The sequence below is a fragment of the Dendronephthya gigantea genome, unplaced genomic scaffold (assembly GCF_004324835.1).
Source record: "Dendronephthya gigantea isolate DGI-Jeju-01 unplaced genomic scaffold, DenGig_1.0 000066F, whole genome shotgun sequence".
NCBI classification, from domain to species: Eukaryota; Metazoa; Cnidaria; class Anthozoa; order Malacalcyonacea; family Nephtheidae; genus Dendronephthya; species Dendronephthya gigantea.
Window position 1 is genome coordinate 696,616 of NW_021163076.1, and position 72,089 is coordinate 768,704.

Sequence of the window (72,089 nt, forward strand, 5' to 3'; positions counted from 1 at the left end):
CTTGTCCGGGGCCCCGGGCTGTTGTATATTTTTTAGGCATGAGTGTACCCAGCCCGTGTAATGAAAGTATTATTACTTTATTAACTTTTTTATATCTTTTTTCTTAATGAATAATGGTATAAAGTTATAAAATATTATATAATATATAAAAATTATAAATTCTAGTTGTATTGCCGTACAATACTTCTTTGCAATATTTCAAATTTGTGAAGATGTTCAAGTTCTCAATTCTCAGGTTAGCAATAAGTACATTATACATTATATACATGCAGTTAGACTAGTTAGTAGTTAGTTCATGACTTAGAGTTAGCCCTCCTATTGCGCATGTTTCCCCATGCTGTTATGACTTTGTCCAAATCCAGCAAATCAGCAACATCTCTGTTTAACGAAATGCATAAAAGATCACTTAATCTTTCTGGAAGAAGGGTGGATCATAGCTTCGTGCAGACAAGATTCATGCCGAAAATGCTCTTTCCACTGAAGCGGTTGATGTCGAGATGGTGTTCTTAACTGCAATTAAAGTGGTTAAGTTCGGAAGCCTGTTTGGATTTATTGGTAGACCAAGACGATAATCAACTTCAGCTCTTTCGATTTCTAGTTCGAGGATAGATCTGTTGATGTTGAGACAGCTGAAGGTATTCAGTAGCACATCTAGCTCACTTAAGTTCAAGTAGGTATCTGAACCTGCATTAAGAGCATTGATAGCTCTAAGGATGTCTATGTTCTTGGAGTCAAATCTGACATTGAACTAATCGTTCAGTTTATTCTTCAGCTCTGCATTGAGATCTGCAATAAATTCTTTTACCTGATGATCCTGATCGTCGGGAGTCATAACTGTTGTAGCTCTAAGGTTGTGGATAGGCATTGTGTCGCAGAGAGCTAAGGGGTTTCCAGTCTTTCTTGAAATTTCTTTCGACGCAATGAATATGTCCTCATCTTTAATGTTGTTAATTAAGTCCCGAGTTCGGGTCAGCTCGTATTGAACGTCCGTCCAATCAATTTTTTCGGTCTGAAGTTCTTTATTAAGGAAGTATAGCTTGCCGAGATACTTATGAAGTGTTGTCAGACCCACGATGAACTTTCCTGACATCAGTTTGTGGTACAGTCCAGCTGCTGTTTCTGCCTGTGACTTCATATACTGATACTCATCATCATCATCACTTCCACCGAGGTTGTTTGCCACATCTATCAGAGTCGTGAGGACAACATCAAATCTTTCAGATATAACAATAACGGCTTCGTATTTGCATCCCCAACGAACATGGATTTGCTGCACAATATGTTTAACTTGTTTGCCAGGATACATTTTTCTGTGGAGTGATTCATACTTTTGTCTGATCTTCGGTTTATTAAGCAGTGTATGGCAGGATTTTATTGTGGTCATAACATCCATTGACGACAAAGATGCATTTAGCATGTCTCCTACAACCAAATTCAAACGATGGGCAGTACAATGGATGTAAACCAGCCATTCAAAATACCTTGATTGAAGCAGTTCTGCGACTCCTGCTAACCAGCCAGACATCACGCTAGCGCCATCTGCGCCGAGGCTGATAATAGGCGCTGCGTTGGATTTCTGCTGTACGTCAGAGATCAGGTCTTTCGTAACTGCTGAGATAGCTTCTGCATCAAATTTGGTGAGTGCAGTCATGGATAGAAATCTCTCTTGTACCTTGTTGGTGTAGTAACAGACAGAGAAAGCAAGCTCTTCCCTCTTGCCTTTGTCTTTGCTTTCGTCGATCAGCGCACTGAAGCACCCGGCAGTTTCGATCTGATGGCATATCTCTTTCCGTATCTGAACCGCGAGTACAGACCGCATTTCATTAAGAGACGTTTTACTGGTGTAGTCAACAAGAAGCCTTTTTCTGTTATCGCTTGGTGGAGACTTCGAAACTCCTTGTTGGTCTGTAATTGCATCTTGATAAACGTTGTCCAGTTGCCTGGGTTTTTCGAATCAGCTGCCTCGTTGTGGCCCTGGAATGCTATTTCGTTCGTTGCAAACCAAATTACGTACTGGAACAGAAGTTAACAGAAGTTTAAAGTAATCTCTGTTATTTTGAGTTGTTTTTGCTTGATCGGGAACCAGTTTCTCACGTATACTTGTATCTATTCCGTCTGATATTCGGGCCTTTGCTTTCCATTTCTCATAGCAATTTTTGTGAACTTCTGATTTCTGGTGTTTCGTAAAACCTTTGTCCTTATCTAGCGCATTAGTCCACTTTCTAAAGCCAGTTACGGTAAATGTGGTGTCTGCGGAATTTCTTGAGCAGAAGTTTTTGCAAGCAAAGCAAAATGCTGCATCTCTTTGAACATTATACTCTAGCCAGTCAAAGCAGTTGTACCAGTTTGCGTTGAAAGATCTCGTTTTTTTGCTTGAAAAGTTTGTATTTATCGGAAATTTCTGGAGCTTCAGTTGTTTAGTAGTAAATTAAGTTGTTGACTAGGTAACAGTTTTTGTTTTGTGGAGGTGAAAGTATGTCTGTTAGAAATTTAGAGGTGTTGTAAAAAGCAGTGTCTGTGGAAGTTGTAATGGGTTGGAGGGGATTATTGGGTTTATGGTGCTTGACCGATCCATTTTTGTGGCTCAGTATATTTGATTGGTGTAGAATATAAGCTGCCGATGTTCAAATGGTGTCTTTTGATTCAGGTAGGGTTTTTATTGCCGCTTCAATTTCGGGAACAATATTCTTGTAGGGAATTTGAGACGGTTTGGGGGCCAATTTTGGGCCTTTCTCCAGGATGGATTGCTCTCCAAATGTTTCCTCGAAAGGTTCACAACCCATTTCTTCGATTTTCATGTAGTTGTGGTCATATATTCATTGTTAAGGTTCCCCAATTTCATTTTGTGTCTGCTAGAGATATTTCTCTCTGTGTTGTAACACTTTCGCTCTGCGTTGTAACACACTCAACACTTCCATTGTCTTCACCCATTGAAGACTGTAAACTGACAGTAGAAAGCTTGTAAAATAATGAATATTTTAACCAGATAACGTCTATATTTCTCAATATGATTGAGCCTGGTTACGCATCAAATATATTTAAACAATTAGAATCGTTTGTACCATTGTATATCATTAGAATCATCAATATTTGTGGGTGTGATTGCAAAATTTAGTGGGCGTGTAAGGAACAAAATGCAACTAATAATATGTCATATAATTTGTAGACAGCTTTGGAAGACAGCATACTCCCTCGGGTGCATAGTATTTTTATAATTGTTCATACATACATGAAATGCTTGTAAAATGATGAATATTTTAACCAGAGAACTTCTATATTTCTCAATATGATTGAGCCTGGTTACGCACCAAATATATATTTAAACAATTAGAATTGTTTGTACCATTGTATATCATTAGAATCATGTAAGAAACGAGATGTGACTAATACGTCATATAATTTGTAGACAGCTTTGGAATACAGCATACTCCCTCAGGTGCATACCATTTTTATAATTGTTCATACATACATGAAAGACTCTTCTCAAAAGTTGAAATACAATCTTTTTGTTTGGATTGTGAAACAAATATCTGAAAAACAATTTAAAAATTACAGTAATAAAAGGTAATATATATGCAGGCAAGTATTAGAAATATAGAAACACAATACATATACTTGCCTCTAGTAAGTTTTTCAGTCCTTGATTATGATTTCACCTGTCAATCTTCCATACACCTGTGTAGGTAGGTGTGTACATATTACACTTATCAAACACCATATATATAGATTCAGAAACGTTTTGTCAAACCTCAAACACATCCAAAATGTACAGGTGTCATTAGGGCCATTTATAAGAGAGAAAATAAGCCACAGCTAAAATAATTTGTACAATAATTAATAAATAATTATACAGCTATTCCCAATTTGATGTTGCAAATATTTGTAAACATGGCCACAGAGAAACTGTGAAAAAAGCAACACAGAGATTGATATTGTTGAGAAAAGAGCGATTTTGCATTTCTTTTCACTTCCGAACTTGGTTTGGCCCGCATCGAAAAAGTGTAGGTTCAATCCCTGCCGGAGGACCTATAGTTGACTCATTTTTCCGTCAACTGTTCCTGGCTTGAATTTGAATTGTGTATAATCCACTCGAAATTAAGACCCTTTAAAAAAAAACTCTAGAATATTCCTGCATTGAGTGAAGTGCCAAAAATCATAATTATTATTACTGGAGTCTTTCATTTATGCCAGAGGGATGGAGAGTGCCAGGACTGTGGATGAGTCGCATTTCTTGTTGTTTACGGCTATGGTCAGTACAGATTAATGTCCAGTACCGATGCACGATGTCAAATGGACAAAATTATAGTCCATTGGTAATTTGATTGTCCACTCGATCCATTGGACATAGGAAATGTCCATCGGCCATTCGATTGTCCATTGGTCATCAATGGGACCCATTAGACAGAGGAATTGTCGATTGGTCATTTGATTGTGCGTGGGCCTTTTAGTCAAATTTGATAAAACTACGCAATTCTCTAAGTCAGGCATAGTCAATGCGGGTGCTTGACACACGGCAAGACGAACGCGTCCAATGGCTCCAATGGACAGGGGAAATGTCGATTGGTCATTTGCTTGTCCATGGGATCCATTGGACAGAGGAAATGTCAATTGGTAATTTGATTGTGCGTTGGCCTTTAAGTCGAATTTGATATAACTACGCAATGTGTGAATTGTCTAAGTCAGGCATAGTCAATCGGGTGCCTGACGGCTGACACACGGCGAAACGAACGCGTCCAATGGCTCCATTGGATCCAATGGACAGGGGAAATGTCGATTGGTCATTTGATTGTCCATCCGATCCAATGGACAGAGGAAATGTCGATTGGTCATTTGATTGTGCATGGGATCCATTGGACAGAGGAAATGTCGATTGGTCATTTGATTGTGTGTTAGCCTTTAAGTCGAATTTGATGTAACTACGCAATGTGTGAATTGTCTAAGTCAGGGATAGTCAATCGGGTGCAAATGAACACGTTTATTTTGGTCATAGAAAATGTCTATTGGTCATTTGATTGTCCATTGGATCAATTACATAAAGGAGATTCGATTGTGTGTTGAAGTTTAGGGTCGAATTTGATATGCAATGTGAACCGTGTATCAAATATCACGTTTATGCAAATCTTTGCGCTGTTGTTTGTTATTGAGAGGAATATGGAGGTATTAACAAAAAACCCTTCTTGCATGTTGCGTTTATTTGGGGTTGTGAGTGTTTTAGGACGTTCCTTTACCTCAATATCGAGTGTGCTACATTCTGTATGCAACTATGTATGCAGGGAGGAGGATTCTGCTGAATCGTCAAGCGACGCCGACATGACGAGCATGGCAGCAACTGCTGAAGTATTGGAAACGTATGTGGATAACATAGATTTTGTGTACCCAGATTTGATGCTGACGACTCACTTACAATGCTCAATAGTTATTGTTTGAAAGAAAGGTTATCATATGGAGCTGTTTTAGTAACTAGTCAAGAATTATGCCATTTTTGTGGAAAAAAACTGGCCATTTTAAAAGAAGGAAAGTCAATTGTAGTGTATCACATGACACGTGGGACATATCTAGGCACACAGTTTACAAAACATTGCCGAAAATGTAAAGTTCAAGAGCATTATGGATTTTACAACCATGACGGGAAAAGAGTGTTCGCTATGGATTGCTTAAATAATGAGTTTTTGGTTTGAACCGAGGAAACTGCGATCGATATGATGCTTTTGCGATATTTGGACGAAGAAGTTAGCCAAGGTGCATTGCTCTTCCTGGTTAAAGCTAAAATGTATAACACTGTTCATGAGTATGAAAATAAAGAGGTAGAAGAAGACAGTGAGGAAATTAGTGATGCGGCATCATGTTTCAGTGGAAAGAGAAAAAGGTGTTATATTATTTCATACAGCATAAAAATCATATAATAAATAATATAAATAAATATCAAATATACAGATATTTATAAAAAAAATCCCTTTATTAATAATATTTCTGGGAACCTGTGCACCAACTGTTTATTAATTAAACCTTTTATATATCGATATTACCCTCATTGCTATGAATGTAATTGAACTAACCATTTTCAGGTTTGCCATTATTAAAACAAAATTTGAGAAAGGCTGAGTTGCAAAACTGAATTAAAATGCACAATGAAAGTAATTCCCAATGAAAGTATTGTCATGTACAGATAGACTAGTATGAACTATAAATACTATATAGTACATGGGGGATTTTTTATAAAGTTGTCTATACAGTAAATGGAATCCCAAAATTTATTTAATTGAGTGTTTTACTACTGTCTTTGGTATAGTAGAAGTGAGAATGGGAATTTTAATCCTTGTCCTGGTCCTGGAGCAGTCAATTATGTTGAATTTAATATTATTATATGAAAATTTATTCTTTAGATGATGTGAAGCATGTGATGCTGTGTATTAATGCTTAAAGTATGATATTTTTATATTGTTAGATATTCAAGGTTTGATGGTGGTGTTGTGAAGCTGGAAAAACGAAAGAGTCTGGACCGGAGGCGATTGGAGAATGCCTTTTTACTTTATGCTGTGGTTCAAGTGAACATTGAATATGACCTTGAGATTCAGCATTTTGAGCATGATAGGAACTTACTTGTAAAACAGGCTGCAGAAATATTTCGAAAAACGTTTCTTTCAAGATGGTGTGGTATGTTTTATTGATTAAACACTAAGTAATTAGCTGTTCCTTTCCCATTGCAGTTACTTTGGCTAGTTGTAGTAATGATATCAATCTATTTAACTATATATTTATGTATATTTAACTTTTCTTTTGTTGTATACCGTCTTGTCTTTTTGCAATTTTGTACTATTGGATGCAGTGGGACAATTAAGTTAGAGAAAATTATTCGAATAAGCCTTGAAGCCAACACAAGCGTGTATACTTATGATTGTCAATGCCTTTGAAATTCTAGGTCATAGATGCATGGAAAATGGTTGTGGAGAGGTATTGGTTATTGATGGGAACATGAAAAATGCAAGATGTGTTTGCTCATGTACTAGTGTTGGGGAACTAAAATTTAATAGAATTGGAAGTGTTGTAATAGGTAATGTTTAAAGTACCATACAGTATCACCAAATTGGTTCTTGCACAAAAAATTGCAGCAATTTGTTGCTGGTATTACTTAACCTTAACAAGAAGCTAATATAGTAATTTTAGGCAATTTTTAATTTTAAAGATTTATTTCCAAATTTATATAGGCTGCCCAGACACGCCAGGACGTGGGAAAAGATATTGCAATGAGCATGTTGGATATGCTAGACAATTTATTGATGAGGAAAGGAATATGAAGACAATTGGAGGTAAAGTACTTTCTCGGGAAGAAGATCTGGTTACTACAAGAATAATTGGCAATAAATTGACGAGAGAAGAAAATTTTTGCGAGGTATGTATTCAGTCAAAGATACAATGTATTTCTATTAAGTTATATGTGCCATAACAAAAGAAAAGCCTGAGACGCCTTTTAAATGTTGATTTGGCCTGAGCCCTTCATCGAAGTGGAACCATGAATGTCCATTCATGGTCCACCTCGGTACCCCGAGATGGTCTTTCTTTGAAAGCTAAGTACAGTAAGAACTTGTGTGAAATTTGCAAGAATTTAGTTTGCATTTTTAAAACTTCTTTTGGGCAATATATATTTTCCTTGTCATGGGCAGTTTTTAAGTTACTTATTACTGTATGTATAAAATAACAATAAGATTTTTTCTCTGTCTCCTGTAATTTAGGTTGAATGGTCAAATGGTGAAACATCCTGGATGAGAGAGTCCAACGTACCTATAAAGTTTAAAGGATTGGTTTGTAAAAACAAAGTTTGCCCTCTGAATGTTGTACAATTTGGGGAAAAAGTACGAGTTTTGTCAACAAGTAACATATCGAACTGTTGCGATGATGATAGTAAAATTATGAAAAGGTGATATTTTAGAAATTTGTCATTGTGACCAGTATAAACATGTTATAGATTGATAGTATGTGTTAGGTGGTCTAGGAACTAGGAAGCTTTTTGGGGGGGCCAGGGGTTGTTTGATGCTCACCAACCGATGCATACCAGCAGAACCAACGCCAAGCGAGACAAATTACGAGCGTGTAGAACGTCGGCAGTGGCCCTTTAAACCTTTATTTAGACCCACAATACTAGAATTTTGAATGATAGCTTGTATTTGTAAATTAGTATAACTTGCGTATTTACACTAGTGCATATTCAACTAGAATATGAAAGTATTAGATTGTTTTAGACTGTTTTTTGTGTGTAGACAACCATGTAGCAGGTTTTTACATTTTATAGGATGCTTGGCTTTTCAGTGGCCATGTGGAATTGTTGTAAACGTAGCTGAGATGTTTACTTGGTAATTAAAAAGCCAAGTATGTGGCCACTTGCACAATACCTTGAAAATGTCTGCAATGGACAATGTTGGTACTGTAATTCGATGAAAGAAGTTTATTGTTTTATAATTGTGAATTAATAGAAGTATGATTTGAAGCCTTGGCGAATAAAAATGTGCTTCACTTTTCTGATTTGTTTTCACCTTTTTGGTAACAGGAACAATCTGCTATGATGATGCGTGTCATCTTTTACGGTATGCACAAAATCGGAAAAGGGCTCCACTGACAAGTGTTATATCCAAAAATATCCAAAATGAACATTGTTGTGGACAAATTCCATTTCGGTAACCATGTCGATAAATGGTGCAAGGAAAACTGCAATCCATATAAATGCAAGGAGCTGGATAAGGTATGTAGTACTAATAATTTGAAATATCTCATATGATTTTCTGTTTATACTGAGCTTAGAGCGTATAAGAACAAGCGCATGCAAGAAAAACGAACATTTTCGCATGTGAACAACATTTACTGCATGTGAAGCGCAAGTGAAGATATTAACGCTAAGTTACGCTGATGATTGTGACCATGCTGTAATCATGACGACATGCTTTCATACAGCGGTATCTAGCAATTGAATCAACCAACCCCCTTTCTCAGTGTGAAGGAAATAAAGTGTTTTGTTGAGTATTTAATTTGCATTTTATTCTTTATATATATATATATATAGGTGAATACCGAGGTACGTAAACAGACATTCCATTGGTTTTCTATGTTCGCAAGGATGACCAAACATATGAACAAATGGTGTTTCTTGTTTTTTGTGTTATATATCATGCACAAGCACAACAAGATGATTGACGGCCGCAGTCAATCTAGTTTGACTGTGATTTTGATATAGACCGAGACTGGACGATTTGTAAGGTTAAAATAATATTTTTTACATTGAGTCCTTGAGTAAAATATGAAAATTACGTGAATATTTAGAAAAAGATGTAAAATAGAGAGTGAAAACTGAAAATGATTGGCCTATATTATAGAGAAATATGAAAGTGTGTCTTGAAACGAGATGAACATGAGAAATAGTTTATTTTCTCATGTATAACAAATGTTATTGAATTACCGATCTTGTCTTAAATTACACCTGAATGACCGTGGGTGGCCGCAGTTTCACAAGATAATAAAGATTGATATCATGTAATATCTCTATATGGAAGAGTTGTAAATATATTTGTTTGTAATAATACACAACTGGTCAAGGATTTCATGCAATTAGTGGAAGCATCTGAAAAGCTAAAAGATGCAAAACTGTACAATTGTAGCTTAATTGGGATACTTTCAGGAAGAAATATACTAAAGCTACTCGGTAAACCAGCGCCGTACAATCTAACTATGAATATAAGAATATTATGTATTAGTTGATAATAAAGCTATAGTTTTTAAGAGCCTTTAATCTTTATGCGTCTTCCCTTCTTGATGTTTTATGAGGTGGTTCTTCAAAAGTAGAGGCGGTTGACCTTTTTCGTCGATTTTCATAATCTTGAGAGCGAAGGGCGCTATATACAGAAACATACATAAAAGATGTGAATGTGTTAGCTACCAATAAATCTAAATTTTGTGGATAAGGGTCCTTAGTGTAGACAGTAAATGTAAACCATTTGTTTAAGAATTTGTGTAAATTCTCCGTTTTGAAAAAATACTACAGGGTTTTTGATAGGAAATGAAAGACTTTCCTCGCTGTCAATTATCTATTTTTACGAACTGTAAGTTGATGGTATCATTAAACTTAGAAGAAAAGTTAGTAATTAATTTACATCATGCAGAAATGAGTGTGATAATTTAGTCATAGCAAACGCAAGTAGGAATTGCATCAGCAGTGTACTTTCCATTAGTTTAAATTTGCGTTAACTTAGTATGCGGTCGAAACAGGTCTTAGTATGCGGGGAACAAAATGCTGTACACATGCCGAACAAAGAAGTGAACATTGGCATAATCCCTTTACACATACCTCAGATCATTTTCTTTGCTGAACATGTCACTGTAAGACCTTAACAAAATTCCAAATTTCGACAGAGCAGTGGCCATGGCTTGCTTCATTTCTGGATCATCTGGTATGCTAGCTTTTTTGAAAAATGTAGTCTAGAATGTCGAAAACATTGTAAACTTGTTAATTATATAAAGAAATCACAATAGGTGGCAGATTATATAATCACATTTTTGTAATACTAACAGTGATGTTGTTTGAGACACGATAAGTTTGCATCTGACCAAGTTCTTTGGCTGACAAAATTTCAAACAATTTTCTTCCTCCGGCTGCACCTGTCTCATTTTCAATGCACAATCGCCTAAATTTTCCTTTTGATATCATGTCCGACGCTGAGACAACTGGGCCTGGCGTTAACAAAATGGCTTTTTAAAACTTTTGTAGAGGATCCTTGGTTGATGTCCTCACTGGTGTTGCGCATTGCGATGATTGAGTGGAGTTGTCATGAATGTCGCCATCATTTAAGATGTCACCCCTGTTGTTGTTCATGATACCTAATAGAAAAAAATTTAATGTATTAAAATTTTTTAATACATGAAATTGTTTGAAATGGCAAGGAAACAGACTATCAGTGGAATATTTTATTCAGAAAATCGTTGAATTAAAGGTTACCTAATCCGAAAATGTGGTTTTTAACCCACAATTAGCATGTTGATCCGTTATAGTTTGCATTGAAAAAATAGCCCACGCGATCATAATTAATCATCAATCATCGTCATCTGTCTAGAAAATATACTTTATACATGAGAGATCAATGACGATTTTTTAAGAATGATTCAGTGGGCTAATTCATATAATGCAAATTATGACAGATCAACATGCTAATTGTGGATTAATGCCATGAAAAAACACATTTTCGGGTAACCTATGATGTTATTAATATATATATATATATATCATTTAGGAAAGGATGAGGAAACGTAGCTTAAGAAATTGTGACACGCTAGGGCAGAGGTACTTGGAAGGAACAAGTTGCGTAAAACGAAGTATTACGACCGTGAATGCAATAGACCTTTAAGGTGCTTACGTCATGTCGGTCTCGAACAATGAATCGCAATGCAATCTGGGAAACAAGTGGGACAAAATTGTATAGATAGAAAACTGTGTGACGTAAGCACTTCAGAAGGCTATTGGGATATTGATATTCCTCTGCTTGATGAATACATACTCATGGTAGAGAAAAATTATATCATCTCATCAAATAGTCCGTATAATTTTCCTCCGTTTATAGCGAGAATCTCCCCGAACTTGTCCCATGTACAGTGTGGAAGCAACATTGTTCGTTGACCGGCATTACCTTGGTCTGTTGTACGCTCATCAACCCTTTCAATTAATTGCTCTAAAAAGCGATGCATTGCTGATTTACATCTCCCTACAAGTGTAATGTATATAAGAAAAGCAAGAAATAAACATGGAAACAAATTTTGGGGAAACAAACGCATATTAATATAAGACTATAGATATACAGTGTAGGTGTACTTTTGTCAAACATGGAAATCTGCTAAAATGTTCTAAATTTAGGAATATCAGTAAGAATAATTTCAACTGATGAATTAATATTGAATATTTTTTGTTTTTTGTGTTGGATTTGGTAGATTTTTGTTTTGAATTCGACATTCAACGCAGCTGGAAAACATGAAGGTGACCTGCGGGATCAAATAACCTTAGTGTTTTCGGATTGTTTTTGTGCTTACGTGTGGCCGCGGATAAATATTTTAACGGAGAAATAATTTTGTGTTCTTAAGTTCTTCCAGCATTGTGTAGACAGGGCCTAATATACCGCCAAACGTATAAAAATATGAGCGTGCTATTGGTCATTTATATGAGAAGAGTATTTCGCATTATGTTGTGGTTATGCCTGTATATTTATATACAATAAACAATGTTTTTGCAAAATAGCAAACGCGCTGATTCCTTTTGAATAGTTTATCAACTCAAGTTTCCGAAATAAAGGAAACATGAACAGATTCCTCTTGAATGGTAAACTAGCATATATCTTTCCCTAATTTTTACCTAATCACATTAAGACTTAAGTAATAGAAATTTCTATATCTATTATTTTTGCTTAGAAACGCAACAATGCCCAAGACTAAAGTGTTTCATTCCATTTTAGATTTCCATGCAATTAGCATCTCAATAACTAATTGTTTTGGCAATGAGGCAAATTTTAAGATAGCTTAGTCATACAATAATAATACAAAGTTTAATTTACTTTAAACTACCTTAGTAGAAATTGTATACAATATTTATGCGCCTATTTGTAACCAGTGCATACATGTTGTTCCATGGCATTTGAGTTCAAATTTCCGTTGCAATATTTTTACTAGGTTCAACAAAGGCCAATTCCAAGATTCCAAGTTGGAATCCGAGCCGGAATTCTTGATTTAGTAAAAAGGTATAGCAATAGTAAGATATACATATACATATACATCGAACTCGAAGAAGTTCTTTATTTTTTATGAAAATGGTATCAATTTATTTCATGGTATTGTTTACGCTGTCACAACTACACTAGTCTTGGTAAGGTAATCCTCAGTGTATAACGGCTATACACACATGCAGTGTGAACGATATATGTATGTCGGCAGTCGCCGGATTCAAAATCTAATATAATGTAATTGCATAACATTCTACCTGTTTTTAGAACGATCGCCAACCACACAATAATGGGTTCTTCCCACTCATCCTTCACTGTTATGGAAGTGTGTTCCATCATAAAAGAGACCAAAGATGAAATGGCGATTAGTACTGTCGTTTTTCTTTGTTTCATTGTTTTTGCCCAAGCAGAACAAACCTATACATATATTACATATATTTTTGTTATGTAGTGCAGAAATTGAGAAAATTAAGACAAGTTATTCAACAAATTTTAGCATACATACATTTTCCAATTTGGAAGGAATCAAAGACCAGTCGATGTCAATGTCATTAGCAGTGCTGTAAATTGATTTCGACGTTCTCGTCGCTAGAGTTGCTCATTTCGATCTTATCACAGTAGTTATTAACTTTATAGTTTATATTGTGAGAATATGGAATTGAGTGAAAACAAACGCGGCCTTCTGCATAGAATGTATATGCCGCATACACAAAGAATTGGCAACATGTGCAGCCAATCAAAAAACAGTAAAATGACAACTTGAAGTATCATGTTTTTACGATACATGTTGTGACAAAGTGGCACGTTTTGTTTCTGAACTGACAATCTGACATCATACAGTGCTGGAATTGTCTTAATAACACACCGCGAGACAGCCGCGTCAAATGAAATGACGCCACAAATTTGATTCAACTACTCACATCTTATAGACTTTATTTATACAGTGTTTATTTTTTTGTGTGTGTGTGTGTGTAGTGAGATATATTATGAGATATATTCATAGGGTATTTTAACTTTAGTGATATTCTTGCGGGTATATATTATACATATTTTGGCGATATTTTGCGTGTTTTAATATAGAAACAGTATGTATATTCCCATCTTTATTTTTTGCTTGTTTTATTGAGAAGAATGAAGGGACACAACAGAATTTTATAGGAGCGAGTACATGTATGTACCTATAGTATATATAATGCAGGTTTTTTAAGAACGAAGCATTCAGGTCATAGTATATATGTGGAGTTTTCAGTTAAGAACGAGGCATATACATGTGTCATAGTATTTATATAATGCGGCAGAGTGTTTTTAAGAACGAGGCATACATGTGTCAAAGTATTTAAAATGCGGGCTTTTTGAGAACAAGGCATATGAGATTATGAGTATAGCCTATTAGCACGAGTTTTTTTGAGAACGAAGCATAAAAATGACAAGGCATATACATGCGTATATGAAATTATACGGACATAGAATATGTCCAATGGACATTTGTAAATGTCCATTAGACAATTGCTTGTCCATTGGGTCCATTGGACCATATAAGCAAAACGCATTGAAGCAGCATGCGGTAATTACATATTCAGTTTAGCTTAATTTCCCATTTCCGTTGGACATTCATGATGTCGATTGGACATTCGGTTTGTCCAATGAATCCGATGGACATGCTAAAACCCGGCGGACGTGTAATTGTCCATTGGATCTATTGGACATTGGAAATGTCCATTTGACCTCTGGACATGTTGCATAGGTATTGGACATTTATGTCAGTACCAGAAATAGGACAGGGGGCTCTAATTCTCATGTCTGTGACACATGATTACCAGAGGTAAAGTGTCTGGCAACAGGCTTTTTGGTGTTATCCTGGTTGTTGACCGACCTATGAAAACTGTGAATTGAGAGCGAAAATAACACAGTGCCAGAATCGGTAAATGAGCATGTTTTACATTGACCAATACCACGTTTTCAGTCAATATTTTTATTTTATATGTGGTTGCAGATACTCAGATCCTGTAGAAATGGCTATGCCTTCATTGCAGGGGTGTTGGAGGGTGCCTTTCAAAGATGAGATTGCCAATGTGGCAAGGTTGAAGATAACATTTGATGTGATTCCGTTATAGGAATTGTGGAATGTAAAAATATTATGGATTTGAAAATTATAATATGAAATGGGATGAATCTGTATGTTTGTTTTTTGGCAAAACCTGGGTGCAATATAGATAAGCATGAGATGCTTTGGCCAGAATGAATGCCTGCTATTGCCAATTCAGTCAAGTCCCTTTCTTTGTTTTTCATTGAAAACTGTAGTTATGTTTCATCAGGCTCCAAGCATAACTAGGGAAAGCATGTTTCTAACCCTCTAGCAGGTCTTGGAACGATGTGCTCGCATGTGTGATTTGGGATAATGAGTGGAAATTGTGTGTTCAATTAGTGTTTTGTGGTTGTCGGTGAGATTGGTGATGATGAAGTCCAAATATAAGCATGCTGTTTGAAGCATGCTGTTTGTCCAGGTGTAGTTAACTGTTGGTTAAATTGGTGGCTATTCCCTGAATCGATTGGTTCCATAAAGAAACCCCAATGTGTGGTGATTTTGTGAAACAAGGTGATATTCAATCCCTCGTGCCTCGTATGCAGCATATTAGTGTGACAAGAAAACTGTTATTCTATTTTATTTTAGGCCCATCCCTATAAATATGATATCTAAAATGACTGACTGGTGTCCCCGGGAACTGTTATGTTAGGAATTCTACAATGTAAGAGATTTGAATGATCGTACTTACCCTTCAAATTGAGGAAAAGCGAGCGTCCAGATGCTTACCAAAGTTTGCTTAATGTTCATATGCAAGAAATGTAAACTGAGTGCGCTGGGTAAAACCGAGGTTGTGAATCCTGAAAGCAAGGCCGTTTGTTTCTATTCTTTTCTATTTTTTACTTTTTACTTAGATCAATCAGCAAGTTTGTTTACATTTTCAGTGACCCAATCAGAATAAATAAATTTGATTGTAAAATGAAGTATTCAAAATGTAGGCATTCTAATTGACTTTGCTGCCCAAAAAGTGTATGCAGAGTAGTTTAAAATGGAGTTCCCCCTTGTTGTAGGACACCTAACAGCCAAATTCGTTTGAGTAGTTTTCGTCACAAAATTTATTTAAAAAAAGGGGTGGGTAGAAAATTAAAGCGTGGAGGATTGAAAATATTTAGATGTAATGCAACTTTCCCATGCATGAAAGGTGGCTACTGAAATTAATAATCTTCTCTTTTATATGCATGGTCTAGGCTAAAGATGAAATCCCCATCATGCAGAAAAAAATTAGAAAGCATGTTATAGAAACTTGAGTGTGATCCAACATTATAGAAATGGAGAGAAAATATATTTGACACTGCTAAGCATACGTATAGAATTTTGTGTAGTTTTGTTCAGTATACAGTGCATGATACTGTGGCAAATCTATTATTATAAATAAACTAAAAACGTTAGGATGCTCTCTTCTCAAAACGTATTTTTTCATGCAATTTTTTCCCTTTCAAGTTTATGTCAGTGGATGAAGAATCAAGTAACAAAAGATATTCCATCACCCTGGAGGAAATGAAGTACATATGCCACTTGCTCACATTAGATGTGTTAATGCCAAATGAGAAGGCCTTGTTTGATGTTGCTGAAACAATTTAAGGAAAAATCTGAACAGTTTCAGCCCAAGATCTGTCACAATTATTCCTTTAGTGAAGAAGGTGTTTTGAAAAGTAAAACTTTGGAATATTTGAGATACAATATGGAATTCCATCATAACACAATCTCTCATCTGGCATTTAACTTGGCAAAACTTGCAGGTGGTTCTACTATTCGTAATGACTGTCTGAATTTAGGATGGCTGCCACTGAAGGAAAGGTGACATCTACATCTCCTTAATATTACATTCAAAGCTTTGTACTTTAAACAGTGGACGGCCTACCTTAAGTTAAGAAAGTATGTTCCTGGACAAATTCTCTGATTGTCTAAGGGCGTAAAATTGCCGTTAGTTAATGGTAGTTTCCAAGATAGTGCTGCTGCTGTTTTTAATAATTTGCCAGCAGATATTGTAACGATTTTAATATTTTTAGACGAGAAATAAGAACTCATTTAACTGCCTTAGCCAATACTAGATTATTAGGATAAGGTAAAATATTTTTATTATACCTATTTTGTAATATATTATTTGTAAATGGCCATTGTATAGTTTTGACTAGTTTTCTAAATTGCTTTTATAATTAACTAAGAGCCGCTCAGTGGAATTCCCATTAAACCTTTTGGTTTGTCGAATCGACAATACGCCCTTATATCAAGTGTTCTGCACGGCTGGATATTGGTATATCGTATTTGCAGCTGCACTACATTGAGGACAGTGACCTTCGGAAAAGCGCAGAACACTTGATGAAATATAAAGATGCGATTTGGAGATGGTGGACACAGGAATATTTGCGAAGCCTTCGGGAAAGACACAGATTGCACGCAGGACAATGGGGTGCAGTACCAGGGATAGGAGATGTAGTCATTATTGCTACAGACAAGAAAAAGCGTGGCCGATGGCTACTAGGAGTTGTCGAAGAATTCATTGTGGGAAAAGATGGTAAAATCAGGGGAGCCAAAGTACAGACAGACAAGTCGCAAAAAAAGCGGGCTGTGCAACATCTAAACCCCCTTGAGCTCTCGGTTGACAAGAAGGAACCAGTTCCAACAATACTCAATGCAGAAGCAGAGACATTCAGACCAAAGAGAGATGCTGCAGTAGCAGCGAATTTTCGAGTTCAGGAAATCGCAGAGGATGAACAGTCGACCTAATTTAAAGTGAACATTCAGTAGATACTGAACTGTGAACATGCAGTTAGAACTATTTGAGAAAATTGGCATTTATTACAGTTAAACGGTCAATCTCTAGGAGTATTGGAGAACTACATTTATCTCGATGAACGGAGAAATGGGGCGAGGGTGATGGAGATTGACTTAATAAGTTAATTTATTACAACAGTATTATTAATGTGCATGCCAATAGAGAGAGGGAAGTGTCAATGAGAAAAAGCACGAGGTTGTAGATTTTAAAGGAGAGAGAATTTGAGATTTTGTGTTGTGAATGAGATTTGTGAGTGTTGTAATACTGATTTGGAGGGGAGTTTACGACAGAGCCGACTGGCCACAACACCACCAAGCCAACCACAAATGGGAGACTAGCAGGGGAGGCAGGAGACCAGCCAGAGACAGCAGAGCCAAGTCTTCCTCTTCTTTGCTTCCTCTTGGTTGCTTCGAACTGAAATCAAGATTTCGAATTCTTCTCTTGGCCAAAAGGCTGAGAAGCAATAACTTTTCAAGCCCTCTCTCATCTGAAAAACTTATTGCGTACTTTGGATAAGAAACCGAAGATGTTGTGTCACTATTTTGAGTTCATGAGTAAGTTGTTCACAAAAGGACATGCAGTACTGGTGAAAATAGCCAACGGGATGGAGGGAGAAAAAACAACGGATGAAATACGCGGCATATGGTACCTACCACATTTTGGCATCTATCTCCCGCAGAATTTGACACCAAACAAAATTAGAGTTGTCTTCGACTCGTCCGCAGAATTTGAAGGTGTGTCTTTGAATAAAGAGTTGCTCTCTGGTCTGGATATGGCAAACCATCTCCTTGGAATATTGATATGATGTAGAAGATACCACGTAGCAGTGACTTGTGACATTGAACAATTGTTCCACAGTTTTTACGTCAACACCGAACACAGAGATCTTCTACGGTTTTTATGGTTTGATGACAATGACCCGTCCAAACCAGTCATCGACTACCATATGACTGTGCACCTCTTTGGGAATACTTCAAGTGTGGCTGTAGCAATGTATGGACTTCAAAAGACGGCAATCAAAGAAGAGAAAAATTTTGGAACACAAGCAAGGGAATTTGTTTCCGACAATTTTTACGTGGACGACAGTCTCATCTCGTGCCCAACCCCAGAAGAAGCTACCAACCTCATACAGAATACTCGGTTGATGCTGGCTACCTCAAATTTACATGTCCATAAGATAGCATTGAATTCTTTGCCGCTAATGAATTATATATCTTCTCAAAATCGTGCAGAAAACCTAAAGAACTTCGACCTGCAACAAGGCCCTATACCAATCCAACGAGCCTTAGGAGTGAGTTGGAATCTCACGACAGATTGTTTTACTTTCGTGATCACCCTACCTGAGAAACCATTCACCCGTCGGGGAGTCCTTTCCATTGTCAACTCCATCTACCACCCCCTCGGATTTGCAGTTTCTGTTTCGATTCAGGGAAGAATCCTCCTACGTGACCTGATGACGTCTGGTACGACAAAAAATAACACTACCGTCGGATGGGACTACCCATTTCCAGAAACTCATCAGAAAAGTTGGCAGAGTGGCAAGACTCACTCAAAGAACTTGAGAAAGTTTCCATTCCGCGTTGCTATATTCCAAATTACCTTGGTGATCTCATCAAAGTAGAAATCCCCGCTTTCTCCGACGCAAATCGTCTGGCTAATGGAGCTGCTGTTTATCTAAAGTCGGTCGACCAAAATGGAATGGACATACACCTTGTGTTTGCCCAGTTAAAGTTGGTGCTGAAGAAACAGACTTACCATCCCCAGACTAGAACTGTGCGCCACAGTTCGAAAGCTGTTCGATGGATCGTTCGTGAATTGAAATTACTCTAGTGAACTACTACACGGATTCAAAAGTTACTCTTGGTTACATTTAGAATAAGAATCGCCGATTTTACCTATATGTTGCAAATCGTGTACGAATAATTCGCTCCTGTTCCAATCTGACGCAATGGAGATATGTGGATACTGCATCGAATCCTGCAGATATGATAACAAGAGGAACAGCTGGCCATCTTATCACAAAAGGATCAAGCAAAAAAGAACTAATATCAAAACACTGAAGGATCATCTTACTGCTGAAGAATTTGAAGAAGAAGAATCCCTGATGATAAGAACTGTTTAGCAAAAATGTTTTCCTGAAGAGCTAAATATCCTTCACAAAGAAAATAGTAGAGATGATGGGCTATCGAGAATGCAGAAAAACGAGTTCAAGACATCATCCATCTACCGCTTGAATCCATTTGTCGACCCAGAAGGAATACTTTGAGTTGGAGGCAGATTACTTCGATCCGATGCCAAATATGAAGAGAAACATCCAATCATTCTACCGAAGAAAAGTCGCCTTTCAAAACTGGCTTTTATGTTCCATCATGAAAGAATTCACCACCAAGGAAGGCTTATCACCAACAGAGCTGTACGACAAGCAGGATTATGGATTGTTGGAGTACGCAGAATGGTGAGTCAACTCCTGAGTCAGTGTATCACCTGTCGTCGATTCCGACAGAAGTTAATGACGCAACACATGGCTGATCTACCAAGCGGCAGGACCGAAATGCCAGCGCTTTTTACAAATGTCAGCTTTGACATTGTCGGCCTAAATCAAGGATTTACCTGTTGATATCACATGCGCGGATTGCGAGAAACGTAAGAAATATTGGTCACAATAAAAACTAATGTAATTCTGAGGCCAGTTTTGGCCAGTAATTCTGAGGTCACAACTAATATATGAAGTTTGTGCTTAATATTACCTTCCAACGTGGATTTTAGCCTTGTAGACTGTCCATGCAGGCGAACGTTAGGTGACTTCAGCAACTCTATTTAAATAAATGTAATCACCAACACCTAATATGCTTTGGCTATGAAAAATAAAAATGTATATGGGGCTGTTCACAAAATATGTGACGCTCTTTTGGCCATTTTTCAACACCCTCTACCCCTCTGTGACGTTGTGTGGCGATTAATATACCCTCCCAAAAATTATGTAACACTGAATCATATACCCCCTCCCACCACTGATCTAATAGTAGACTCCCCCCACACACAACATAAGATGCTTCATATCTGATTCGTTGGTAACAAAGCCCCGTTTTTCCACTATAGGCGAATTTGTTTGAAGCACATGCGTTTGCAAGGTCCAAAATTCAGATGGCGGTGGTATCCAGATATATTTAAAAATAAACAAATGTGAATGATCCATCTTTTTAATCGGCTATGATTTAATCGAATGACTGTTAAAATATTTCACTATAAAGGCCAAGCTACTGCATTCATGAGTGTTTGTCGGTGAACTTAGTGGAGAGTGAGTAAAATATAATTACTAGTGAACATGGTCCCATTTCATGAATAGCATTTTTACAGCTTTCACACAGGATATTATTTGTACATACTTGGTTTATAAAAGTAAAGTTTATTTTAGTCTTTACCTCAAAGTATGAGTATTTATTTTCTACTTTGTTTCATTTAAAACAGTTTTACTTGTATAAATGTATCATGCCATAGGCTATGATTGCAAATATCAACATGGTTCCACTGACTATGGGCAGAGAAGAAAAGAACAAAGTTTAGTTGTTGAGTGAGGTATTTGGTATAGTTTTAATATTGGTTGTGTACAACAATAGACTTCGTATTTACAGTAAGTATATAATCATATAATGATGCACAATCAAGTCTATGCATTGCTAGTTCTGTAGTTCCCATAGGCATATGAAAGCCTTAAGTATAAATTGCCTGACTAATGAACATTTCTGCAGCCCCCCCTGCCTCAAATGCATGTGGTTGTTCCTCTTTCTTCCTCTGCCATCTAGTTCCCTGGAAAAATGCATGTAGCCATATTCTTTATGTTAATGCATTACAACACAAAAAAGTGAAAGGTTAAGTAAATTTGATATAAATTAAAGGTGTGTTGGCCTTTGCTAAAAGTAGAGGGTTTTTTTTCGCAAGTCATAATTGGTCTTACAAGCGTTTGTAAGATTTAGTAATTTCCGCTCACAAAAAAAGTTTATAGTCTAATACAATGACAGATGGCTATGTAGTATGTTGTGAAATATTTGTTTGTTCAGTGTTTTGACATCAGCCAGTTTGAGCATATTGGTTGAAAATCTTAAAAAAAGCCATTAACACCAGGTGAATCTCCAGAAATTTTTGGAGAATTAAGATATGTTGGTACTCTGTGACGATGGTTTGCACCATTATTATATGACTGTTTCGCCCAATGTCAAGGCTCATCAGCATGCCTAGGAAAAACATCAATGCTACTTGGCAAATATGTGATTCCGACATGGACAGCCCTTATTCAAGGCCGGGAGGCAAACTGGTTTTGAGGCGCCAGCACCCGCCTTTAAAGTGTTTATGAAACAAAATTTTCTGTTTACTTTTATTTTGATATTCTGATAGAGTTTTTTACGCTGAATACCGTGAGCTAATTTGTTTTTAACATAGCGAGACAAAAAGTACTTTATTTTCACCCTGAAAGTGGCAATTTTTGACAATTACACGTCCGAGCAAGATGCGCAGTCACATTTCATGTGTGACGTCACTGGTTAGAGTTGTTTGTAAATATGGCAGCTATAAACAAGCTTGAGGGAGCTTGCGATGTAAAAAGTAAGAAACAGTTAGGAAAATATTGCGTTGCTGGCGGGCCTGGTAATATCAGTTGTAAGAATAACTCCACTGTCCAAGGAATATCCATGCATAAATTCCCTAAGACTGAAGGAACTTTGCGAAATTCATGGATAAAGTTTGCCCAGCAACATTGACCAAACTGGCAGCCATCGGCACATTCGGCGTTATGCTCAGCTCAATTTGAGGCGCAATTCTACCTCCAGCGTCCATGTATCACTATTAACTAGTTAAACACAGACAAGCCCTTTCAAACAAAGAGAATGTTGGACCGAAAGATAGTGTATCCTTCGATTGATACTGTTCAGCCTGAGCGAGAAGTGCATAATATTTCTGATCGTGATCGTAGAAAGGTATGTTTGTGTAAAATAGGTATAGTTTCTTGAAAAAATGGACTGTATTGGTTTTTATCATGTGAAGTGTCTTTCTATTCATATACATCATACTGATTTTTATTAAAATAATCGTTTATGTTCTGTAGACTTTGCATGATATACGAGGTCATTCAAGCACGACTGATTCAAATGATTTGCATACTGCACAAGAAGCCGATGTCAACAACGAAGAGGTCGAAGTATTCCAAAGACCAGAATTTACCTGCAGTACGCCGAATGAAAAGACAGATGTTGCGTCTACTTTTCCTGACTTCACCTGTTTCTTCTTCCACTGTCACTGATTGTAAAAATTGCGATGTGCTTGCTGGGGAGATTTGCCGGTACAAAGACAATTTGAGGAAGTGTAAAGCGAGAAACTGGAGACTGAGAAAACAGCTCCGTTAACAGAAACAAAATACAACACAATCGACAAACCAGGTTTGTTTTCTACTTTTCTACTATAATTCGTAAAAAATAAACAGTACGAGTGGTTTTGAAAATATATCTTTATATTAGGTAAAATCTCGCATATACAGTATACCCATGGATCAATCTTGTCACGGGTTCAATTCCCTCTAGAGGAATGACTCATTTTTTACACCTATTACTGGTCTAAAAATATGTATAACAATATTTACAGTAATATGTATATATCATACATATACTTTAATACTGTTGAAAATTTCCATGTACAAAATCCTACAGTCCATACTTTCTTGGATTCTGGTAGAGCCTCTTGTGCATGTGTGTAAAGCAGTCTCCTGGTCATACTACAACCACTATACCATGCTGTACATGTACCACCTTCTAACTTCTAAGTTTAATTGAGGTAAATTTCATTTCAACAGCAGCAAGCAAATCAGATGCCAGAAAATATTGCCCAACAGTTTGAAGAAAATGAGAGTGGATCAAACACTTTGGTGGAGGAAAGTTATGAGGAGCCTTATGAAAGTCAGACCGAGTCCGATGGAGAGAGTGATTCTGAAGTTCCTTGGAAACCAAGAGTGATTATGGCAACGATGAAGAACTAAATAGGACAACTCAAAATACAATGAGGTATGATAGACATATTGTAATTATTTTTGTTGAACAGATATAACTGTTACATTTTGCTACAAGTTTTTACAGTATATAATAGCATATTTTATATACCACTGGAGTAAATGAAAAATTTTCTTTTTGCAGTGTACCAACTGATGTCAAATGCCAAGATGAACCAAAGTTCATAGTGTTTTATAGTACACTATTATCACTGTTTTATTTGTTCTGCTTTCACTGTAAAAAGGACAAACCGAAAGTGAAAATGTTCAGAAATGGAACTATGGTTACTACTGTAACACAGAACTGTGATGCTTGCCAAGCAAAGTCATTTACCTGGAGAAGCCAACCGTTTGTGTTTGGTAGGTATCCAGCTGGTAATATGTTGCTGAGTTTCGCCGTTCTCATGGCTGGTGCATCAATAAGCAAGGTTCTTCTCGTATTCAAACACATGGGATTGGCTGCATATACTCCAAGAGCATTTTTTTACCATCAAAGCAGATTTCTCATTCCTACGATCCTGATGTATTGGGAGTATCAAAGATCCTTGATTGATTCTTTGAAGAGTGTTAGTGAAGCAGTTTGGTGTGGTGATGGTAGATTCGACTCTATGGGCCACTCTGCTAAATATAGTATCCCAAAAAATGACTCGAAAACAAAGCGTGGAAAGTGGTAACTTATGCATATACATACTGTATGGTACTTAAATTTTCATTATTTATAAAATCAAACTAAATTCTAGGTCAGATTAACCTTAATCTGCTGCCTATTGAAATATTCTGAAGCCTAACCTGCAGCAAATCAAAATGAACAATTTTGAGGATTGTTGTGCAAAACTTGGTGTATGCACCACTTCTCTCCCAAGTCAGAGATAAGACAGTACTCCCTAAAATGGTAGGTATTGGACCCTATGCGAACCGCTAATTACTTCTAATTACTATACAGTGTAGCCCAAAAATGCTTTGGCATTAGACGGTATAAAAAAGTCAGCACATTCTAGCTTTATCTAAATGACCAAGTTATTCTTGAAGGAAATCAGATAAAATTCACACACACTGCAGTATGGGACTCTATTTACCACATGATTGTATAAATAACCAACTCCTACTTTACAGGGTGTATCAAAAAAAAGGAGACCTTTAGAAATCAAGCTATTGTTAAAATTTGAATGCTTTTTCAATTGCTTTTGCACATATGCTAAACCGTAGTGCGTGAAATATTGATGGCATGCATGCATACATTAGAAAAAGGAGACCGTTAGAAAATGAATTGACATTTGTACACAAGATTGTCTGCTCCTGGGAATTTGAAAATAACTTTAATAGCATAAGGAAAAATAACGACCCAAAAATATTCAAATGACTAAGCACAAACGACTAAGCACAAAAGCGATAACAGTATGCGTGGTAAATTGCTTCAGCTGTTCCTTCAAAACATGAACAAATCATTTGTTCATTAATTTTTAACACTGTGTGCGAGCATTAGGGCTGTTCACATGAGTTAGAATTGACTTTGAATCCGGAATGGCTCAGCATCCCATTTTACAAACTCTGCCAATTAGAATGTTTACATGAGCCAGGAATGAATAACAACTTGATCTAACACAGATTCACTTGACATTTCAATCCGGATTGAAAATTACTGATAAATTGAACATCAAAAAAACTGAATGTCATGGACCATGACCTCCAACGTGGCCTCCATTTCTCTCAACACAAACTACCGTACGCTTGTGCATATCGCGAACTGCTTTTCTGATGACGGCAGGCTGGGTATAAGTTAAGACTACAAAAACTCTTTGCTCCGAAGTCAGTTGAACCATTTTTGTTCTGGTAGTGTGCTTAGTCATTTGAATATTTTTGGGTCGTTATTTTTCCTTATGCTATTAAAGTTATTTTCAAATTCCCAGGAGCAGACAATCTTGTGTACAAACGTCAATTCATTTTCTAATGTATGCATGCATGCCATCAATATTTAACGCACTACGGTTCAGCATTTGTGCAAATGCAATTGAAAAGGCATTCAAATTTTAACAATAGCTTGACTTCTAAAGGTCTCCTTTTTTTTTATACACCCTGTAGAGCCAATCAGAGCCATAATTGACTTACCATCCAGGGAGGTTGGTGGAGGGGGGGATTTTAAGGTCTGTCCATGCGAGCAAAACAAAAAAGTGCCTTCTCCCTGGACTCCACTCTATCCAGTCCCCCAGGCAGTGTGTCTGAAAAACATTTTCTGCCTCTTTAGTTCTTCGGCTAGCAGAAAATAACAGTTATTTAAAAATTCTGATATAGGCAAATGAGACTGGAAGTAGCACCGGATGGAAGTAGCACCGCCATGGAACTTGCATGAGCTCAAGCATGCTTTGATTTCTTGCTCACAGTTGCTGGTTTGTCAATTCCAGTATTTGTCTCTGACCGTCATCGAGGAGTTGCAAAGTGGATAAGAGAATCACACCCAACAGTTCAACACTTTTTTGATCAGTGGCACATTGCTAAAGGTGTTGCAAAAAAGATGCTGGCAGCAAGTAAGGGGAAAGGATGTGAGAAGATTGCAAACTGGACAAAAGCAGTGAGGAATCACATCTACTGGTGTTCCACCTCAACGATCAAGGGTTACAGTAACCTTGTTGTTGCTAAGTGGAAATCATTTATTAGGCATGTTTCCAACAAACATTCAAACCACCCTGACCCATTGTTTACCAAGTGTGCCCAAGAAAAATTGGAGGACAGGAGAAAATACATCAAAGTTGGTAAGAAATCTTTATACAGGGTATAGGGTAAATAATTAACCTAGGGATGGATCCAGCTGTGTGAATGGGGCCTCATCATCTACCAAATGGTCATGTTTCAGGTTTTAACCATGGATGAACTGCTCAATCACTATAAGTTATGCAAACAGTGTTATGAACAAAATGAATTTGATGAAGAAATTTTCTCCCCCCTGTTGAGGTGGGAGTTGTGTGCACACCACTTGCTGTAAATCCATCCCCATGTTCACCCAGTAAGATGCAACAGTGCAACACACCACCATGCATCACACTGAACTTTCGTTTCACAAGAGATCTCTTTTCTCTGATATATTTCAGGAACTCAAGCATATGATAAATTGGAAACAATTATCATGAAGAAGTCTGTCCTAAACTATGTCAAAAAACTTTCTCCAGATGCTCAGACAAGTTCATTGGAAGGATTTCATTTTACATTAAATCAGTGGCATCCAAAGATGCTTTGTTTTTCTTGGCTTGGAACCTACTGCAAGTAGGTTGGGCCTGAAATATCTTGATAATCTTATATGTTTAATTTAGATAGTCTGCACCTACTGTACATGTGTTATTCTGAAAATTATTACCCCAAATCCTACCTGTTCTGCTACTGTATTACTTGCTTTATTTTCACTTGACATGTCATTGCCATTACATGCAGTTTACATCACCCACCTACTTTTGCAATTGATTAATAAACTGCAGTATTTATACAAATGTCCATTTATTGTTACACATGTATAGGCATGTATTGGCCAGTCTACATTTTAATGAGAATGTTAAGAGGAAGACTACCCCCCCACCCATGGATGGATGGATGTAGCAATGCACCCTGACACACCATGCTCCACCATTTTATTCTGTCTAATAAGTAATGCCAGACACTTTTACCTATCAAAGGATGATAAACTTAGTATTGCTAGAACTCAATCTGACACAGTTACTCTTCTAGCGCTGTGTATGCACTGCATGAAAATACGATGAACAGTGCTAATGCAATTATAACAGTTTAATTAGCTGCCGTGACCCAGAGCCTACCATGACATTTGGCCACACTCATATATATATATATATGAATTCGGATTCAGCATTTTTAACTGCTATGACCATGGATGCCCCTTTCATAAATTCGGAGAACGACGCTGCTGAGCAAAATGAAGTTATAACAGTTTTAGAAGGTGTGTTAATCTTTCATTATCCATCAGGCTCCCATCGCTACAATATGTACATTTTGCGGCGAACATGCTTCGTTACATTTAACCTAACTTAATTAACCATGTTTTGCCTTGATCTTAGTTTCTCAATTTCCTAGGGGTCTGATATATTAATATAATTTTCGCTAATAATATAACGCTTATATAATTTTCGTAGTACAGCACTTGCGTGAGCATGATCATGACGATGAGTAAATGGACAGGCACTTAGATGTCCCACTATTATCTGCATTTTCAAAAAGTCAAATGATTGGAAAAGCGATTAATGAATTGCTCATTTGGTTGTATTTAGATCAAAACGAATTACCTGATCATGTAATGGAAGCCAATTGTGAAACAGATGACAACATGTTTGTCCAAACCCTTGAACTCGCATTTGATGAAAATGAACTAATTGTCCATCGTTCCACTCTTTTAAGAGACCTAATTACTGCATTTTGCGACGCAAAAGTCATGAGTTCAACATTGTTCTTTAAAGTTGTTGACGCAAACGGTGAAGAAGAGGCAGGTGAGGAATTTTGGCATCTTTTCTTTCAGTCTTTGGCAATCGGAGCAGCAGCAAAAGTTCCTGTGATCCGCCACGATTACCAGAAGGATGAATGAGAATCGATAGCAAGAATATTGGTATATGGGTACTGCAGAGAAGGAGTATTTCCCATTTCTTTTCTTTTTCCGCAGTTTTCATCGCTAGTTGTATGGTTGGCGACGACAGTATTTCTGACGATTTGTTGTTGGAAGCGTTTAAACTTTATGTGTCCGAAGACGAGAAAGAGGTCATCAATAAATGTTTGGAAAACCTTAATTCTATTGTCAACAACGAGGACTTGTTTGATCTTTTAGGCAGCTAAAAGTGTTATCGAAAACCTAACGCCGCTAATATCCAAGATATACTGTCTCAGCTAGCGCATCAAGAACTTGTTCAAAAACCGCGCTACGTGACTAATTGTTGGAATCCAGTCGTCCGATCTCTCAAAGTTCGTAGTGAATTTAAGAGTGTCACAAATCTCATCGCATTTTATGAAGAAAAAAAGCCCACACACCAAAGAAAGTAATAAAAATGCTGGATGCTTCTCCACAGAATGACGCCCAGCGAATCACATTAGAGCACTTGACTAGATTCATTAAGTCCCTTGGAAGCGGTAACATTGTGGCGTTCCTACAGTTCACCACAGGCGCAAGTGTTATTTTGAGTCATCAGAAATTGAAAGTCAGTTTCACGGAGTTAAGTGGACTTTCCCATCGACCGATAGCGCATACCTGTGGTCCTTTGCTCGAAGTTCCTAGCACTTACAATGCCACAATGAGTTAGTCAAAGAATTTTCGTGAATTCTCTGAGAGAAAAGTGCCTGGGCATTCAATATAGTTTAAACGAACTTGTATATAACCAGATATTGTTTTTATTAGCGTATATAAAGCCCATATAATTGCATTTACGTTCATTTGCTAACATGGCTTCGCTTTATATTTGATATATTCGTTAATGTACGAACGATGTATGGAAAAGGACGTTGAAAATATGAATCCTATATATTAAAGTACTCCATTAATGTTCTGTTAAGATTATATAAAATTTTTTTTAAAGAGGAAAAGACATTAATGATTTTAAAAAGATGTTTGTATGTTTACAGTTAACTATATTATATATAGTTCATATTATATATATTTCACGCAAGAAAAATGAATCGTACGCCAATGTTATTTCATGGCTACGCATACAACTCTCGGTTGCCATCCTGAGAAGTACACATAAATGTATCCGAGGATCGAGAAGACCTTTTAAACCACGTGAGGTTTCAGAGGACTTTGCACTAGCCTCACACACAGCTGGACTGTCTTCTTACTAAGCATATAACCTCAATAGATTTTGTTGGGAATTTTTAATCTCAAATTTTGGGAAATTTATATATATTATAGATTATCTTTTTTCTTGCCTTATTTTATATTTTATATATTTATTTCATAAGATTTATTTTTAATGTAAATAAGTAGTCATGTAACCTAAACATTTTTTTCAATACTTTGTAATTAGAACAACAGAAAGTTGGTCTTCAGATGAAAGTCATATTATACTAACAAATAAGATACAGTTGTGTGCGTTTTAGACGAGCAAATAAACTATATTATATATATCCATGTAATGTTACAGCTGTAATATTATATTTATTACTTTCTTGATATTTTTTGAAAGCATTTTCTTTTTACAATAAAATTTTATTATAAAGTTATTAAGCAGGTAGTCTTCAATAGAATTACTTAAAACAATACTCAATAGCACAGTATATATGTTGTGGAGTAAAATTGACGTTGCGATAATTTTTCGCACGAAATGGTTTGATGATTTGATCCACAGGAATCTCTGGTCTAAATGTGCAGTAGCGAAACAAACAAAATTTAAGCTACTTCGAGCACGCGTTCATACATTACCAAAACATCTCTCCACTTCTGCGGAGTCTAAGAAAGTAGCGCTATATGAGAGATATTCATCGTAGATGCGATTGTTGTTTTCTACTGCACACCAATTGAATGTTCAGCTTCAAGCAGATCTCCTTCATTGCAAGTCTCAAGGTAATCTTCCGTGCCTACAGACTCGGGTAGATAAAATAGCTCATTAGGACGTCCAGGAACAGTGTCGTGGCGAGATTTTCGCACATAATGGCAATACTAAGACTCCCTTATCTCATTGAGCGCCTCTTGCATTATAGGGTAAAAGCAAAACCAAAGACACTGTAGATGTAATACATTACTGGTATCCAACAGTCCGCGGGCAATGAGGTCTTTAAAAAAGTTCACCCACCAAGAGGACCACAATTTGCGCAATGTGGCCCACAACGCCTCTACCCGCTGGTTTGTATGCGATGATCCATAGCGATGAACTTTCAACTCCGACAATGAATCCGTGTGATTCCTGCGCCAAAAACATTGAATTGTATATTAGTCCTGTTTTCCGTCCCCCTGTCCATTCGTACAAGTGTAGGGCAAAATTGCATCTCCTTAACGATTTCAAGCCACAAAACACGCCGACTAAAGCCATTGATGCATCCGTGTATTGGAAACCCGTAGGGTTTAAGCTTGTCATAGCCATCAACGTGCCAGCAATAATTTGGACCTGAATTCAAATAGTTTCTCCTTCGAAGATAGTTTGCTCGTCGAAGTCTTGATCCCTCTGGGTCAACCTCTCGGAGAATGTTTTGAACAACCAAACAGGGTACATCCACTTCATATTTTGATTGTAATCGCCTCCACATAGCTCTGTATCCCAACATTTTACCATCTCCATCCATTTCTCGTTGAATACATTCTCTAACGCAAATTCGATCTACAACATTTCCTCGCCGACGCAATCCATATTCTTTTAACTTGTTCAAAAGTGTTCCCTTCGAGATGGTTATGCCATGAAATTTTTCTAATAATCTCAATATAGTTTTTATTGATAGTTGTTCCGGAAATAGTCTCTTATTGCCTCTTCCATGACCACTCTAGAGACAAAGAGCCTTCGAATTTTAAAGTTTTTTAAAGTATCGTTTTGAATTCGTATAATACCAATAATGCTCTTGTTCGTGTACTTCTTAACGCTTAATGAGTAATGGTTGTCTACTTCTACTTGCGTTCGTGTACTTCTATTAGTATGTGTTCGTGTACTTGTACGCTGCATTCGTGTACTTCTACTTGTATGTTTTTGCGGTACATGTTCATGCGGTACAACAACAAGTTACATTTGTTGTTTGTGTTAGTGCACATTTTACTTGTGCTAGTGTACTTTTACTTGTGTTAGTGTACTTTTACTTGTGTTAGTGTACTTTTATTTGTGTTAGTGTACTTTTATATTTGTTCATGTACTTCTATTTGTGTATTGTGTATTTCTAGCTGTGTTTTGCGTATTGTACCTATCGGCCACCGTAAACAGCTTCTTCACGCCAACATAACAAGATACCAATAAGATTGTTCATATAACAATCGGGACCTTTCGCCAGACAGGAGTTTAAGGAGACCCCTTTGTCGATCTGACTGGAGTTAAACACTATCGCCTGTATTCAAAAAGCTCACTCACACTCATACTCATCGAGTGTGACATATCAATTTCTTTAATGCTGATCAATGAGAAAGTTTTTTCTGAATAGATGGAAAGATATAAGGTAAATCACTGAAAATTAAGCCCCTGTTCGGCTGGAAATACCGCCATTGAAACGTTATCAGAAGATTAAGATCTCCCACTCAATGAGTTTGAGTGTGAGTGAGCTTTTAGAATACAGGCGTATGCGTACAGGAGTAGAATTCAACTTGGGATTGACCACTGCCAAGTGAGAGATGTGAAAAACAGGGCCTTTCCACTCCTGAATCTCAGCAGCTGTAAACTTTCGAGCCACTTTTCGCTGAACCATATCATCCATCTGGTCTTTGTACGTATTTGCCCATAATTCGTCCTTTTTGAGAGTACATTCCGTTTTATTCAGCGTAGCCAGGGTTGGGGTTGTAGTTGTCAGGTAGACTTTTCGGATCACCAGTCCAAGGATAGCTGGTTACCCAGCATTTATTGAATTAATCATACTCCAGATTTTCTCTAATTACTTTCAGCTCTTGCTCTTCCTTAAACGAATATGTGTGCCCTAGGATAGGACATTTACCACATCGACATCCACCACATTGTGGGTTGGTTTCTGTGCCAAGCTTTTCTCCAACAATAAACTGTCCGATTAGATCTCGTTTGTTGATGACAAGATGAACGCTGTTGGTTGGGTGGCATGATGACTGATCAGGACTGATTTGGCATGAAGGTGGAGTGAAATTGAATTGGGGTTGTATCTCGCACTGAACTTTGTATGTCTCAACTTTGAGGTTTACTGCATAAATCTTCTTGATAAGATTCGAGTTACACGTAGTTCCTTCAGCTAGTTTCGGGTGGGTGCCTTGAAGGCAGATGCCCAACTAACCGCTCATAATACTGAGATGGTCTCTGTATTGTGCTTCTTCTTACTTGGGATGTAACCCAAAGTAGTCACAGCCAAGGAGAATAGAGAGTTTCCGAAAGCACAACGGCGACGGCAACTTCATTTATGGCGTTGGCGTTGCCGTCGCCGTTCGTGTAGTATTCATTCTGTAAAATGTTTATTTTGGCGCGAAACGTCATAAAATGTTATAGTACTCTGTGGTTCCATACTTAAACAAAGATGAGTTTTAGAGAAAATAGAATAGCATTACTGCATGCCCACGATGAAGATTACATTGACGACGAAGAGTTCTTAATGCTCTATGATGTAAACAGATCAACAAATCTTGATTTGCCATATTGGGACTACGAACAGTTTGACCTGGATAATCTTTGCAATGACGAGTGTAAAGCTGAATTTCGCTTCCTAAAAAATGACATATACACGCTTTATGAAGTTCTGCAATTCCCAGAAGAAATGAAATGTGCCAATGGTTTTAAAGTTTCGGGCCTGACTGCACTTTGTGTTCTTCTCAAAAGATTTGCATATCCTTGCAGGTATTTGGATATTATGCCTAGATTTGCCCTATCTGTCCCACAACTTTCAATGGTAAGCAATCTTGCTATGAACTTTGTTTATGATCGTTGGGGACATTTACTTCAAACATTTCAACAAGAATGGCTTTCACCTGCAAACTTACAACAATATGCCGAGACAATTCACAACCATGGTGCACCTTTACCAAATTGCTGGGGATTCATAGATGGCACTGTAAGAAGAGTGTGCCGGCCAGGTGAACACCAAAGAGTATTATATAATGGCCACAAAAAGGTACATGCTATAAAATTTCAATCTATTGTAGCACCAAATGGAATGTGTGCTAATCTGTATGGCCCTGTTGAAGGAAGGCGCCATGATAGCACCATGCTTGCAAGATCTGGAATATTAGAATCGCTTCAGCAACATTCAAGGGCACCGGATGGTTCTATTCTTTGTATTTATGGTGATCCTGCGTACCCCCTACGTTTGCAGCTCCAAGCACCATTCAGAGGAGCACAAGTGAATGAACAACAGAAGAACTGGAACAAGGCTATGAGTGCTGTTCGATGTTCTGTGGAGTGGGTTTTTGGGGATATCCTAAACTATTTCAAGTTTTTGGACTTCCACAAAAATTTGAAGATTCAATTAAGTGCTGTAGGAAAAATGTACATTGTGTGTGTTCTACTACAAAATTCAAGGTCCTGTTTCTATGGTTCAACCACATCTGACTACTTTCAGTGTCCTCCACCATTAATTCAAGAATATTTTAGCTGATGTTTTTAAAGGTGTTTTTATAAGAGCACTATAAATATATTTAAGTAGTTTAAATCATTAAGCTCCATAGCTATTAACAAGTGAAATAGTGTGGCATTTCTAAAAAAATAAGTAGGATATACTGCTTGGGTGCATTGCATGCAGCTTAATGGATCAATAAGTAATTATCTGTCGTAATGATATCACACATTTTGTCTAATTTATATGTCAACTGATTTCAATTTGTTCCATCAGAGCATACTTTTAAATATATATTGGTGCCCAATACCCTCCCCTCCAAGCTTCTCTTTAGTCTGTCACTCAAAATGAATTGCCTCCACTCCCTGGGCAAATTTTAAAAGATTACTCTATTTGTAAACTGTTACATTGTACATTGGGTGTATTTAAAATGACTTTTTGACCTGTACTTATTAAATAATTAATTTGCTTGAAAGAAGGACTTTTATAGTATTTGAATTATTTAAAATTGCATCCCCAAATGAAGGAATATAATGGCATGATAAAGATAAATAAGTTGAAAACGCTTCAAAATTGAGGTAGCAAATAAGTATTTAATGTGAACATTTAACAAAGTTGCTTTTAAAAGCTCTACACAACAACAAAAATATAGTCAAACATACAATTGCTTGTACATGCTACTTTTGTTCATTCTGTTTTGTTAAAAATTGTATCAAAGAAAGGTTAACTTGTTGCTGTTGATGCAGCAAAGCTTGGTTTTGTTCATTTTGTTGCATTATAAGTTGGTATAGTCTCTCTGATTCTGCCTTTTTCTCCTCAAGCTCTGCTTTTTTAAGTTCCAACTCTTGCTGTCGTACATGCATTTCTTTCTCACTTTTTTCTCTCAAATAATTTATTGTGTCTTCAGACTTCCTTCGTTTTGGGGTTGTTTCTTCTCTGTCGCTACCTTTCCTTCTGGATGTTTCTCCTATGGTTTCAAGAGATTGCAACCGCAGTTCCTCTGCTTGCTGCATTTCATTATTCATTGTCTCTTTTTGCTTTTCCTTTTTCAGATGCTGTGCCAAATCACTGTCCTTGAACAATTCAATAATTTCACCCAAGCCTTTTTCCATCTCTGTCTCTTCCTCTGGTGCAATTCCTGATGCTCGTTCATTTCATTCTTTTTTTTAATATATTTTTTCTCCAACAATTTAAATCTATCTCTGACAGATCTGTCTTCAACCTTAAATGATGGGTCTACAATTTGATTTAGGCTTTCGGCAATATTTTTCCAACAATTCCCTCTCTCAGGCGAACCTTTCTTGAAATTCCATGGCTCGAACATAAGGATCTCACGAATAAACAGGTCATCATGGCTTGTTGTCCAACACATAGGTTTACTATTTTATGTAAAAAGTAATAAAAAATGAAAAAGTATTAAAACAAAGTTTGTCTGTCTGTATAAAACCTAAACCGGCCAGCAAATGATAGTTACTATAGTTGCAACCATTACAGAGTGAGGAAACCTCTATAAAAATCTCCTGCATCAGAGAAAAGGTTAGTTTAATAGGTCGCTAGCAATATAAGTTTGACTAAAGGCTTCTGTTGAAACATTGTATGAATCCACGTTGTATGAATCCCACGATGAATCGAAATACTGTATGAATCCACGTTGTATGAATCCCACGATGAATCAAAATACTTTTTCTCGTGTAAACAATGTTGGGATGTAAGCAGAGATCAAAATAAACATATACATACCTTTTTTGTTTCTCTTGAGCAGCCATGTTTGGTGAGTTTTGTCTATTTGATCTCGCGTTTTAGCTGCGACCTGAGGTTTGTTTATTACACGTCGGTCATGTGAAGCGAAAACGTCGATTCGGGGTTTCCTCTGACTGGCGCATGCGCAGTTTTATTCAAATATATTTCTTGCGTAGCCGTCGCCGTTGTCCTTTCGGAAACTCGCTAATATCAACATAGCTCGATTTTCTGTGTAGTGACTCAGGATCATATTTTGGTAAAAGATTCTTTAGAATGTCACAATTTAATTTGCTCACTGGTCCTCTGATTTGTTCCATCCCGTATGCTGTGATTGTAATCTTCTTACCCGAGTTTGTCTGTATAGTGAATTCATACTGTTCAGTGACATGTGTCCTTTCTACATTACCCATTGTAGTGACATCTAGGGTGACCTTTTCGAGCTTCCGAGCTCTCATTCGCTGAGCTGCACGGTGTGTAATGTAGGTTGCATTTGAGCCTCCATCACAGAACACAGTTGCTGTATTCTTACTGCCACACACTGTTGCTTCGTATATAGCGTAGAGGGATAGTGCATCACTTTGGGAAACGTGGGTTTCTTTTCATTGAACTTTCTCTTCCTCTGCACCCTGAGGTTTCTCCTTCGTCTTCTTGCCTTCACAAAGTAACTGATGATGTTGACTACTCCCACATCCGCAAGGCTCCGTTTTGGTGTGCAGTCTTGCCTTCGATGGTTACCAAAACATTTAAAGCAAGCGCCAATCTGTTTTAACATCTCATACTTCCCACTTTTGCCGCTAATTGCTAGTTTCTGAAACTCTTTGCATTGTTCTGTTGTGTGATTGATAGCGTCCTTTCAATGTGACAGGTAGGCATATTTATGGTACTTCTTTGGTTCATGCCTGTTTCCATGGAATGACTGTCGTCAACATGTAATTTTCTTTCTTAATTGGACTTCCACAATACAAGTGTGGCGTGACATGCTTCACGTAATATGTAAATATGTATATACTCTAATTGAATGGCCAATTAGGTGGGCACTTCTATAAAATGGGTTCTTTTGCTTGTAAAAAAGTTGTTGATGTGAAACTCACGTCGGACTAGTATGTTACAATTGCTAGCAGGAAATGGTTTATTCGTATTAATTGAGACTCGTGTTGGTTCAGTGCTATATTTATTGATATGCCGATTTATTGATAGCTGAGAACTTTGAGACTCTAACGAGGGCTGCCTACCCTGATGCTTTGTCAGACCTTCAGGATACTATTGCTAAAGATAACTTTATTGATGCTCTACTGGATGAGGACGTACGGTTAAAGGTTCGTCAAGCAAGACCACAACAGTCCATCCAAGTAGCACTGGAAAACGCCCTGGAATTGGAATCTTTCCAATTGGCTTCTTGTCACTGAAATAGAACTTCTTGTGGACCATCTTTGAACATGCATAAAGTCGACGAAGATGTCCCTCCAGAAGATAATGGAAATTCGAGTATCAAACGCCTTGAATTAATGATTAATCTGCTATTGCAAGAATTAACAAAGAATCGAGGACACATCGTCCATCTCGTCCATCCGCGCCCCCCAAATGTTGGTCATGTGGTGAACCTGGTGATCTAGAGAGAAATTGTCCAAAAGAAAGTGAAAAACGAACCAGAAAGGAGAAAGCAAAGGAAGAGAAAGAAAAGGAAGAAGAGCAACCAAAGAAACTTAGGCACATAGCTTCCAAAAAACCACGGCCGGGAAACGGGAAGTGGTCGGGCTAGAGGGCCAAGGCTCGACCAGTGTGGAAAATAAAAAGGCCCGTATGGAAATAAAAGTTTGCGGTGGAACTTTAAAGGTATCCGGGTTCATGGAGAATACGCCCTGTCAGTTCGTAGTAGATACTGGTGCTGATGTGACCATACTAAGTTCTCGAGTATTTCATAGAATGGACTCTGCCGCAGCAGTAGAAACTATGTCTACTGATGGAGTTATAAGAGGCTTGGACAGACAAATAATCCTAGTTATCGGACGAGTCGCTCTGGAAATTAGGTTGGGCGAAACGGATGGGAAATCGGATGTATGGGCTCATATTCAAGAGGAGTGTATCCTCGGCGCGGACTTTTTGAAGAAGGAAGGTTGTATCATTGATTATCCAAGACAAACACTTCGAATAAGTGAAACGGAAATTCCCCTGCAAGTCTGTGGAGAGGACTTGAACACTGGGAACGCTGACGCCTTATCAAGGAGACCATGTGACCAAAACGGATGCTGCTATTGTTAGAAGAGATAAGTAAAGGAATGGCAGTTACAGGAAGATGACTCTCAGCACTACATTGGGAGCACAGCTGAACACCAGGTTGGAGCAGTTACTAGTGATCAACCATGTTTCGAACGTATTGGACAAGCGCAGCGTTCCGATCTTGAAATCCGTTGTGTGATATTGTGGTTGGAGGAGTCGTTAACGAAGCCAGAATGGCGAGAAGTGTCCTCCTATAGTACTGCCGTAAAGTCGTATTGGGGCCAATGGGAGTTCTTTGAAACTACACAAGGTTTGGCAACTGGTTGTCCCGCAAGCATTGCGTGAAACAGTCCTTCAACAGCTTCACGACAGTCCAACAGGGGGTCATTTTGGTGTAACGAAAACACTGGCTAAAGTCCGAAAAACATTCTTTTGGCCGAATTGCCAACAGTACGTTGAAGAATGGTGCCGGAAATGCGATCAGTGTGCTTCTCGTAAAGGACCGAGTAAACGTCAGAAAGGACCGATGAAACAGTTCAATGTTGGCGCCCCACTGGAAAGAGTGGCAGTTCATGTGCTGGGTCCTTCACCAACGTCTTCTAGTGGCAACAAGTATATTCTAATTCTTGGAGATTACTTTACAAAATGGGTGGAGGCATAGCCACTAGAAAATCAAAAGGCTGAGACTGTGGCAGAAGTTATTGTTAAAGAGTTTGTTTCTCGGTTTGGCGTTCCCCTGCAATAACACTCAGACCAAGACTCAAACAACCGCACTGCATCCACAGTCTGACGGATTAGTGGCAAGATTCAATCGAACTTTGGAAAATCAGCTTGCAATATTTGTGGAACGTAACCAAAGAGACTGGGATAGATGGATACCATTCCTCCTGATAGCGTATTGATTGTCAATCCACGAGAGCACGAAGCAGACATCAACATGTCTTATGTTTGGTCGAGAGGTGAAATTGCCAATTGACCTGTTGTATGGTCGACCCCCTGGACCGGTATTACCAAGTACAGTGGATGATTATGTCAGTAAACTGAGAGGAAAGTTAGAGGAAATCCACGAGTTTGCACGCATTCGGATGTGTGTCGCTAGCGATCGAATGAAACTTCGCTATGATGTTGGTACGACGAAAACCGTCTTTTCAGAAGGGGATGCTGTCTGGCTATACAACCCAAAACGGGGAAAAGGCGTATCACCCAAACTTTCTTGTGACTGGGAAGGACCTTATGTTGTTCTTAAAAGGATTAATGAACTGTTGTAACGAGTAAGGAAATCTGCGAACGCTAAACCTCGTGTCGTACATCGAAATAGATTGTGGCGCTATCTAGGGACACTTAATTAAGACAATTAACGAACTTTATTCGGGACGAATAAACTAAGGAGGGGGCAATGTGGCGTGACATGCTTCACGTAATATGTAAATATGTATATACTCTAATTGAATGGCCAATTAGGTAGGCACTTGTATAAATATGGGTTCTTTTGCTTGTAAAAAAGTTGTTGTTGTGAAACTTACGTCGGACTAGCATGTTACACAAGCAACAGCTTTTCGGTCTTGTTCCAGAAATTGCATGAAATAAACAAATGGGTGTACTTTCTCAGTGGCAGTCATTCTTTGTATTTTCTACACCATTCAACCTTCAAATGACATGGTAACAGTTCCCCATAATCATATCAACATCTCGCAGTGTGAGAATGTTCAAAATTCCTAACTCGTCCAGTTGGTTATATGCAGATTCAACCTCGTCTACTAATTCTACTAAGCCTTTATAGTCCTCTTCTGATACTACCTTAAACTTGTGTAAGTCTTTCAAAGCCGCATTACCACTGGCGCTTGTACTTCTCACGGACAGAACGATAGTTTGCAGTCATGTGTCGCGCGAGATGTAGGTGGTGCGCTGATATTTCGAACTCGACAGAATCGAATAAACAATCAATGCGCAAACAGACAGTTAATAAATGATTACTTTAATATCGAAATGATTTGGTTGACTATGCAAATTGACATCAGATCGGCGTGGTAGCAAAGGTTGTATGGTGGGTAGATATAGGTAGGCAGGTAGCAGGAATGTAGATACGTAGTGGATAATAGTAGATAGTAGCAGATAGTAGTAGATGGTAGTAGATAGTAGGTTCGAACTAGAGAACACAAAACAACAATAGCTATACTAAATACAGTATTGCGTGATCACATGCACATACAGCACGCAACTTTAACCATTTCATGCGCGGCCCATACATTAGATAAAATAGCACGTCATGAACAATAACCTGCATGCAAGACAACTTGAACAGTGTTCGAAGTGTTCCATAAACAAAACTAAATCTAAGGTTCGTAAATACGAAAATAAAGTCTTGGTAACAAACTAAATCTAAGTTAACAAAGAACTAAATATAACTATGAATTTAACTCACTTTGGTTTACACGCGCACCAAAGACAACGATTTGAACTTGAAAGAATATTTGCGCCAGCAGTGTCCAACACAAACAAGTAAAACAAATAGCCACGCCAGTAGCAGTTGTTATCGCAATAACGTCTATGTTTCAACTGAAGGTGTTTTTGCCAAACGCATCAACTTGATGCATGGCCGTCACACCCTTGCCAAGTTCCGCATGCGAATTAATATTGCTGGCGTCTTGTTGATGTAAATATGTAAAATGTATTAATATATAGAAATTAAATGCGTTTCAAAACTAACATACCGGCCCCTTAAAGGCGAATCATGAAGAGCCTTTACCAATAAAGATATATATATATATATAAAATGTTTTGAAACGGAGCATAACCTAATTACTATATATTCTACTTATCGTTTTCTTGGTTTTCTGTTCCTTCCAAGAATACAATCTTGCTGACCGGTCGTACCAACTCCGTCTTTCTGCTCTTCAACTTAACCGAGCGCACGAATCCGTCATTGCGATTCTTGTAAACTTTGAGAACGCGTCGAGAGGCCAGGAATTTCTTGGAGTTCTTTCGTCTACGATCAGCACGATGTCATTCACTTCGAGGTTTCTTTTTTCTTTATTCCACTTCTGTTGCAACTGGAGGGACGGAAGGTACTCCTTTATCCAGCGACGCCAAAATAAGTCCGCGAGGTACTGTATTTGACGCCATCGTCGGCCGTACAGGTCTTGCTTGGATAGGATAGCCGGTGGGACGCCAGGTCCAGCTCTCAAGAGCAACAGGTGGTTTGGGGTTAGTGGTTCCATGTCTCGGGGATCGTCTGAACATTTGGTGATTGGCCGCCCATTCACTATCGCCTCGACTTCGCACATCAGGGTGCAGATGCCTTCGTCGTCTAAAACTTGTTCCACCATCAAGGCCTTTATTATCTTTCGCGTCGTCCTGATGCATCGGTCCCATACTCCGCCGTGGTGGGAACCGGTTGGTGGGTTAAAGGTCCATTTGATGTTGCGTTGTAGGAGGAAGTGGTGGATTTGGGATTGATTCCATTCTTTCACGGCTTCGCGCAATTCTCTTTCCCCCTTGACGAAATTGCCGCCGTTATCTGATCTGATCTCTTCAGGTTGACCTCTTCGAGAAATAAATCTTCGCAGTGCGTTAATGAACGAACCCGTGTCTAAAGAGCTCGCAAATTCGAGATGGATAGCACGCACGCTCAAGCACGTAAACAAAACTCCATAACGTTTCACGGTCGTTCTACCTCGTCGAACTTCGAAGGGGCCAAAACAGTCCACGCCAGTGAATGTGAAAGGTGGCTTTAAGGGGGTGATCCGGTCAGATGGTAGGTTCGCCATTTTCTGTTCCCCAACGGGTGCTTGTCGCTTTCGGCAGCTTACACAGGAATTGAGAATTTGTCGAATGGTTCTTCTTCCGTTTATTATCCAGTACCTTTCACGTATCAGAGACAGGGTGTATTCTAGACCTGAGTGACCAGAAAGTTGGTGGTAATGGGTCACGACAAGGGTTACCACATGGTGGTTTTTTGGTAGGATAATGGGGTGTTTGGTATTCGGTTGATTGGTGCTCTACCCAAACGGCCACCGACGCGTAACAGCCCTTCACTTGCCATTGGGTCGAGTTTGAAGATTTTGCTGGATTTCTTTAGCGTCTTTGGTTGCCTCATACGACTGCCTTGCTTAAGCACTTTCGAGGAGGTCATGCTCTTCTTTGAAACTTTGACCTGAACATGTTCAGGATCTCAATTTCGGCGTTTCTAACTCGTTCACATCAATGGGTATTACGCCATTGGTTGACTCGATCTCGATAGGTTCACCTACTCTTCGTTTCCTGCTCGAATTGAGTAGTTTCGTCTTGTATCGTAAAATCCATGCCACTGTTGTTTTCAAGCGGCTCCAAGATGAGTTTCTTTCGATTATCGTCGTCATGGGGTGTTGATCAGGTAGACTGCTGGTTGCACATGAAATCGTTTCTTTGACTTCAGGGTCGTCATCGCGAACATTGGTACTCATATCGGCTGGTCTCTTTGGCCATTCGTCAAACGACTTCGAAAGGAAGTCTGGTCCTCTAATCCAGCGGTCGAGTGAATCTGACGGGACTCCTCTCGAAGCATCATCTGCTGGGTTGAGATCAGTGTTGACATAATTCCACTGGGATGGTGAAGAGGCATTGTGGATGGTTTCAATACGATTCGCGACGAAGGTTTGAAATCGTTTGTCTTCGTTCTCTATATAACGCAGCACGCAAGTACTGTCCGTCCAAAAGAAAGACCGGTCGATTGGTGATCTGAGCTCCCGTTGACATATTTTGTCTAGTCTTGTAGCGACCACCGCCGCTGACAATTCCATCCGAGGTATTGTGACTGGCTTGATTGGTGCGAGCCTAGCTTTACCCATTATAAACGAGCATTTCACGTTGTGATCGGTATCTTCGACTCTAAGATATGACACCGCGCCGTATCCGTGTTGAGATGCGTCAGCAAAGTGGTGGAGTTGAACGTCATAGACTTTCCCAAGAGATTTTGGTTTAAAGCAGCGATCGACCACGAGTTGTTCCAGCTTGGGTAGCTCTTGTAGCCATCCGTGCCATCGTTTCAGGGATTCTTCTGGGATGGGCTCGTCCCAGCCTAATTTCTTACGGCATAGATCTTGTAGTATGAGCTTAGCTTGAAATATAAATGGCGCGGCGAATCCAAGAGGGTCATAGACTGAGCTGACGATCAACAAGATTCCTCTTCTCATAGGGGGTCGGTCCTTCACGACGATCTTGAAACCAAACTGATCGGAAGTAATATTCCATTGAACTCCAAGAGCTCTTTCGACAGACCAACTGTTGAAATCTAGGGTTTTGACCAGCGAGGCTCTTTCCGATTCAGGGAGGGATTGAACGACCTTTTTCGAGTTTGAAAGCCACTTTGTAAGCCTGAACCCTCCTCTGGCCAGTAACTCCCGCAGCTGTTTCGCGAGATCAACGGCTTCGTCTTCCCCTTTGACTGACTTTAGGCAGTCGTCGACATAGAAGTTACGTTGCACTGTCTCGATGACCTTGGGCTCGAAATCTGCTTCGTTGTCTTTAGCGGTCCTTTTCAGGGCAAAATTAGCGCAGCTTGGGGATGAGGCACCGCCGAAGAGATGAACTCTCATTTCGTACTCTTCTGGTTTCTTGGCGAGATCGCCATCCGGCCACCACAGAAATCTGAGGGCGTCACAATCGCTTGAGGGGACGCGCACTTGATAGAACATCGCTTCGATGTCTGCCATGAATGCTACAGGTTCTTCTCTGAATCTTGTAAGCACGCCGATGAGTGTATTTGTCAAATCTGGCCCCTGTAGCAATTGGTCATTCAACGAGGCTTCGCGATACTTTGCTGAGCAGTCGAATACGACGCGAACCTTGTCGGGTTTTTGAGGGTGGAATACAGGGTGATGAGGTAAATACCAATGGGTTTTCAGCGGACCGAGATCTTGGCTGTCAACTTTCCTGGCGTAATCCTTACATAAAAAATCGTTCATGAATGTTTTGTACTTGCTTAATAACTGTGGATCGTGTTGCAATCGCCTTTTCAACGAATGTAGTCTTTGTTCAGCTTGTAACCTGTTGTTCTCGAGATGCGGTGGGTTGTTCTTCCACGGAAGTCCAATCTCGTAGTGACCGTTAACCATCTTGACCGTTTTTTCCATGATATTTAAAGCCTTCTTGTCGTTCTGTGACATAGAAATTTCAGAGGACTCGTACTTTACATCGTCGAACTCCATGTTACATAAATTCTTGAATTGCTTGTTAAGTATGTTGTCTGCCTGAACACAATGTGTAGCGGGGGCTTTGTTTTCCTTTCGTCCAAGCGGGCCATTAAGGACCCAGCCTAAAACCGTTTTCGTTGCGAAGGGACCTCCATTCTCGCTCTGTCTTACTTCCCTTGGTTGCAGTATTTCTGGGGCGTCACTTCCAATTAAGAGACCGATCTCAGCATCAATGTGTGGGATGGTTATACCTTTTAGATGTGGCCAGCGATTGACGTCTTCCTGTTTACCAATACATTCCGGTCGGATAGGTAGATTTGGGGTGGAATACACTGTTGGTATTACAACGCGGGTTTCGTTGTTTAAGTCAGCGACTTGAATCTTGAGTAATGAACATTCGATCGGCATACCTTCGCCGAGCATTGTGGTAAGGGACAGCTTCGTTCTTTGTCCTTGATGGTCGAGCCTTTTCAGTAGGCTTTCAGTGCAACACGAGGTGTTAGAACCAGAATCTAGGAAAGCATATGTTTCCACAACTTTAGATCTTCCTTCCGCCGTTACTCTGACCGGGACAATCGCGAGGCCCGTTACAGAAGAGCTGCGGGTACCAGATTTAGGCGACATCTTTACATAGCCATTGTTGGCTGTGTCCTGTTCCGCGACGTTGTTTCCCTTCCCAGACGTCTTCTCATCATCTTCACCCCGCTGATTTGGGATTATTTTCTTCGGGTGAAGGAAAGTCGAATGCTTTCCACTGCATCCATCCACCTTGCAGAAGCTATTCTTAGGGCAGGAATGGACGAAATGCCCAACTCTGAGACAGTTCATGCAAAGTCGCTTATCTTTCACAAGCGCCTTTCTTTCTTCGAGGGAAAGCTTGCGAAATTTTTCACAACTTGACAACCAATGGTTAGCACTACACGAAGGACATTCGGGTAGCTTTCTTGATTCTTGGCCGTGTTTGGGCGATTGATCTCCTTGCGTTGCAAAGCCATTTGCTCTGTTACTAAATCAAGGTCTGTGTTTTTCATTTGCTTGTTTTCCTTTGCTTTCGTTGACAACCTTCCCAAATAGAGGGTGGCTGGCTGCTCTTGCCTTCGCAGTCACAGGGTGATCTAACTTACTGACACAGCCGATTTCTTTCAGGGTGTTAGTACAGCTAGTTAACTGAACAGAGAACTTTAGAAGCGCCTCTCCATCCTCGGACTTTATTGGCAATCCATCTGTTAGAGCTTGTACGTGTGCGGTTGCGATTCTATAATTCTGACCATATCTCTCTTTCAGGAGTCTCCTCGCCTCCTTGTAGCCTTCCTCGATGTTCATTGACAAACAACTTTTCATCAGATCTTGAACGGGTCCTGATGTATATTGAATGAGGTAATATAGACGGGAGCTTGAGCAAGGGGTCTTTTCTTCGACAAGGTGTTCAAATCCTCGAACGAAGTCGCTGTAGTCTATAGGATCTCCTGTGAAGACTTTAATGGTCGGTTTTGGTAACGTGAGCGCCATGACGCTTTGTTGCTGTTGTTGCACTAACTGTTGAAGGGCCGTGCTCTGGCGATCTTGAGTTTCCATCAGCTGGTGAAATGCGCCATCGCCAACATGAGTTGCAGGCTGCTGAGGTAGTGCCGTACTGGGAGACCATACAATCGCACTAGGATTTAACTGTTGACCAGTTGATGGAACAACTTCTGAGTGATTCTTTGGTTGTCGATTAGCCGTTTGCCTCTGCTCTGGGTTGTTTTCAGCAATCCTTTCTAAAGTTTGAGGAAAGGGAGGTTGCGATGGTATACGCAAAGATCGCTGTTCGATTGTATTTAGTTGAGGCAAACACTCGCTTTGGTTTTCCTCAACCTCGGTCTGTTCGTAGACCCTTTTCTCGGCTTCGGCCGCGGCTATCTCTGCTTGAAGCTGTACTTGAGATTTCATTTGTTGGATTTTTAGTTCTTCTAATTGGAGGTTATGCAACCTTTCCAATGCATTTGCTCTGGCTTCTAGTGCCGCCTGTTTCGCCGCCGCCTTCGCTTTGGCACTTGACGCACTTCTTAATGAACTTGCTCTTGAATGAGCATGTGACGAACGGCGTGATCCCACGGAGCTCACTGAATCCTCTGGTTGGATTTGTCTCTCGGGTTGAATTGGTTCGTTTGATTGGGAATGATCGATAGGTTGCTCGAGCCACAAATTGACCCTTTCTCGAAGCTCTGAAAATAATTCTTCTACGGAGTCAGCGTACACTTTCGACTCTTGAATCGCTTGTTCATCTTTAACTAAACTATGATAGTTATAGTGTGCTAATTGAAATTGGCTCCAAACTTCAAGCAGTTCCTTCAAGGCATTTTTAACAGCCTCAGTTTCGCCTTTTGAATTTATTAGCTCATTAAGCTTATTAGCTTTCCTGGTTACATTTCCTTTCGCGGTACTTTGAAATTGTCTTAATTGATCGGTATCGTGCTCTAATTCAGGATCCATGTGGGACATGATAATTGATTCGATTTCTGGACAGGAAACCCCCTTTATCCGATTTGGCCGCTGGAGTTGCACGGAACAGTTGATTAGATTGTTTTGATTTTTGGGCAGGAAACCCCTTAATGCGACTTGGCCGCTGCAGTTGCACGAAACAGTCGATTAAATTCTTTAGATTCTTTGAATTCCTTCACGGTGTAGTAAATTCGAACTTAAATGTACTTCTCACAGATAGAACGATAGTTTGCAGTCACATGTCGCGCGAGATGTAGGTGGTGCGCTGATATTTCGAACTTGACAGAATCGAATAAACAATCAATGCGCAAACAGACAGTTAATAAATGATTACTTTAATATCGAAATGATTTGGTTGACTATGCAAATTGACATCAGATCGGCGTGGTAGCAAAGGTTGTATGGTGGGTAGATATAGGTAGGCAGGTAGCAGGAATGTAGATACGTAGTGGATAATAGTAGATAGTAGCAGATAGTAGTAGATGGTAGTAGATAGTAGGTTCGAACTAAAGAACACGAAACAACAATAGCTATACTAAATACAGTATTGCGTGATCACATGCACATACAGCACGCAACTTTAACCATTTCATGCGCGGCCCATACATTAGATAAAATAGCACGTCATGAACAATAACCTGCATGCAAGACAACTTGAACAGTGTTCGAAGTGTTCCATAAACAAAACTAAATCTAAGGTTCGTAAATACGAAAATAAAGTCTTGGTAACAAACTAAATCTAAGTTAACAAAGAACTAAATATAACTATGAATTTAACTCACTTTGGTTTACACGCGCACCAAAGACAACGATTTGAACTTGATAGAATATTTGCGCCAGCAGCGTCCAACACAAACAAGTAAAACAAATAGCCACGCCAGTAGCAGTTGTTATCGCAATAACGTCTATGTTTCAACTGAAGGTGTTTTTGCCAAACGCATCAACTTGATGCATGGCCGTCACACCCTTGCCAAGTTCCACATGCGAATTAATATTGCTGGCGTCTTGTTGATGTAAATATGTAAAATGTATTAATATATAGAAATTAAATGCGTTTCAAAACTAACAGCGCTAACGTCCTTGTAATAACTTTCCAACTTTTGCCACATAACATCATAGGCTTCAGGCTTTGTCACGAACACTGACTTTATGTGTTTGCTTGCTTCTCCCTTAACAGATTTCTTCAGTTCATGGGCTAGTGCTGTCTTGTTCTGATATGTTGTCTCTGCTGCAGACTTCCAAATTGCTCTGAATTTTGGTCAGTCTTTTTCGTTACCGTTGAATGTTGGGAGAGTCATTTTCTTCACCTGAACACGAGGGCCAAGATCAACAGGTCGGGGTAGTGCATGTGGCTGTGACAGAGTGTCGAAGGAAGTGGTGACAGTGATAGGGCTAACACCATGCACCCCACTAAGGCCATGAGTGGGATAGGTCATACTCATTGGTGGGTAAAGAGCTGCTGGACTGGTGGTTGTAGCAATAGGGTTTAGACTAACTGGGAGCTGATATGAACTAGACATGCTTGGCACATGTACATTTGTATAGGGATAGGATGTCATACTGAGAGATGATGAGACTGTATGTTGACTTGGATGTTGTTGATGGAAAGGACTGGGATTTATAGGAATATATGGGTTGGCCATGGTGGCACTATGGGGAGCATGGGGGTATTATTCGAGTACTGCAGAGGGTTTGTTGTGGGACTGATGCTGGTAGGTGGGTGGAATGTGGTGGTAGGGGGATGCTGAGGAAAGGTGGCATTGATATTAATTGCTGTGGAGGGTTGGGGCATAGGGGTATTTGTGTAGAGGGGTGGGCTTGCCAAAGTTGGTTGATGGTTGGGGGTTATAGGTACAGACTGTTGAGGTGGGGTGTTATCGTCACTTGGATGCTGGTGTGGGGGAGTGGTGATTAGTTGTGGAATGGGATCTGTGGTCACACTAACAGGTTCCATAGGAGTAGCACTAGTATTAGCAAGTTGATCATTGTTCATTAAGCTGGCATTACTCGTTGCAGGAACTGTGATAGATGCTGTTGAGGTGGGTACAAATTCAGTTGCAAAAACATCAATTACACTGGGGTTATTAGACATAGGGACTGTATGGGTTGGTTGTACATGGTTATTTGTGGTAGGTATATCCATACCACCTATATCAGTTGATGAGATAGAACTCTCTTTGTGCACATAACTAGGGACTGGGAGGGTGCTTTCTGTGCTCTTTGTACTTTGAATATACAAATTTATTGCTCTTACTTCGTCAAAGACCTGCCCAATAACTTTATCAACCTCAGTCTGTAACTGAACATCTTGCCCCGCATGCAACAACTCAAGTACACTAAGCTCAGAAACTCTTCCACACAGATGATCTAACATAGATTGTAAATCTTGTTTATCAAGTTGTAATTCTTGAAGAATAGGATTCTCAGAGTTAATGTTCTTATCTTCTGCATCAAGCAACTCACTTATTCTTGGCACTTCTAACTTTAAGGCAATTCGTACGGGCTGTGCAGCTTGATCCTTACTGACTTGTTCGTCAGCAATCTTTTGTTGTACAAATACATCTCTAGCCTCAGTGTAACACTGCTTAACATTGTCTCTATATTCATTAATACTCTCCCCGTTAACTACACGATGTTGTACGTTACTTTCTTCCAATACAAGTAATTAAAACTCTTCATTCACAACCTAAAAATCGTAATATATTTTCACCGGAATCTCCGCAACACAATGGCCAAGCTAAGAGGGAATTAAGATTGGGGATAGAATTTTATTTCGCTTGGCCATAGTGAGCGAAGTGATGGGTGTCGCAACTGAGGGGAGGTAGGTGTTCCCCCAAAAAATCCGACATTCGTAACCTTCGTGTTGACGAGCAAACACCGAATGTGTAAAAACTAGATTATTCTCGGGTTTTTATGCGTTTTTTGTTGGTCCCTAGGGTAATAAAATGCTCTTATGCTAATTTTGAACACATTAATTCCATTTCCAATGGCCCCGTATTAGCAGAGATGCCGGTAAAAATAGTAATATATTTTCACCGGAATCTCCGCAACACAATGGCCAAGCTAAAAGGGAATTAAGATTGGGGATAGAATTTTATTTTACGCTACTGCACATACTGAGCTCTTTATTTCACATAAATCGTCACCCGATATTATCACATTAAGTCTCCCTCCCAATACTCAGAAGAAAATAAACAAGAAGATACATAAAGTAATCGCACAAAATATACTTCAGGGAAAAGCTACACTAAAATCAACTAAGTTATTGGTGGTTCTAAACTGTTCACCAAGACAAGAGGCCTGGGACGTCGAAGACGGGGTTGAAGCAGAAGCCGTACTCAAAAGGGACGATGTGGTGGTGGTGTGCATCACTTGTCACGTTTTCATATAATAGCAAGCCATTGAGAGGTTCTTCCAGTCCACATGCTGAGCTACCTCCTCGTCAGAGGCACCCAGTAGAGATACGTGATAGAACAGCCTGCCCGAAGACTGTGCGCAGTCTCTCCTGCATGAAGGGATAACGTCGTAAGGTGTTCTCTGAGGCGTTTGGCTATGGGAGGGCTCTTCAAGGGGTTGGGAGTAATACGCCCATGCTGATCCGAAGACCGGAAGAGATAACCCAGTCGTAGATCAACACCCATGACTTTTGCAATGCAGAAATAAAGCTTTAAGTTAGCAACGGGACAAATGGTTGTGTTCGAGCTTGGAGACAGCACAAAGGTGTGCATGTTGTGTCCTCTTAGTGTTTTCCCAAATGTCTGGTTGAAAAGAAAACCAGTGTTGTTGGGTAGAGAAAGGATCTCTCTAGTTTTCACCCACGCAAGGTCGGAGGCACGGTTTCCCGAAAAAAATTCGATGAAGAAGAAAGCCAAATCCCTCACATATAGGAACCGAGTCGTTGGAGTAATTCCTTTGGATATCGTCTTGTGTCAGAGGTAAGAACAAAGAAATACGAATTTGTCAAAGAATAGAGGGATGGCTTGCTTTTTGACAACGTAGGCTTGAGCTTGCTCTTCATGCACAGCCGATAGATACTGTTTCACAATGGGATGCGCGGCGGGATTACTGGATGGAAGGCTGGTTGTGGTGGTATCCGATCGACTTGTAGGGTGGAAGATTGCACGTAGTTTACCAATGTAATTGTCCACTGTGGCCGCTGCTAAGCGCTTGGGGCAGTGACAGGAGACGCCTCTTGAGCCGGTGCCAACATGTATGCAACGATTGTTATGGATGGTAGTGCGCCCAGAAGAGTCCTTCCAAATGAGAAATTTCACAAGTTCAGAGGGTGTGGCTGCAAGCAGAGACTTGGGGAAAGAAAGAGAGGCCAAAAAACGTTTGAGTTCCTTCTGTAGTTGGGATTTTTGTCGCTGATAAGGTTTATCATCATACTGTTTGTTTAGGCAGGCAAATCGATCGTCTATGGCAGACATGTCCAAAGTAAGCGTCCCAGTGGAGGAGACAACAGAAGCATCTTTCCGAAAACCACACCGCTGGCAGAAATGAAAGCCTTGGTCGTTTGGATAAAAGCACTCTGGGCATCCTTCCGCTGGGGTCCACACACGGGGAATCTCCACGTAAACCTGGAGGGAAAGTAAATCAATGTAACACACAAAACACCCAAAGATCCGATTGCAAAGGGCGTGTCACAAAACCGTCTGGCGAATGAGTAGGGAAACGTAAAACATGTGAGTCTCCTTTAGCGCCCAATCGAAATGAGGCCAAAGAACAGCTGACAAGAAGAGGCCACCAATAACATCGAGGCTGTAGATCAGGAACTACAATAGTGTAATTAACCTGCTGTTGCAGAAGAAATTTCAGCAGAGGACCAATTAGGATAAAAGGAGGGAAAACATACGCAGTATCCAAGGGGACTAGGGTTTGGGAAAAGACATTGACTCTCGCTGCTTCTTTCAGAGGAAAGGGAGAAAAAAACGGTATCGATTGCCCTTTCAGGTCCGGAAGTTTGCAGGCAACGCCATGAGGTCGATGGTGTGAGGCCCAAAGGCAGATTGAACGACTTGCCATGCTTTAAGGGTAAGCGTACAGTCAAGGTCAGAAAGGGAACAGGATGGGGAATCAGCTGGATTGGAAGCGGATGGAATATGGAAGAGAGTAAGGACGAAATTGTGGGAAAGGGTGGTAGTAAACAGTTCTTTTAACGCGCTAGCCAATTGAGGGCTTCGTGAGCATTGTCGCTCCCAAGCATGAACAAGGGCAGTGCTGTCAACATAGCCATCAATTCTAGCGTTAGACAACCGGTCAGCGACTACGTGGAGGGTTCTGGACAACGCCACTGTTTCTCTGACAACAATGGGTAGAACACGCTCATTCGTCACGCCACAAACCTTGGATGGTGGTCACGGGCTCATTTGGGAAGTGAATAACTCCCCCCCAACCGGTATTTGACGCATCTGAAAATAACTCAAGTCAAAAGTGTTGCTCTGTCCACCAGGGTAAAAAACCTGTCCAAGTATCAATGAAGCGGCAGGATGCAATCTCGGAGGCCAAGTTGCCAGATAAAGGCACCAATCGATTTGTAGTAGACGCCTTGGAAATAGCATGGAACACGGCGCAAGCATATAAACGAGCAGCTGGAACCGCGAGGATAAAAGATATTATTTTTCCGCCAAACTTTTGCAGATTTTTCTTAGACAGCGACCTCTTAGATAGGATAGATTCGCGTAAAGTGATAAACTTCTGTATTTTCTCTTGTGGCAATATAAAGGCTTGTTGAACGGAGTCAGAGAGGAACCCAAGAAATGGAACAACAAGTCTAGGGATCAAAATTGACTTCTTTAACCCCATGAAATAGCCAAGTTCGATGAGAATGTAACAGGCTATATAGACAGCAGCTTGAGCAAGAGCTAGATTTCATGGTTTGGCAGGTACAGTCTTCGCAAGACGTAACAACATGCCGATCATCAATGTACTGAGAACATGGAACGTGTAAAGAGCGGATGCGGCTGGTTGCGGCTAGGCCTACCATGTGATAGATGTAAGCGCTTGCTTTCCAACCAAAAGGAATTGTACGATAGCAAAAGTACCATCCTGCCCATTGGAGACCAAAATAAGTTGAACTATTCGGCGATAACAGAATGTGATCATAACCACTCTTGTCATCAAGTACAGTCTGAAAGTGACCTTGTTCCACGTAGCGAGGCAAATCGGCAAGGGAATCCAATTTAAATGGAAGATCAATAATCCAGAGATTAAGGAAACGCTCGTCGTGACATAGGCGGGCTTTGAAGGCTCCACTGTTAAGGGCATGACTAAATATGGAGGAGAGACTTTGCCAACCTCCCCAATAACCAACAAAGAATCGTTACGAACGCGCTCAAGGATGGTCTGAGTAATAAAATCGTCAAATCCCCGACAGAAGTTATTATTGGGAAACACTGCGGTAGGTGGGGATGGACTGTCATAATAAACATGTGCAAAGGTGCCTTTAAACTGGCGGAAAAAAGAGGACCGAGGCGGAAAAAAGAGTTCAGCACGTTTCGGATGCCCTTCCGAGGATGTTCTGCCAAGCCGGGATGTGTTGGTGGAGTTCACCTGCTACAAAATTATTGGGGTTTCGAAAGTCCAACCACTCAGGGCTAGCCTGTACACGATCCGAGGTGACTCATTGGAGTGGTGGAAGAGGGCCAAGAGGAACATGTGGATCCGCTACCGAAGAGCACCAAACAAGCTGGACCATGGAGTCCTGGGCAACTCAGAGATCCTCGCTAAACTTTTGCAGCTTGTCCACCTTAAAATGGACATACAAGAAGGTTTGAAGAAGTAGTCACATGGCCCAAATCATAAACTAAAACTCATATGTTTGTCCCATTAAAAAAACTGGTATTTTTATGCAACCCACCAAATCTTGCGAATGTCCTCACGTAAAGCCTCCAAACTCGTCATATTGGGAAAACAAATGTCAATATGGCAAGTATTCTAGCCCTGAGGGCGATTTATGAATTCATCGAAACAAAGACACACAGATAATTATAAAGTGTATAATGTTGCATTATTCCAAAGGAACAGACAAGAAAATGACAAATGATCTATATGCATAATATTTATCTTTTATTGCACACCACAGTTGAATTTTGAAAATAGACCGACTACTGTAGGTTTAAAGATATACGTTTACACAATCCACTGTTGCCAAACAGCTACAACGCAGGTCCATTAAATAAGGCGAAAAACTAACGATTTGGTGCGGGACAGTCTCTAGCGAAATGTCCAGGCTGGCGACAGTTGAAGCTGCGAAAAGCTGAAAAATTCACATGGTTATAGGATCGTCGTGGGTTGGGTGGACAGTAGCGAACTTGAACTTGGTATGGTGAGAAACGGTTACGAGGAGGCGCTGGATAAGCGCCGGGTTGCCCACATGAAGACGACCCAGAGAAGGACTTAAGAGACTTCTCGATTATCTTTGAAACTTCAATTTCTTCCTTATTTCCCACTAACTTGAGTAGAAGTGATTGAAAACTCAGGTGGTTTTGTAAGTGACGCACTTGTTTGAAAATGACGTTGTATCTATTAGCGCTTTGATGATTAGTCTGACGGGCAACATCGACGACGTGCTCCAAGCCAGATAAAGCTGGGAAAGGATCAAAGACACCCAAGGGCTTTGTGAGTTCATTGCAGAGACGGTCCATAGCGGTCGCCACTGTCGTGGTGTTAGTGAGAGCGGATAGAGTATCTATTCGAGCTTGTAAACTTTCCAATGTAACTGGGTATAAACACAAAATTGTACGCGGATTAACTCCTGGAGAAAAATCCAACTTAACGAAATGCTACAGGATATATGGTATAGGAGCAAAAGAGGAAGTATTTAAAGCACAACTGTAGCAAAAACGGTGTCTGTTACGGCAAAAGATTGCCTGAAATGTAAAACGGCGATCTCAGACAAATACCAAGAGAATTATATATACCGGCTAAAAATGCCCTAATGATTATAGCAACAAGCAAATAGCATGTATGGTCCCAAACAAAGGTATTCATTGAGATTAAAAATAAATAAATGTAAACAAAATCGAGCCCCATCCAAATACTGGAAAAACAAGGGGAATTAGCCTAACTAAATTGAATAAGAATACTGAACCAAAGGTATAATTTATCCGATGTTTTGTGATGTCTGTTATCAAGCGCCCAACCAAGAACTCCGTCTTAGACAGGGTATAAGGCGTATTTAGTTTGCCCCTCTCGAGAAAGGCAGCGAGATAACAAAGCACCAAAAACAAAGGAAAGCTACGTTAAATTAAGATAATTTTTTATAATTATAAATTTTAAAGGCGGAAATGTCAAGACTATGCAATTATACAAAGCATGCAAAGGGAACGTAGATCTATAATCTATTCCACTGAGAGTCAGACTACAATATACATTTAATTCTTCTATATATATAACCTTTTAAGATCCCATATCATACAGAGACCCGAAATAGCTTAATCGACTCATACAGAGACTATATGTAAAGTATTATCTGGTAGACTCACACAGAGACGACACTTCATTTCAAATCCTGTCTCACACAGAGACTAAATACTTTCACATTACCATGTAATCCATTCAAAATCTCATTGTGCACACTGACACAGAGACTACACTTTACTACAAATCCCGTCTCACACAAGAGACAAATTAATTTCACGTTAATACGTTCAAAAAATTTCCTCGTAGACTCACACAGAGACTACACTTTACTACAAATCCCATATCAGTGAGAGACTATATACTTCACGCTCAAAACTCATCTCGTAGACTCGCACAGAGACTACACTTTACTACAAAATCCCATCTCACTAAGAGACTATATATTTCACGCTCAAAACTCTTCTCGTAGACTCACACAGAGTACACTTTATTACGAATCTCGTCTCACTCAGAGACTATATATACGTTCAAAATTTCATGTCGTAGACTCACACAGAGACTACATTGTACTACAAATCTTGTCTCACACCGAGACTATATACTCTTAATACGTTAACATGTTGAAAATCTCATGTCGTAGACTCACAGAGACAATATTTATAGTATTTACGGTAATACGCACGAAAAATCTCATTTCGTAGACCGACGAAGGTGTTAATACCTGGCAACAAAAACCGGCAACTATATATATAACTAGGAAAGTCAGTACATATCACACACTACTGTGAACAAAACAACGTATTTAAACCATAGAATAAAACATACTCAATAAACCCATACAAACGTGAAAAACCCCCGACTAAAATAATTATAAAGGCTAACCTGTGGAAGTGGGGCGGGAATAGGCAGTTGATCTTGAACGTTGGCGACGTTTTGTGCTGCAGCTGGAGCATTCCCTGCTGGATTAAGTGGATTTGGCTGTTCTAAGCGATGCTGGGCGTTTTCAGGCGGAACCGGGACGTCTTGAACTTCAGCTAAAACGGCCTGAAGATCCACATCTTGCAGCAAAACGGCTTCTGCCATGGGTTGGTTGAGATCCTGGAGGCTCAGTTGTAACCAAAGGAGTTGAATTGATAACAAAAAATCCGACATTCGTAACCTCCGTGTTGACGAGCAAACACCGAATGTATAAAAACTAGATTATTCTCGGGTTTTTATGTGTTTTTGTTGGTCCCTAGGGTAATAAAATGCTCTTATGCTAATTTTAAACACATTAATTCGCTTTCCAATGGCCTCGTATTAGCAGAGATGCCGGTAAAAATAGTCATAAACCTTTTCAAGTTCGATCATTAATCCTTTCAATATTTCGTACTCTGCATCTCGGTGGGCTGCACTGACAAGTTGTCTTGATGCCAAAGTAACTGCTGTTTTGGCTTTACTTTGCTCTAGTTTCTTTTCTTGAACACTCATTCTTAATCATGAATGTGGTATTTACCTTTATTGACAATACAACAACTAAATAATTAAATACTAATTAAGTAAATAGTTGATTGCAATGTTTTCAAAATTCGTTATATTTTCGGTATTTTCCTTAAATTTTGTAGCATAGGATTGTCGAAAAAGCATCCCATATACCTGCACCTGACACCATTAATTTTTATATGATGGTCGCGAAACAAGCACAACATTGTGAAATGTTAGAAAACAATTCTACTTCGTCATCAGCCGAAGTCGTTACGGAGTTGTACGAGAGACAGTACCACACATGCGCAAATCAGTTGTACCATTCATGGCGGCAAGCAAGTCACGTTTTTTATCTTGAAGAGCATTTTCGTGCTTGATTGACCAAGCGTTTCGAGTCTTTTTCAGGTTTGGTGGTCGAGAAAGGTATCTGCATTTTCTTTTACCTTCGTCTTTATCTTTTAGTTTCTTGTTATGGAACAAAACGACAATACCGTTGAAGTTCCCGCTTCGTCTCTGAGTAATTTGCTGGCTGCGGACCCCACGTTAATCGCTTTTCTGTCTGCCATGCAGCAAACTATGACTGAGAATAGGAATCTAATCTTAAAATTAACAGCCTCACAGCATCACGCTCCCGTAGCTTCAGACGAAGCACTACCTTCAGCTTCAGAAGAAGCAAACCCACCAGCCTCAGAGGAGGCCCAACGTACAGCTTCAGAGGAAGCACATGCTCCGGCTTCAGAGAAGCGCCTAGCTCGTCCAACAGGGACAGTGATGCTCCAGTCCGCAATAGGGAGGACGATGTTCTTAGCCTCTTCGGAGGAAATGACTTAGAAGAAGAAAGCGATAGATTTTTAGAACTTATAGATGACTCCCTCAGACCTTCTGATGGTTTTGGGCCTCCTATTTCAGAGAAGGTAGCTAAAATTGTAAATGAAAAATTTACCACAGATTTGGGTATAGATAAGCGGAAAGAAATTTTAGAAAAATATAAGATCCCAGCAAACTGCACTAACCTTTCCGTACCCAAAGTGAACGAGCCTATTTGGGCGAAATTGAAAGGCTTTAATCGCCAACGCGATTTGCGTGTGGCTGTTTTGCAAGACTCGCTGGTCAGAGTCTCGAGCGTTTTATCCCTGACCATTGACGAGCTTTTAAAAGGCCGTGAGAACAAGACATCGGTAGATTCACTTGCTATTGCTACCAGATTATTTGATTCAGTGGCTTTGTTAGGGCATGTCAATACTGAGCTATCTTTCAAGCGTCGGGACTCATTGAAACCCTTGCTCAGCACTGAGCTTAAATCTTCCTGTAACAGGTCAAATAAGCCCCAAAAAATGCTCTTTGGGGATGACTTGTCTAAAACCATGCTTGACTCCAAATTGGAGGGTAAAATTATGGCTCGTGAGCAATACTCAAAGCCACGTTACTCGTCTTACCCATCGCCACAACGAGGATACTCCTCTTACCCATCACAACAGCGACATTCCCAGAAGCCTTTTTTATCCAACCGGGGGAGGAGACCATATCCTCCCCACAACAAGAGAGGAAGACACTTCCAGTCCCAGACTTCTCAACATTGATTGCTCAGGTAAATAATCACTCAAAGATAATTGACATGTATGTTAAACCATACCTTGTAAAGCGTATTGATTGTTTTATTGGTGGCCAAATAAGCCAATGCTTTACCAAGTGGAAATCTATCACATCTGATCCCACAATTCTTCAGACAGTAAAAGGGGAAAAAATTGAATTTTTGAGCCAGCCCCCAATACAACATGCCTGCCCTAGTAACTCAATTGCTAAAGAACATGCCTCCGCAGTTAATAATGAAATCAACTGCCTACTTAAAAAACAAGTCATCAGAGAATGTAATCATGTACAGGGTGAATTTTTGTCACCTATTTTCTCTGTCCCAAAAAAGGATGGCAAAGTTCGCTTAATTTTAAATTTAAAAAATTTAAACCAGTATATCCCTTATCGTCACTTTAAAATGGACAGTATCTTTTCGGCTTTGGAGTTAATAACTCAAGATTGTTGGATGGCATCCCTTGATTTGAAGGATGCCTATTATAGTGTCAAAATACACCCTGACTACCAGAAGTACTTGCGCTTCTGCTACAACAATACGATTTATCAATATACTGCTTATCCAAATGGTTTGTCCTCTTGCCCTCGCAACTTTACAAAGCTTATGAAGCCAATTTTATGTGTTTTATGAACAAAGGGTCATATCATTATTATTTTTATTGATGATCTCTTATTAATTGCAACTTCATATGAGAAGTGTTGTGTTACAATTCTTGAGACTACCCAACTTCTGTCGGATTTGGGATTTGTGGTGCATGTCGAAAAGTCTGTGTTTGTCCCTCAGCAGCAGGCTACCTTTTTAGGTTTCCTTATTAATGCACTAACAATGAAAATAACACTGACTTGTGAAAAAGTTGATAAGATAACAAGCTTCATCTCCGGGTTACTTGTGTCACACTTACCCACAATTAGGGAAGTTGCCCAGGCAATTGGCTATATTGTATCTAGTCTCCCAGCAGTTAAATATGGCAAATGCCACTACCGGGCTATAGAGAATGACAAAATATCTGCCTTAAAACAGGCCAAAGGCAATTTTGATTCTACCATGTGCCTGTCCCCTCCTGCTGTGGCAGAGTTAAAATGGTGGGTAAACAACTTACCCAGTGCTTTCCATTTTATTCAAGCACCTAGGATAGATTGCACATTAAGCTCAGATGCCTCCCTTACTGGTTGGGGTGGATCTATGAATAACATCTCCACAGGGGGACACTGGCAGCCCAGTGAGGCTCAGCATCACATAAATTACTTAGAACTTTTGGCAGCTTATTTTGTATTGAAGTCTTTTCTGAAAGATATCACAGGGACACATATAAAAATGATGCTTGATAACACAACTGCTGTTTCTGTCATAAATAATATGGGTACCTGTCACAGTGACCCATGTAACTCAATTGCCTGCAAAATTTGGACACTGTGTGAGGAAAATGGTAAATGGCTTACAGCAGCCCATATTCCGGGCAAAGAAAATGTTATTGCTGACTATGAGTCTAGAAATTGTAATTTAGACACTGAATGGATGCTCAATGCCCAGTATTTATGCCAGGCATTACAAGACATACCATTTACTCCTGATATTGATTTATTTGCATCTCGCATTAATAAGCAATTTGACCAGTATGTGTCATACAGGCCAGACCCATTTGCCAGTTACATTGATGCATTTACTATATCCTGGGCAGATATAAAATTCTACTGTTTTCCTCCATTCAGCTGCGTACTCAGAGTTATAAGAAAGATCATATGCGACAAAGCCAGGGGAGTTCTTGTAGTACCACAATGGCCAACGCAGTCGTGGTACCCCATGCTCTTACCAATACTGGAGAAACCACCAGTTGTTCTCTCACCAGCTCAAAACCTGCTACTGTTGCCATCCAACCCAGGGCAGAGACATCCTCTACACAAGAAGCTAAGACTAGCTATTTGTCTTGTATCAGGAGCAAGTTACAGGTAAAAGGGTTTTCGGCAGATACGATCGACATCATTTTGAGTTCTTGGCGGGAAGGTACCCAAACTCAGTACCAGTCTGTTGCTAAAAAATGGTTTGAGTTTTGTAAGCGGCAAAATTGTGATGTTATTTCTCCTCCTGTGCCTTTAGCAATGAGTTTTCTTTCTGAATTATTTAATTCTGGCTCGTCATACAGTTATATTAACACAGCTAGAAGTACCTTGTCTTCGCTTTTACATTTTGATAGTTCTATGGCATTTGGCCAACTACCCATTGTAAAAAGATTTATGAAAGGTGTATTTGAAAAACGACCAGCCTTACCTAGATATAGTTCAACTTGGGATGTGAATGTTGTTTTCTCTTATATTAGGAAGCAAGAGCCTGTGCATTTGCTTTCCTTGAGAGACCTTAGTCATAGGTTAGCCCTCTTGTTATGTCTGCTTAGTGGTCAAAGATGTCAAACAATTTATAGATTATCGTTGGACAACATGTCCATAGAAGATTCTAAAGTCACGTTTGTTATAACTGAAAAGTTAAAACACACTCGAGCAGGTACACATCAAACACCATTGGAATTTTTAGCTTATCCGACTGAACAAAAATTATGTATTGTCACTCATTTGAAAGTTTATCTTGACAAAACAAGGTCTTTACGAAATGATGAAAAACAGTTACTTATTAGTTGTATAAGGCCGCATAAGGCGGTTTCGCGTGAGACCATTTCCAAATGGATCAAGATGTTTATGACAGCTGCTGGCATTGATACATCTGTTTATAAAAGCCACACTACGCGTGCAGCGTCTACGTCATTCCTTGTTGGAAAACAGTTTGATATTAACGATATTATACGTGCAGCTGGTTGGTCTAAAGAAGGAACTTTTCACAGGTTTTATAATCGGGACATTGTTTCTAATTTTAATTTTGGGAGTGCTTTATTAAACGCTAGTGTAACTGTTAATTTGTAACTTTGTTGAATATATTGTTTACTGTTGATGCTACTTTTGCGTTTTTTGCTTGATTGGGTAGAATATCCGTTTAATGACAGCTCTGAAATCTCGTACAACTCCGTAACGACTTCGGCTGATGACGAAGTAGAATTGGAAATTAAACGAGACTTACCTGTAAGTCGAAGTTTGATTGTAATTCTACGAGTCATCAGCCAGGAGTGGAGGAGTTGTACGCCCACCCATTACTCCCTTCCCATACAACTCCACCACTTGTCATTAAACAAATATTCTTGCTCTAAAGACTGATTTGCGCATGTGTGGTACTGTCTCTCGTACAACTCCTCCACTCCTGGCTGATGACTCGTAGAATTACAATCAAACTTCGACTTACAGGTAAGTCTCGTTTAATTTCCAATTATAATTGCATGCAATGCCGGTGTAAATTTTCATGTCATAAGATAAATCAAGACTATTAGTCCTTTGGGACATGCTCTCTCAACACAATAAATATGGAAATATAAAGCAGTCTTTTACAAACAAACATTTATTTAGTTGAAATTACCAAGCTGCGAGAATAGATAAACTTCTAGTGTAGAACTAAAAGTTTTACTGCCTTCAATGAGAGGACGCAGGGTAATCCATGAAGTCAAGCGAATTTTAGGGTCTACATAATGTCAAATGAACTTGAATGTACATGCATAAGCTATATATAATGATCGATCAGTGTAAGGCCTGGATCACACAGGCTCCTAAGAATCGGGGATCCATTGTATTACTTTCTGATAGTCTCAGAAAAGCATTTTGCACACCAGCGGGCAACTTTGTCTGAGGACAAAGCCCGAAGGGAATCCCAGACAAGTGTAAACTAGGCTTAAAGGCGTTTTAAGATTAGAATATATTTTAAGCATTACACTTGCGTTGAAAGAACTTATGCAAAACAGAACTGCAAACTTATTTTCGATTATGAATATATCATACCTGACACTAAACGTTCAACCAATGAGGGCCTGGCATTTTACGGTAACGAACGAATTTGGCAGTCCCAGCCAATAGGGAACAATTATCTTAACGTAGGTTTCGTTCGTTAATGAGGTTATAAGTCCTTTGGTGCATGTTAACTATTAAGATTTGAACACAACAATGATTTATATTCTATAAAACTTTATTTTACTTCCTAATTTTTCTACGAACAGATCTAAAAAAACCAACGACTGCGGTAAAACACTGTACTTAATTCCGTATCCATAAACGTACGTGAAACATTCTTCCTACCACAGGCTCAAGTTCTAGTTCCTACATAATATACTTCATGTAACATCGTATTGAAATGTCTTACTATATCTTAATGTTTAAATCTCTTGACTATATAGTACACATATTGGTTAATGCCATCCTGATATGTCCACTTAGTGTTTCTAGCACACCTGTCAGCAAGATGTGTCTGGATCACTTATATTGTAATCAATCTCATAAAATTGAATTAGTGACTAGTCATAATAGTGGCCTATCTGATCACTTGCCCGTTTTTGCTGTTCGAAAGTATGCCCGTCAAAATCCCAAGGGAGGAACCCACCTAAAAGGGTCTCGAATTACATACCGCGACATGAAGCCCCTTAATGAAAATCAGTCAAAAGACACTGCCTGTGCAAATGATAACACTGATGATGTTGTTAATGTTTGGGAACAAACATTTAACTGCCCTATTGATTTCCATTGTCCTTGGCGTGAAAAATGTGTTAAAGAAAATACTCAAGCACTGTGGATGACAAATGCAGTAATTAAACAGCTCCATATTCGGGATCACTTATTGAAGGTTGCAAGACGTACTAATAATTTGGATGATTGGACAAATTACCGTGTGGCTAGAAACAAAGCTGTCTCAATACTGAGGTCAGCCAAGCGAGAATTTTACAACAACTCGTTTGAAGAAAACAAGAATAATACAAGGGCCATCTGGAAATCAATAAAATGTTGACGGGTGCAAAAAACAATATTATACAAACAAAAAGTCTAAAAATTGATGGTCGTGACGTGGATGATAAAACCGAAATGGCAGAACAATTCAACATCTATTTTTCTACAGTTGCAGAAAAATAAGACGTCACCTCTCCACTGTCCCATTTGACCTGTCTAAATTAGTCAATTTTGTTAAATCACGAAAAAATGATCAGGAAGTTAATTTTTCTGTTCCAGTGATAGCTATTTCTCAAGTTATTAAGAACATCATGAACATTAATCCTCCCAAAGCTTCGGGAATTGACAAAATCAGCGCTCGTCTACTTTGTATTGCTGCACTAGTTATTGCTCCAAGTATTACTCGAGTAATTAATATGTCGCTCTCTACAGGCAAGTTTCCTTTCAGTTGGAAAACAGCCATGGTCACACCCTTATTCAAGAAAGGTACTGAATGTGACCCGAGTAACTACCGCCCGATCTTGGTTTTGCCAATACTGTCCAAGGTCATCAAGCGTCATTTTCACGACTCACTTTATGCTTTCCTCAACGAAAACAACCTTATCTATACTAGACAATCTGGATTTCGTAGAGGTCATAGTACTGAAACTGCACTTATCAAGATCATTGATGAACTCTTATTTAACCTGGACAACGATAAGGTATCCGGTATGGTACTGATTGACTACCATAAAACGTTTGATATGGTTGACCATGAACTTTTGTTACAGAAGCTAGAGGTCTATGGTATTGTTAACCATGAACTGCTATGGTGTCAGTCTTACTTACTAAATAGGAAAAAAGTTGTTCGTTTGGGTGGGAAAATGTTGAGTGAGGTAGTTATGAAATATGGTGTCCCTCAAGGCAGTATTTTTGGGTCCGTTGTTCTTCATATTATTCATCAATGATCTACCACTACATGTAACTTCACAGCTTGATCTTTACGCAGATGACACCACAATCGTAGACTCTTCTGACTTCAGTAACATATCAAGTTTTGAACTCTTACTAAATAGTTCTGTTAATGAGGTACAGCATTGGGCAAACGCTAACAAGCTTCCGATTAATACAATACAATACAATAAATTTATTAGCATCATGTAAGAAAAAATTACAATAAATAAATTTACACACTTATATAGATAAAACAGAAATGGTACAGGTTATCTGAAATAACAGAGTTAAACTATGACTAGACTACTATAACCGTAATATTTTATTCAAGTCACTGTGCCTTGAAAAATCATTGAAAAATCATTTTACTTAAAAGAAGAAGAAAACAAACAAAAAAACAAAACAATGAATAACAAAGTTATTTGGTTAGTAGGGTTACAGTAGTTTATATCATCGTATATAGAAACTAATATGCTTTGCTAAACTTCACTTTGAGTTTATGCTTAAAAACTGATCTGGTTGTTATTTTCAAAGAATCTTCAAGCTCATTCCAAATTTTTGGACCTTGGAAACGGATTGAAAATTTACCATAATTTGTTCTAATTAAGGGAACACTATATGTGTTTCTTGAAGCCAACCTAATATTATAGTTATGCACTTGATTAATAGGCATGAAAAAATTACTAAATGCATCAGGTAGTCTTTTAGTGTGAAAATCATACATAAATAGTAAATTTAAAAATGTGATAAGAGCTAATAATTTTAAGAGACCAAGATCTCAAAATAGGGAACTGGTATGTTCATCATATTTAGAGAAGGTTATTATACGCACTGCTCTTTTTTGGAGTAAAACCAATGGTTTTAAATTGCAAACGTATGTATTACCCCATAACTTCAAGCCATATTGTAATAAATGGATATATCAATGAATAATAATAATTGTATCAAGATATGAGTTGAGACATAATGATACAATTTAGATAGAACACCTATACTTTTCTTGATTTTTTAAGTAATATTATACATTTGAGTCTTCCAGTTTAAATGATTATCAGTATATATGCCCAAATATTTTATGCAATTTACTTGTTTAATAGCAATTTGATTTAGGTATAATTTAGGATAATAATTAATTTTTTTGGGGGGCCATGAAAAAAAATAAATTTGTTTTATCAATATTTAGAGATAATTTATTTGCAGATAACCATGTAAAAACCTCGGTCAATTTTGCATTAATCAATACTTCAAGTTCTGATAAATTTGTATGCATAAAAAATACATTTGAGTCATCTGCAAAGATGTGAAATTCAAACAAGTCAGAACAATTTTTGAAGTCATTAATATACAACAATAAAGGACCTAATACACTTCCTTGTGGTACACCACAAGACACACACTCCTCATCAGAATTTACACCTCTAATAGACACAAATTGTTTCCTATTTGTCAAATATGATTTAAACCAAACATTTACTATGCTACGAATGCCATAGCATTCCAATTTATTCATCAAGATATCATGATTTACTGTATCAAATGTTTTGCTTAAATCTAAAAAAATACCACACGAAAAATATTTATTTTCAATCGCTTTTTGAATTTTATCTGTGATGAGTGTTACTGCTTGTATTGTGGAGTGTCCAGACCTAAATCCAAATTGATTCTCAAATATAATTTTCTTATTCTCAATGTATTTAATTAATCTCTCATACATTAATTTCTCTAAGGGGGTGTTTATATGGAGGCGAGCTAGCCCGCTTTGCCGAGCTCATTTTATTTTGTGTTTTCAATGGCGGGAAATTCAATTTGAAAGATGGCGCGTAGTACAAATGTCATTTTAGGTATATTTTTTATAACGATCCAAATGGCCGTCTATATGACAATGGTCATGCAAATGCACGGTTTGATTTTTTTGTGAATAATTTTTTAAAAGCAAAGGAATAACGCAATGGTTGCTTGGATTCAACCTAAAAAAGTTATTATTTGCGAAAGCTGAAGCAGGCAAGGTTGCGAAGATTACGGAGAAGCAAACGTCGGTGTTGGGTATTACCTGGAAGAACAGAGCAATAATGGTGGATTAACATGATGAATGGCACTGCACCTGAAGAATTTGGGCACAAAAATTTTCAAATGTCACGAAAGTAATTTATGGAACTTGAAACGGAGCTGCGAACTTACATTTCACCTAATCCGATGTCACCCAATTTTCAATCTCTCGGTAGCATGAAAAAAGTTGCTATAACATTGTATTATTTGAAAGACACCGGATCTCTTCTCATGACAGCCAATGCATTTGGTGTGGCTATTTGTACTGTATCTGCAGTGATTATCGAGGTTTCAAAAGTAATCAGCAAACTACTTGGACCAAAATACTTGCACTTACCTGTAGATATAGATGATATGCGATTAAAGGTATCTGAATTTTAAACAAAATTTGGATTGGTACAGGCCTTTGGATGTATTGACGGGACACATATACCTATCCTCCGCCCAGTAAAAGATCCTCAAGATTATTTTTGTTACAAAGGATTTTACTCTTTAAATGTTCAGGAAGTATGTGATTATAGGGGGATTTTTATGAATGTTGAATGTATGTGGCCAGGCAGTGTTCATGATGCTAAAGTGTTTGCAAATTCAGGAATAAATAAAAAACTAGTAAATGCAGAAATACCATGTACATTTCGGTCAACTACACCACAGGTGCTGAAAAAATACCTTACTATTTAATCGCTGATCCTGCATACCCGCTAACTCCTCACTGTATGAAAGAATATGCAACATGTGAAGTAATGAGGAAGTTGTTTATAACTCTCTCTCTCTTACGATCAGCTGGAAACCAGGTTGAGTCTGCATTTGGCCGGTTAAAAGCACGATGGTCTTTTCTTACAAAGAAAGTGGATTTAAAGTTGGAATCAGTTCCAATTGTGGTCTATGCTTGTTTTGTTCTTCACAATTTCTGTGAAAGAAACATGTCATATATAGATGAAGACCAAGTAAAAGCACAGATTGAATTTACCAAAAGAAATGAAAACCAATACAAGGACATGTTGGACCCCACATACTCCTGTAATGCTAGTGAGGGTGAAGTAGTCAGAAGATTACTTACAAACTATATTAAAGATAATCTGCCAGATAATCTGATAGCTCGAACTGTTAACACTTCAGAGGATAATTAAGTAAATTTGCAACTATGTTCACCAAGTTTTAAAAGGGGTAGATTGGCTCAGTTAGATAATAATGATAAATTATTGAACTTGAAGTTACTTTGTAAGGCCATGGCTGAAATAGTACTCACATAGGTAAACAGAGTAAGGGCAGAGTTGTCTTGATAATATAATTATACAGTATATGTTTAAAGTTTCAATACAGTAAACATCTGTTTTTTTATTTTCCTCTGCCATTAACTAAAAACTAAAAATGTAACAATACAACAACAATATATCCCATTATTTACTTTGTTCCAACTAATATCTACAATAAAAATATAACTGTTGTGTTCACTTTTTCATCAAGTCAGACTGTCAGAGGTGTAGCCAGGAGTTTGGGGAAGCGTGTATCAGCATAAACCTGGGTGAAACCAGGCTAGTGTGACTTGTTACAAAAAGGTCACACAAAACCTTCTGTGCAGACTTCTTTGGCATTAATAATGGGATATTTTGTTGGACAAGATGACATAGATGTACAGACAGTTTTGCATTATGGACAGCATGAAGTTACACATAAAGAGAATATCTTCTTTTTAGAAAGAATATTCTCAAGAAGGGCTTAGCTACACCTTTGACACAAGTATGGTTAAATACCGCAGTCGTTCAACATTAAACTTTATCAACAGAATATGAATTTACATAAACAATTCTTGTACAGAACTTCAACATGAATATCAAATAACAAAATACTGAAACTTTGTAACTTCCAACACAGTACTAAACAAATGTTATACCTTACATCAGAGTTGATGATACATATTTCCTTCACCATTACCTTCGTTTGGCTGATAGTCTTGTTGAATCAAGTTAGGTGTCTTAATCTGTTGCTGGGCATTTGATTGCATATGTCGAGCTGTGACTGAGTGGGAGGCAAGAGCTGGGTACACATTAGGGACACAATTCTGATAAAAATGATTTTGATTAAAGGGCATAGATTGTGCAGTTGCCTGGGTGTTGTTCATTGTCTGAGCCATGACTGCCTGAGCCATCATTTCAATTGACCGTGAGAGTCAACATCCTGCTTGTGCCATGGAACTGCTTACATCTTTCAAAGCCTTTGAAAAACATGATGTTGCTTCACAGGTAGCATCAGCCAGGTCTTTTCGAAATTTTGATTCTTCTTTTGCTTCATTTCACAAAAGAGCATCCCTCTGGGCAGCAGAGAGTGTTTTTTCTACATGTTTCCGTTTATTATCTATTAATTTGGGAACTTGATTAACAATTTTTCTTTTACAGTCATCCTTTGATTGAGATTCTTCTTCATAACTTGGCAATTCAGATTTCTTACCACCTCCAAACAACTCACCAGCTTCTTTTTCATCTTCATCTAAGCCAAAAATTTCATCTTCACCAGGCAAAAAAGATTGTTCATTTTGTTGCAACTGGTCATCTTTAGAGCTCTCAAGATCATCATTTAAAGTTTCTGTATCAACACTGAATGAAACGGGTTTAGTAGCAGCAGCTCCACCCCATATTTTAATGAGTTCATCGTAAAATTCATACACTATTTTGCCACTGCCAGATCTTTTTCCATTTATGACAGCCTGCGAAAATGATTGCCTTATTTCTTTCACCTTTTCTCTGACTTGTGCATATCCTTTCTTTACTAACTCACTTTCGGCTTTATTTTGCTTCGTGAAAGCTTCTTTTTCCTTTTTAGTCATGGTCGACCGGGAAGAGTTAGGAGCGGCAGGAGAAGTAGGACCAAAAATTGAAGTATCCTGATATAACTTTGACATTTCACCTCTCAACCACGAATATTGAGCGGGACGATCGACGTCGAAATCCACATTCTGGTATTCCATTTGAGTTTTATAACTTTGAAGACATACAATAAGGTTTTCTATCATTTCATTATCCCAACGGAATTGCTTTGGTTTTTTCTTTTTTCTTGTTTTCTTGTCCGAAACTTGGGCAGTATTTATAATTTCTAATTCATCCGCCATCTTGACTGCAAACACGTGCAGCAGTCGGTGCATGCGTAGAAAGTACTTTTTCAGCCCTGTTAACCGGGCCAGCCCGGGTAGTTGCGTTTGTATGGGAAAAATTCCAGCCCGCCTAGGCGAGATCCCGCTTTCACAAAGCGAGATCTCGCCTAGGCGGGCTAGCCCGCCTTTAATATAAACACAAGATAAAAATTACTATAAATTCTATTGCGGAATTAGATCTCAGCAAAGCGAGCTAACCCGGGCTAGCTCGCCTCCATATAAACGCCCCCTAATATTCTATTGAACACAGACAATAAAGAAATTGGTCAATAATTTTCCACGCATATTGACGACCCGTTCTTAAATACTCAAACTACCTGCGCTATTTTAAATTTTTCTGGTACAATTCCTGTAGAAAAAAAACAATTATACAAAGTCACCAGAGGTTTAGACAAGTAACAACTTAAGCTCTTCAATAAATTTGTTTGAATACTATAAGGTCCTGTGGATTTTGAAATATTTAATTTTGAAATCTCTAGTTCAATTTCTTGAGAAGTTACCGGAGAAAGAAAAAAACTATCAGGGTCCTGAGAGTTCATATATTCCAGAGGGGATTTATTTACTGGAATAATGGAATTAGCCACATTTATACCAATAGTTGAAAAGTATTTATTAAATGTATTAGCCATTTTTTTGGTATCCTATATCTCTAAGCCATCTTTAATCAATTTAGTTGGAATTCCTTGTGTGCCATTTTTATTAGTATTAATTATCTCTATAATTCCTGACCAAACCTTTTTTAAATTAGAAGAATTATCCCTAAAATAATTCTGATAATACATCTTTTTACTTGCTATTAGCAACTTGCTAAGTTTATTACGATAAGTTCTGTATTTAAATGTATAATATGCACTTCCACTTTGCAAATGTTTCTTAAATAGGATATTCTTTTTCCGAATTGACACCTTTAGTGCTGGGGTAATCCAGGGTTTTAAATTAAACTTAGTCTCTTTTCTTGTTAGTTTCTTTAAAAGAACATGCCTATCGACAACCTCTGAAACTTTTGAGTAAAGAAAATCCAAAATTTCATTAACATTTTCACTTGAGGGTAAAGTTTCCTCCGAGTCTACAGATGTTATTTCATTAATCAGTTTTGATTCATCAAAATTTGTATAGTCTCTCGTATAATTTTAGTTTTAGTACTCGCATTACAGGTTTTATTAATGATTAAAAAGTTAGGTAAATGATCAGTTAAATCAGATAGTATATTACCACTGATAGTATTATAATCAATCGAATTAATAAATATATTGTCTATTAGAGTTGCAGTATGGTCAGTTATTCGAGTAGGTTGGATTATTGGGTCCTACTAACAACCGACAACAACTGACAACAAGCTAAAAATTACTGACAGAAAGCTTATAATCATCGATAACGATCTAACAGACGCTAATATTGTGTTTCTTCGACTTTATTTTTACAATAACAGTAATAAATACGAATTCGGGCCCGTCTTGTTGGCTTTTTAATGCTTCCGCACGCCATGACTGAAGCGAGTGCTTCCACACTGAAAATTCATAATTGCCTTTAGATGCGATATTAGGAATATTTTCGTTATTTTCTAAGTTCATTTCGGTGCCAAAAAGTTATAATATGTATTTACAATACTACATAACTTCTTAGGTGATATGTTTTATTTTTGAGATAAACCGATTGTCATGGTTTTTAACTTTGTCGTGGGTCGTGTTTTTCTCGGCGACTCGAGAATATCAAGTTCACTACTCAAAAATAAAACATATCACCTAAGAAGTTATGTAGTATTGTAAATAAATATTATAACTTTTTGGCACCGAAATGAACTTAGAAAATAACGAAAATATTCCTAATATCGCATCTAAAGGCAATTATGAATTTTCAGTGTGGAAGCACTCGCTTCAGTCATGGCGTGCGGAAGCATAAAAAAGCCAACAAGACGGGCCCGAAATTCGTAATATTATTACTGTTATTGTAAAAATAAAGTCGAAGAAACACAATATTAGCGTCTGTTAGATCGCTATCGATGATTATAAGCTTTCTGTCAGTAATTAGCTGTTGTCGGTTGTTGACGGTTGTTGTCGGTTGTTGTCGGTTATTAGTAGGACCGGGATTATTTAAGGACTAAAAAAGTATGAACTTAAAATATTTACAAAATCTTTAGTTTGGGGGTGTGATTGGTAATTTAACAGATTAATATTAAAGACCCCCAGGATAACACACAGCCTATTTTCATTCTGAATTTTGTCTAATCAAGAATATAAATAATTAGTAAAACATTCAAAATTTACCTTAGGGTGTCGATATAAAACAGCATAAGATATATTTTGACCATGACTTTCAATATCAACCCACAATGCCTCAAATTCATTCTTAGATATACTTAAATAATTTGTTATAACATACTTAAGTCATGTTTTACAAATAAACCTACCCCTCCTGCATTTGTAAGGGTAGGTTGTGACAAAAATTTATAACCACACAAGTTTACATTAACTAAACAATGTTGTTAATGTTTAATTCTAGTTTCGGAGAGGCCAATAACTGAGAAAGGATATTTCAATTCATGCAATAAAAGAGAATGCTTATCAATATTAGCTGGCAGACTTCTAATGTTACAATGTAATGTGGCAAAGGATTTTCCTTTCAATAGATCATAAATCTCTTGACTATTTAAGACATCATCACTAGAATAATAACTAAAATTTATTGAGGTGGGTAGCTCATGATCAATATCAGCATTTCTAAGAGATGGAATTTTAGTCAGTTCTGATATTAGATCAAGGCATGGTAAATTATCAAGTCTTTGATTACTCATAGTTATTAATAACACAGCAAATTGCTACAAGAAAATGCGCTACAACGTGAAGGCAAATTGAAAACACTGCTGAAGAAATCAAAGGCCTCTCATTTGATCAATGAACAAACGTATAATGAACTACATCCTACAGGATCTCGCATAGGTATTTTATATGGTCTTCCTAAGATTCATAAGTCCACCATCCCTCTCAGACCGATTTTGTCATGTGTTAATCATTATTCGTACCACCTTGCAAAATTTTTCATACCGCTTCTAACTCCTATCATATCTAGCTCCTTTATTATAAAGGATTCGTTCTCGTTCGTCCAAGAACTCTTGAACTGTGACATCAACTCCAACAATGTTGTCATGGCTAGTTTTGATGTGGCCTCTTTGTTTACCAACATCCCTGTTGATGAAACTATTAGTATAATTTGCAATAACCTTTTCTCCCAGTACCAGTTCTTTCAAGGCCTTGACCGTGCTGAATTTGAAAAACTCTTGTCCCTATCTGTTAAGAACTGCCATTTCATATTCAATGGTCGTCTATACCAACA

The 72,089-nt window shown here is 38.6% G+C and overlaps 1 protein-coding gene and 1 pseudogene across 1 annotated transcript; both read right to left on the reverse strand.

Moving 5' to 3' along the window:
• Window positions 1-41,923: 41,923 nt before the first annotated feature.
• On the reverse strand, window positions 41,924-44,554 carry LOC114530799. Its single transcript, XM_028552419.1, has one exon. It carries the CDS (start codon window positions 44,552-44,554, stop codon window positions 41,924-41,926), a length of 2,631 nt encoding a protein of 876 aa, XP_028408220.1.
• Window positions 44,555-51,007: 6,453 nt separating this feature from the next.
• LOC114530800 lies at window positions 51,008-52,216 on the reverse strand (annotated as a pseudogene).
• Between the last annotated feature and the right edge of the window lie 19,873 nt (window positions 52,217-72,089).

Coding starts and splice junctions, on each gene's coding strand:
- LOC114530799 (XM_028552419.1), bottom strand. CDS start 44,554: ATGTCGCCTAAATCTGGTACCCGCAGCTCTTCTGTAACGGGCCTCGCG.